The 72,089-nt window shown below is 38.7% G+C and overlaps 1 protein-coding gene across 3 annotated transcripts; it reads right to left on the bottom strand.

Moving 5' to 3' along the window:
- Positions 1-29,949: 29,949 nt before the first annotated feature.
- LOC148037436 (uncharacterized) lies at positions 29,950-48,691 on the bottom strand. Of its 3 annotated transcripts, none has more exons than XM_087677297.1 (7): positions 48,409-48,690; positions 48,213-48,314; positions 47,426-47,728; positions 36,735-36,844; positions 31,451-31,562; positions 31,033-31,168; positions 29,950-30,397 (listed from the first exon to the last, which is right to left on the bottom strand). In XM_087677297.1, exons 1-7 carry the CDS (start codon positions 48,469-48,471, stop codon positions 30,294-30,296), a joined length of 930 nt encoding a protein of 309 aa, XP_087533423.1. In that variant the 5' UTR covers positions 48,472-48,690; the 3' UTR covers positions 29,950-30,293. The 3 variants fall into 3 exon arrangements, with proteins under 3 accessions (XP_087533423.1, XP_087533424.1, XP_087533425.1); XM_087677298.1 differs by having other exon boundaries at positions 47,426-47,680; positions 48,409-48,689; XM_087677299.1 differs by lacking the exon at positions 29,950-30,397 and adding an exon at positions 30,405-30,953 and having other exon boundaries at positions 48,409-48,691.
- Positions 48,692-72,089: the final 23,398 nt, after the last annotated feature.

The following is a 72,089-nucleotide window of genomic DNA, read 5'->3' as shown; positions in this document are numbered from 1 at the left end:
GAGCATATAAATCCGATTCCAATCCTTAATGAACACAATGGCTTTACACATAGTCATCTTGCTTGTTTATCCAAGGGTCTGTGTTACGGGACAATCAAGAAGGTTAAAATGGCCAAGATAACATATTCATTATGTGTGGATAGTCTAATGTATACTAATGGACATTTCATTTCTACATGGGAGTAGTGAGCATGTACATATATCAAATCCTATTGAGAAGCATTGTAACGTGGTTGTCCAAGCACGTTTTAGTGGTCCAGCAAGAAACGAATCTAAGCGTCGCTATCCGGTACTCCCATGGAATGTTCCGGGGTTTGTCACCTAGGATTTTTGGAATCCGCCTCATAACAAAATGTTCGCGACCAAAGCCACTAGGATCGACCTAAAATTTGGGCTCCTAATGGCCAAGGTCTCCTGACAGCATTCTAGCATCGGGTCCTAGACATCCTAATTTATGCAGAGATACCTAAGCCGAAGCTGACCCATACCGCACTTGGTTCAAGGAGAATGGGAAACGAGAGGGATGCACTGCTCGACATCTTTGCCCGTAGGGCATAGTCCCATTCCGGTCCCCTAAAACGTCATGAATCGGGGTTCTATCCTAACAATTTCTAAGGTCAAAGACGGTAAAACCTTGTGAGAAGCCTCCCAGTTCTCTGGGACCACCCTGCCATAGGACAGACCCATCAAGGGTTCCACCCACCCACTTTCCTCAATAGGCGTTCTCAGTTATCTAATTAGGTCCTATCACATTTATGTGTGACATTTAAAATCAGCTTCCTTAATTAAGCCTTTTAGGGAATGGGATTCGTTTGTGTAATTTACAGCACAAACACGAATACTTACAGAGTAAGCAATCTATTGACAAACAAGTTCAAACAAGTTCTTTAACTTATCTTCAAGTTAATCTTTGTCTCCTACCCATACATGAGAAGTTATGTATTCCTTCTGTCCAAGAGAAGTATCTCTTCTACCTTGCAGAAGTAACTGGTCCAAATCACATGGCACCACAATTTCTATCCTTTATCTCGAATAGGATCTCCCAACATGCCGAGACGTTGGGGGCCACGAAGGTCTTCAACTCCATTCTAGACCTAGCAAGGGGTGTCCAAAGCTCCACCTGACCCGCAAGTTGTCTAGGGGTGAAACATCATTCCCATGGTTTGGCCTTTTCACCACTCAACCTTGGGCCCATGAATCGAGCAGTGCCCTCTTCAAGTTTGTCAGAGAGAGAACTAGGGAGAGAGAAAGAGGAGAGAGAAAGACTGCAGAGGAGAGAGAAAGACTGCAGGAAGAGAGAGAAATAGAGTGACGAGGAGAGAGAAAGACTAGAATTGGAGAGAGAAAGACAGGAAAGGTGAAGAAGCCATGGAAGCTTGGAGCAAGAAGGGAGAGAAAGTTTGTAAATGTATTGATATGTCAAAAAGATGTGAAAAATTACAACTTCTCTCCTTATATACCAGTGTCAGTGTGACATGACATATTATTAACATTCTAAGTATTCCCAGCTTCTTACAATCCATCCCTTCCCAAAAGTTTTTGTCCCCAAAAACAAAACTAGAAAGAGCTAAAGAAAAGATGGATAGAACAGAGTACTACTCTGTTTTACAGCTTAACAAATAGGGAATGAGTGAAGAATTTATCATTACAAGGGCTGAATTTGAAGTACGAAAAGTGGACCCTGCTATATACATGATTTGAAGAACCCTAGAAGCCATTGGAGCCATAGAATCTTCAACAAATAGTTCCAGAAGAAAGTAGACAGCTTGCTGGAATAACAGTCCCTGCTGGACCAAATCAGCCATAACTTTTGATAGAAGTGTCCAAATGAAGTGTACCACATATCAAAACGAAGCTCTTGAAGAGTACTTTAAGCTCATGTAGATAGCTCAATTCTGAATATGAAGTACGACAAAAACTGTTCTAAAACAGCGTGCTGTCCTGAACCAGTCTGCACCAATACTAGCTCCATAAGCAATAGGCTTCAGCCACTAATGTATCCTTCAAGTATGGATACTCATCCAATATTGAATCAGGTCTCCAAGAAGCCTCTTCAGAGGGTAAACCTCTCCATTTAATCAAATATTCCACAATAGAACGTGATCGAAGCTTCTTTTCACGCTGACCTATGACAGCCTCTGGGATGTACTGAACAATACCATCTTCATCAATAGGTGGCAGCTCATCAACTAAATCCACTGGATCACCATAATAGGGCTTGAGCTGACTAACATGGAAGACGTTATGAATCTTTGTAGAAGAGGGAAGCTCTAGTCTGTATGCCAAATCTCCAATCCGCTTAAGGATCCTGTAAGGGCCATAGAATCTGTGGGCAAGCTTATTACTGGATCCATCTTTCAATGTAGAATACTTGGATTTGGGCACCTTCAACAAAACCAGCTCTCCTTCCTGGAACTCTAAAGGCCTCCTCTTCTCATCAGCATACATCTTCATCTGATCTTGAGCCTTCCTTAGATTCACCTTGCATTGCTGAAGAAGGGTCTGCATTCTATCCAACTCTTCCTTCCCATGAGGGTTGATCTTTTCGTTAAAAATGACTGTGGGTAGGGGCACCTTGTAACCATACAAAGCCTCAAAGGGTGAAACTCCTATGCTCGCATGAGTGGAATTATTATAAGCAAACTCAGCCAGGTGTAACCAAGAATCCCATGAGGTTTGGACATCATAGCAAAAATGGCGAAGATAAGTCTCCAACCATTTATTAACTCTCTCTGTCTGTCCATCAGTTTGGGGATGATAAGCCGTAGATGGAGCCAACTTGGTACCCATAGATGTAAATACCGCTTGCCAAAAGTTACTCATAAACTTTGAGTCCCTATCATGGACAATCACCTGCGGTAATCCATGCAATCTGGAAATATGCTCCATAAACTGGTTGGCCACCTGAGAAGCAGTAAACTGAATTTTTGTTGGGATAAAATGAGCTGCTTTGGTGAGTCTGTCAACCACCACATAAATGCTATTCCACCCCTTCTTGGTAGTAGGTAAGCCAGTGATAAAGTCCATAGTAATATGAGTCCATTTACCCGTAGGAATAGGCAATGGCTGCAATAAACCCCCTGGCTTATGGGTGCTATCCTTATTTTGCTGACAAGGCATACATTTCATAACGAAGTCCTTGACATCTTTCCACAGTCCTTTCCAATAAAAGCTCTTGCTGATCCTGTCATATGTCTTGAAAACTCCCAAGTGTCCAGCTAAAGGCGAAGAATGCATCTCCTCCATAATTTTTCGCTTGAAAGAAGAAGTAGAGGGAATAACAATCTTGCCCTTCCACCAAATAAGACCATTTTTAAGCTGGTAGTGCGAGTTTTCTTCCATGAGACCTTGCTGTAATTTCTGAAAGATTTGGCTGAATTCCTCATCTAAGAGATATGCCTCTTGTAGCTCTTCAATCCAATCACTATGTAATTCCGTCATGGCTGATACTTTGCAGGCCCACATACGAGAGAGAGAATCAGCCACTATGTTATCTTTGCCCCTTGTATGAGTGATGTCAAAGTCATAATTTTGTAATGTTGCTACCCATCGTCGTTGCTTTGGAGTAAGATTTGACTGAGTAAGGAAATACTTGAGTACGCGATGATCACTATGCACTCTGAATCGGCTGCCATATAAGTAATGGTGCCATTTCTTGATTGCATGCAAAATAGCCAACATTTCCTGATCATAAACATTCATGGCCATCTCCTTATCAGTAAGCTTACGGCTTTCAAATGCAATTACTCCATGCTCCTGAAGCAAAACAGCCCCAATGCCACGGCCACTAGCATCACATTGTATAGTAAACTCTTTAGAGAAATCCGGGCATACAAGAATAGGAGCGGAGGTAAGTAATTCCTTTAACTGGTTAAGGCTGCTATCTGCAAGAGAATCCCAAAAGAAAGCCTCTTTCTTCAACCTGTCAGTTAAAGGGGCTGCAATTGCCGCATAATGCTTTATAAATCTGCGATAGAATGAAGATAGACCAAGAAATCCTCTAAGAGAGGTAGTAGTAGTAGGCGTTGGCCAATCTTTTATGCATTGCACCTTCTTGGGATCAGCCTGTATTCCTTTTTCACTGACTATATGTCCCAAGTATTCCACTTCAGTCTGCATGAAAGAACACTTCTTCTCCTTAGCAAAAAGCCTATGATGTCTCAACACATCAAAAACCCTCCTCATATGCGACAAATGATCCTGAAAAGTCTTGCTGTAGATCAAAATGTCGTCGAAGAATACCAAGACAAACTGAAAGAGGAAAGGTTGTAGAATCTTATTCATCAGGCTTTGAAAGGTAGCTGGAGCGTTTGTAAGGCCGAATGGCATCACCAAGAAATGGTAAAGCCCACGATCAGTCCTAAAAGCAGTCTTGACCTCATCACCCTCTCTCATGCGAATCTGATGATACCCTGATCTCAAATCAATCTTCGTGAAGAATCGAGCCCCCTTAAGCTCATCAAGCAAATCATCTATCCTGGGTATAGGATACCTGTTCTTCACTGTTATCTTGTTAAGATCCCTGTAGTCAATGCACATTCTGAAAGATCCATCTTTCTTTTTGACTAACAGGACTGGGGATGCATACGGTGAAGAACTTGGTTCAATGAATCCCATTTCAAGAAGCTCTTTGATTTGCTTGGCTACTTCCTCTCGTTCACATTTTGATAGTCTGTAAGGTGGCTTATTGATCGTCTTTGAGTTGGGTTCCAAATCAATGGGGTGATCCACCGCTCTCTTAGGAGGCAATGAAGTAGGTACTTCAAATAGATCTCTGTACTCCTCAAGAAGAGCTGTCAAGGCTGGATGGTTTGCTGAATTTTTGGGCTGATCCTGTGTTTCTTTGTTCAAATGCAATACAAATATCTGTGAGTGCTTCTTATACTCTTTCTTGAGTTGTTGAATGGTGATAAGCTGAAAATCAGATTTACTAGGGATCCCCTGTAAACGGATGAGCTGTCCATTGGAGAAAAACTCCATATATAACTGTGAGAAATCCATAGTAATCCTGCCTAAGGTCATCAACCAGTCACAACCAAGTACAATATCTATGGGCCCCATTTCCAAAGTGATCAGGTTTACTTTGACTTCAAAATTTTCAGCCATCTGCAAAGAAACCTGTGGACAAATCTGTGTGCTGATTTCCTCTTCGCCATTAGCCACTTGTACTCTAATGGGCTGCTGTAAGTCGGTGGGAACACAATTCAACTTGTACAAAATGGATTTATTGACAAAACTGTGAGTACTGCCACTATCTATCAGGATGAACACTGGCTTTCCACATATGCTTCCCTTCATACGAAGTGTATTAGGGTTCTTAGATCCCGTCCAAGCATCCATAGAGATAGAACAATTAGTGGCAGCATGCAACTCATTACAAAATCCACCAGGATCAAATGGAATATCACCGCCTGGATCAAAAGGAAAAGAGTCAGATGGATCATAGAAGTACTCCTGTCCACCATCATCCTCGAAATCTTCATTTTCAGCATTGATTGGGACTGCATTAACTTCATCTATGTCATTTTCAAGGTCCTCAAGAACTAGCATACTCTGAATTTTTGGCTTGGCATTTTTGTATACACACTTTGAAGCATGGTCAGGAGTATACTTTTCTCCACACTTGAAGCATAAGCCTTTGTCCTTTCTTTCCTTGTAAAGATCCATGGGAATATTTCTAGAATTTGTATTGGCTGAAGTAGACTTAGGCTTATTGTCACCTTGCTTAAATTCAACCTTTGGACTGTTTGCTGTCCTGAAATTGCCTTGAAGCCTAGAAGCATTAAATGGGGGATAAGTTGGTATCCGTAAGCTCCCACTAGGCATATGGTTGCTGCCATAATTGTTACCAACTTGCCCTTGCTTTAAAACAGTCCTTGGCTGTCCATAACTTGGCTGAAATGAAGACTCTTTCCTATACTTCCTTCCAAAGCGCTCTGCAAGCTCAATAGCCTTGAAAAGTGAAGTAGGATTTTGCGCCATAACATCAGCTGACAAGGATGGTTCCAAACCATACATGAACTTATGTAACTTGGCCTCATCACTGATGTTTTCCACATACATGGTCAAGTTAAGGAATTGGTTTGTATAATCTCTTACACTTAGGCTCCTTTGTTCCAAGTTATACCATCTTCGTTCTAACTTCTCTTTTTCAAGAGGTGAAACAAAGACTTCAGCCATAAGTGCCTTGAAAGCTTCCCAATTCTCAATAAGTACATTCTCTTTCTTGATATACCTCCACCAAGTGTGAGCAAATCCTTCTAAGTGCAAGGAGGCAAAGTGTATCTTCATAACATCAGTTTTAGGAAATATATCAAAATAAGACTCCATCTTAGAGGTCCATTCCTCTAATTCTGATGGTGAAGATGACTGGCCATTGAATTTGGATAAAACAATTTTGTCCTTGAATTCTCTATCATGGAAGGGTTGCTGTCCCAAAACTGGCTGATCAGAATTTCCAAGTACAGAACCCCCAAAATGAGATTGAAATCTTCCAACAGGTGACTGAGAATTACCCTGTAATCTTCCTGTTGGTAAAGCACCCCTAGAATGCTGTGTATGCAGTCCAAAAGCTTGAGTATTGGCACCGTTCAAACTGCCCAAATAGTCATCATGCCTTTGTGAAGCTTCTCCCACTTCATATTGACTATTGGGTATGCCTCTTCTTCCTATGATTCCATCTCCATGACCATTTTGGTTGGATGGCTGAAGTGGAACTGAAGGATCAGTATTTGAACAGGCCTTTTCATTAGCTTCTTTTGATGCCACTTGTAATTGTAAAAGTTTAGAGACTTGTGCCATGAGTAGTTCATTGGACATTACCAATCTATCAATGGAAGCCTTAGTCTGATCAGTAGATTGAACCATCTGATCCATTCTTGATAGCATGGCCTCATGTCGCTCTCTATGCCTTAGTTCATGGGCACACAAAGTATCATTGAGCATGCTAATTTCTCCTTGTTGAGGCTCTTCAGGGTTCTCTTGAAATGTTCTTTCCATCATAGAATCCCTGATTTGCTGTGCATAGTCCTCCTGGACCTTATTTTTGCCTTTATGCCCTGCCATACTAGTGCAGTCCTGCAGTACCCCCTGTCAGTAAAACGGCTATAACTTTGGCTAGAAAACTCCGATTGCAAAACTTTTTTGTGCGAATCGAAGCTTACAATGCCCTCTTCGAGATGAGCTATAGCACGCTATAACAGGTTTAGGACAGAAAATTCTGTAACTGACTTTCAGAGTCTGAACTGTCCAGTCCTGCACCCTGTTTAGACCTGTAAGTGCCCTGTTTTGACCCTGTAATGCAAGAAAGTAACCTCCAAAGGCTACCAAACCCTGCAAAGGGGTATATAGGACCTGTGGGTACCCTGTAGTACCTGCACCTGTACTTCAGTATCAAAGGGTGTACCTGTATCCACCTGTAAATACCCTGTGGGTAACCTGAAAATGCCCTGTTTTACCCTGTTTTACTCCAATAGGTACTTGAGTCGTTGGAAAGTCTTCAATCTTCAATTCTCCACTCGCTGTACCTGTGTGAGGGATAAAACGGTAGGACGGGCTCCCTACACGGGCTCCGAATCACCGGGAGGTGGGCAAAGTTCCCCCCGGGTCGGTTGGTTGCACCCCTTCGGGATCTTCGATAGTGAGGGAGGGTCACCTCTCTTTTGTCCCACTATCTCCCCCGGCATCCACCTTTTTCCTCGGTGGGAATATCAACATGGCAGAGGCTAGTGTACTAAGCAATCAGCATGATATGCATTTGGAAAATATTCATTCAGCCTTTCATGAGATGCAATTGATTGAGATAAAAGAACTTGAGATGGGAGAAGGGTTTTACCTATGCAATTCAGTGACTCACTGATTGCTAGTACTTACCCTTTACAATTTTCCAATTTAGGCAAAAGAGAATCAACCAATCAATTGGATTAGAGTAAGCAAAGGAATCAATCAATGTATTCAGTCCATAGGATTCAAATGTTATGCTGAAATCTCAGATTAAGGCCCTTCATTCACTGATTGAAACTAATATGCATTAGACAAGCATTGCATTCATGAATATATGGATTCAAGCAAAGGTTGGCTGAGAATTTGATGAAAATGTTCAATTCTTTAATCTCTCAGTCAAATGGCTTAAGCTCAGCAATTGGATTAATGAGAGAGATTAAAAATTGAAGAGAAATACCTTGACATGGCTGAAAATAACTTGCCAAATGCTTGATAGGGCTCCCGGTTGTCCAATGTTAGCAAAATAATCCAAGAAGCTTGCTTATCTGATGGTAGAGACCAATCTTGAAGCTTCAAATGCTTGAAATTGAAGCATTAAACCCGTTTCCCCCAAATTTTTGCTCCATAGAAGCTCTTGATCTTCAATCTTAAGCCATCCCGTGCTTAATCCTTGCAATTTGTTGAAGAATCCTTGCTGAAATGATTCCACGGGCCAAAAGGATGAAGAATCTTCAAGAAATTGTCAAGAAATGGAAGCTTGGGCTGAAGCTTTCATGGCTGCCCATGGACTGTTCATGTAGGGTTTCAAGAGAGTGAAAAGCTGAGAAATATGGTTCTATTTTGGAGTAAACACACCAAAACCTTGAAGGAATCACTGCCAATGATGAATTAGAAGCACCATAGCTGAAGATTGGCTGAGAACTGGAGGAGAACAGGGCTGGAAAAATCAGCGCAAATTTCGGGCTGCTGTCCAGGCCACGTGGCAGCTTCTACAGGGCATGATTGGTACTCCACTTGTTGCATTTGATGTCTAGAGTGCCATTATGCAGGCCATTGTTGATGGAGAGCAAAGATCAGTGAGAAAAGAAGAGATCTCAGCCAGCAAACTCCATGAAAGCTTGGGCAGAGCTTGAGGAAAGAGGAAAGGAAGACCTCTTTTGAAAAGTAACTGTAGTTTAGTCTCTAACTAAGCCCGGTTAACCATTCTTTACCCTAGTTACCTCCATTTTTGCATAAAATTTGATGACGTCCAGCCATTTAAGCCTTTACCCGCCATATCTGACCTTGAATAACTCCAGATGTAGTCATTGCTAACTGTAGTTGTCCTGCAGCACTCCACTAGTCACTGTCTTGTACCATTTTTGTCTGAAATTGGTTTTGAAATAGGAAAATAGGAGTGAAAATGGAAGAGAATAATGGATCAAAGACTGAAGCTCTGATACCACTTGTCAGAGAGAGAACTAGGGAGAGAGAAAGAGGAGAGAGAAAGACTGCAGAGGAGAGAGAAAGACTGCAGGAAGAGAGAGAAATAGAGTGATGAGGAGAGAGAAAGACTAGAATTGGAGAGAGAAAGACAGGAAAGGTGAAGAAGCCATGGAAGCTTGGAGCAAGAAGGGAGAGAAAGTTTGTAAATGTATTGATATGTCAAAAAGATGTGAAAAATTACAACTTCTCTCCTTATATACCAGTGTCAGTGTGACATGGCATATTATTAACATTCTAAGTATTCCCAGCTTCTTACAAAGTTAATCTGCGATGCGATCATGGAGGCAATCCACTTGTGCAATATATCCTTCCTTAATTAAATCCTTTAAGAATCAAGCACAACAAGGCATTCAGCCCTAATATCATCTTCCAGGAAAACATTCCTTTATCCCCATGGCAACTTGTCATCATAGACCCTTACCATGCATTCACCATAAATCACAAGTACTTGGAATAATCATCCGAACAACAAACCAACAACCAGTTAAATGTAAAAGCATTTAGGATGTTGTTTAATTTTAAAAAAAAAAACCAATTGTATTATTCCCAAACAATGCAAGAATAGTTGCGATAACATTTCCATCGCATAGCTACTCTTCCCCTTGGGATCAAAAAGCAATTCTATGTAAAAATTACTTAACACTTGTATGCACAATTTTTAATTCTTTTTACGATTATGCCATTCATAACCCCTGACCGATTCTTCCTTGTAATTGCCCTATCAACGAATAAGCCATATGCAAGTAGAAGCAATTAACTTCCCTTGATACATGCACTTTGCAAGCTCCATTTTTTGAATATGTGAGATGAAATTTATCATTTCTGATGACCTATACTCGTGCATCATAGTATGGGGCCTAACATATCTCATACGAGAATCAAAGCAATAATCTATCAATTTGGAAATACATTACTTACGACCGGTACTACAGTTAGATTGACAGTGATGTCTTCGCATGAAGCTTCTTTGCTATTGGTTGTGGGATTTCCATCCATACACGACATTCTTTGCTTGGAGGCCATCGTTCGCAAGTAGATTCAAGAGATAAAGAAGACAGAATGAATTTGAGATAGAAGAGCATAAGAGAAGATGGCTTAGTCGAAGACCAAGATAGGGGAGAATTGAGCTAACTCTCTCCCTCGCAGCCTCTCGGGATAACTCCTCTCTCTCTCTCTCTCTCTCTCTCTCTCTCTCTCTCTCTCTCTCTCTCTCTCTCTCTCTCTCAAGCTCCTTCTCACAATATCTTGGAGGGGTATCCTTCTCTCTATCTCTCTCTCGCAGCCTCTTAGGATCTCCTTTTACTTTTTTGTGCCTCCCCATGCCTCATATTTATAGTGAGTTTGAGAAGAGTTGTGGTTAAAAAGAGCTATTTGTGGAGGGGATCTTTGAAAAATAAGCGATCTGATGCTCAAATCATAAATCTAATGGTTCCATTGGCTCCGAAAGAGGGGTAAAACTCCAAGATACTTGATTAGAAATCTCTCAGTTCACTCCTTATTCTTCTCTCTGTTCGAAGTGTTGTTTTTTGTCTCTGTAGACTGCGATCGCAGTGCACAAGATTTCACCAGTCTCTCTCTTTATTTTTTTCTTATTATAAAATCTCCAAAACTAACTAAAACATCACTTGTCTTTTCTTTTAAATGGCATCCAGTTCTAGAAATCTCTGTATCTTTTTAGGATAATATCTAAAATATCTTGAATATGCTAGTTTTGCCCAAAATCTAGTATTTTTGGACCATCCAAACTATACACATTAATACTAGTGTTAATATGGCTCATAAGTCTCGTTCACATTGTAACTTTTATGAAGGGTGGCTACGGTCCTTGTCAATTTGAGAAAAATATTGGATTTACGACTCTTTGTTTTTTAACACATATTTTTAATTAAATAAAAATCATTCATTATTAACGTGAGTTAGTTTTTAGTTAGTAAACTTACTAACTTATTAATTGACTAACTAACTTTCAAACTAACCAACTAATTTTTAATTACGTGGAGATATTACAAGCATTGAAAGGCTTCTTGAGATACTTAAATGGTACAAGAGATATGTGTATATGCTTTGAGAGAAGTAGTAGTGGTGTGCTTGGATACATAGATTCATACTATGCAGAAAATGTTGATAACAGAAAGTCAACTGCACGATATGTTTTTACCTTGTATGGTGGTACAATCTCATGGATGTCTCACTTGCAAAAATGTGTGGCATTATCTACTACTAAATCTGAGCATACTATAGATACAATGGTGTGCCAGTAAGCCATATGGCTTACTTGTCTAATAAGAGACTTGGGACTCAGTGGATGCATACCATTGTTACACAGTGATAATTAGAGTGCCATCGTGTTGACAAAGAATCCTATGTTTCATGCAAAATCCAAGCATATAGAAGTGAGTTATCTCTTCACTCATTTCAAGTGCTAGAGAATAAGTGACTTGGGCTTATCAAAGTTCATCTTGATGATAACCATGTAGACTTTCTCATTAAGAGTCTAAAAAATGGCTCAACATGAGCCTGTTCTTGTCCTAACTATTTGCCAAGCTTGATGTGAGATTGCCGCTTGCTTATGGTGCTCCCACCTCAATATTGGTTGGATGTCCAAGCCCTACATCATGTGGAATGGGCCATACAATTTGCACTACTAGAACTCTTAGTACTTGTATTATTTTACATGCATGACCTCTTATGTGAGCAAAATGATTTGAACATTTGCAATTGTAGAACTACTAGCAAGTGTAAAGTTGTAGTCCTAAAAGTACCTCAACTCTCACAGGGTTACAAGTAAAAAAATAGCTTTCACCTGATCATGGTGATCTTTCATTTCGTTTTGAGACTAAAAATGATATTAAAATCATTGAGATGATTGGACATAGAATTCCCCTCCTTTATGTATAGGTCAATGAGTTTTTAGAACCAAATACGCCACCATGCACAAATTTAGAGAGTGTTAGCATATCATCCAAGCATCATATTTCATGTCCTAGCCTTGAGAATCCTTTTTGTAGACCATTGAACTTTGGTATTCATGATACCCTTCACAACATCCCAATGCCGCCTTTTCCAAGTGTAATCATATAGCATGCCACAATAACCACTGCAAAAACTACGACACCCTTGGCCATACTTTCATTTTGAATTCTTTAATACTATATTAGATAATTTGGGAATCTTCCAAGCTCCACTTTCGAATAAGGAGTAAATATTTGACCAAGTGGCTAAATCTTAAACCCATATTTGAGAGTGGTACTTGGGGGGATTGCTTATATACTATCTAGGGAAAATTTCATCTTCAAGTAAGGGGATAAGATTTGACCATGTGTCCAAATATTAATCACATTAGGATTTCCCAAATTCCCATGAGTAATTGCAAGGCATTTCCATGTGATAAGATAGGTGATAGGAACATTTGTGAGTTGGGTACTACTTTGTTGCATAGTGGCACATTTGACAACTGAGAGGGTAGTTGTGACATATTTCATTGTTAGAAGAGTCATCATTGGTGTGAAGAAAGTAGGATTAATAAGATTTTCTAAGTGTTTTCTCAATTGTTCTTTGCCTTCATTAATTCTTAAAGTTAATTGTGTGCTAAATTCACTCTCACATTGATATTAAACCAAGCTCATGATTAACCCTACTTTTTTCACACAAAAGCTTGATACTACTTTCTTAAACCCTCATTATTAATTCTACTTCACACAAAAGCTTGATGCTATCAAATGCCCACCATGTTGAGTTAAAGAAAAGCTTTGAAATAACAAGACAATCTAATTCATGTGAGCATGGATAAGAACTAGTTGTTCAATACTATGCCATAGAAAGAAATGCTAGCATGGATAAAAAATAGTGTTCAATATTATGTCATAGAAACCAATTGTAGCTTAAGATTACAACAACTACAATCTTATTGCATTTACTTATCTTCATACATATTGACACATTTAAATAAGGGTAGTAAGCAAGCAAGAGTTAACAATTGATCCAAACCATAAATTATACTATCTTCAAAGCAAAATATTGAAGTGACTAGACAATCTAATTCATGTGAGCATGGATTAAAAATAGTTGTTCAATGCTATATCATAGAAATCAATAGTAGCTTAGCAGTGCACTAACTATAATCTTATTACATATTGACCTTCATACATATTGACATGTTCAAATATGGCTAATAGACAGGCAAGTGTTAACAATGGATCCAACCCATAAATTCTATTTTCTTCAAAGCAAAGAATTCAAGTAACTTGACAATCTAATTCATTTGAGCATGGATAAGAAATAGTTGTTCAATGGAATGTCCATAGAAAGCAATGGTAGCTTACCGTTGCACCAACTATAGTCTTAGTACGTTACTGATTTCATATGTATTGACATATTCGAATGAGGGTAATACATGAGCAAGAGTTAACAATTGATCCAACCCATAAATTCACAAACATACCAACTAATTCATAAAGAATACACAGATTTCATCATCCTTATTGTCCATTTAAAATCAACTTTAAATCTAGATTTTTTACGTCATCCCTTCATTGTTGCAATGATGAACATCCATATAATAACATGAATGCAATTACCTGCTTGTGAATTGTTATTATGACATTTCATAACATGCATAAATGGACATATGTTGTTATGAGTATGCTTTGAAGCATTTGCAAGCTTGTAGCAAGATATTAGGTCGACAAGTAATGGTAATTGTTTTATAGGATTGCCATGCCCAAAAAAATAAGGTTAGATATGTTTCTATAGGGTTGCCACACCTAAGCTTGTACATACAATTTACTATAGTCTTGGAACTACCATACCCAGGACTATACATACAATTTATCATAATCCATACACAAAAACAAAGAGAGAATGGATGTGCAAAGATTTCAATAAATTTACTATAAATCAATTAGAATACCTATCTACACACAAAATCTAATTTGAAGATTGATTACATTAAAGTAGAATAGTTCATATGATCCATTAAAGTAGGCAGGCCATCTTGACCTTTTGTTCATATCAAATTGCAGAAAATCGGCTTGACTAATATTCATATGACAAGGTAAATGACATCCAATAGGCTTAACATCTTGCATATGAAACCACTTAAGGGCCTTCAAGATGTACAACTGAGAAAGTCAAACATTCTGTAGAAATAATCCCACCATTAAGGTCCTACCCTTGGCCATACTTTCATTTTGAATTCTTTAATACTATATTAGATAATTTGGGAATCTCCCAAGCTCCACTTTCGAATAAGGAGTAAATATTTGACCAAGTGGCTAAATCTTAAACCCATATTTGAGAGTGTACTTGGGGGGATTGCTTATATATTATCTAGGGAAAATTTCACCTTCAAGTAAGGGGATAAGATTTGGCCATGTGTCCAAATATTAATCACATTAGGATTTCTTGAATTCCCATGAGTAATTGCAAGGCATTTCCATGTGATAGGATAGGTGATAGGAACATTTGTGAGTTGGGCACTACTTTGTTGCATAGTGGCACATTGGATAACTGAGAGGGTAGTTGTGACATATTTGATTGTTAGTAGAGTCATCATTGGTTGGTTGTAATTCAGGTATTGTTGCTTGCAATGTTGAGAAAATGTGAGAGTGAATTTATCACATAATTAATTTTAAGAATTAATGAAGGCAAAGAAGAATTGAGAAAACACCTAGACAATCTTATTAATCCTAATTTCTTCACACACAAAATGGATTATATTAAACCCTCACGATTAACCCTATTTTTTTCATACAAAAACTTGATACTACTTTCTTAAACCCTCATTATTAATTCTACTTTCTTCACACAAAAGCTTGATGCCATCAAATGCCCATCATGTTAAAGAAAAGCTTTGAAATAACAAGACAATCTAATTCATGTGAGCATGGATAAGAACTAGTTGTTCAATACTATGCCATAGAAAGAAATAGTAGCATGGATAAAAAATAGTGTTCAATATTATGTCATAGAAACCAATTGTAGCTTAAGATTGCAACAACTACAATCTTATTGCATCTACTTATCTTCATACATATTGACACGTTTAAATAAGGGTAGTAAGCTAGCAAGAGTTAACAATTGATCCAAACCATGAATCCTATTATCTTCAAAGCAAAGTATTGAAGTGACTAGAAAATCTAATTCATGTGAGCATGGATTAAAAATAGTTGTTCAATGCTACATCATAGAAAGCAATAGTAGCTTAGCAGTGCACTAACTATAATCTTATTACATATTGACATGTTCAAATATGGCTAATAGATAGGCAAGTGTTAACAATGGATCCAACCCATAAATTCTATTTTCTTCAAAGCAAATAATTCAAGTAACTTGACAATCTAATTCATTTGAGCATGGATAAGAAATATTTGTTCAATGGTATGTCCGTAGAAAGCAATGGTAGCTTACCACTGCACAAACTATAGTCTTAGTGCATTACTAATTTTCATATGTATTGACATATTTGAATGAGGGTAATACATGAGCAAGAGTTAACAATTGATCCAACCCATAAATTCAAAAACATACCAACTAATTTATAAAGAATACACAAATTTCATCATCCTCATTGTCCACTAAAAATCAACTTTAAATCTAGGTTGCAATGACGAACATCCATATAATAACATGAATGTAATGACATGCTTGTGAATTGTTGTTATGGCATTTCATAATATGCATGTATGGACACATGTTGTTATGAGTATGCTTTGAAGCATTTGCAAGCTTGTGATATTAGGTAGACAAGTAATGGTAATTGTTTTATAGGATTGCCATACCCAAAAAAATAAGGTTAGAGATGTTTCTATAGGGTTGCCACACCCAAGATTGTACATACAATTTACTTTAGTGTTGGAACTGCCATACCCAGGACTATACATACAATTTACCATAATCCACACACAAAAACAAAAAGAGAATGGACGTGCAAATATTTGAATAAATTTACTATAAATCAATTAGAATACCTACCTACACACAAAATCTAATTTGAAGATTGATCACGTCAAAGTAGGATGGTTCATATGATCCATTAAAGTAGGCAGGAATTAAGAGATGAAGATGACTCAACTATGGCAAGTAGATCATCATCTGATAGTCCTACAATAGGTGTTGATGATCATGAAAGATCAAATGTACCACTAGAAGGCACTTTAGCATAACGAAGTAAACATGAATATTGTTAGATATTGCAATGATTCTGGCTAAGAACTAATAGAAATTTGAAAGAAGATTATGAGATTCTTTTAAATATAACAATGATGAGAAAGATTACTAATCGATGGACTAATGATTGGAGATAGTGTACTGGAGCATGCATAGGAATATATATTGTAGGGTTGCCTAAATACAATTAATCATGGAGCAAAATCTTACACCATATATTATATATTGTAGTGTCCTCTACAACAGCATAAAGTGAGGTATCATGGTCTAACTTTTGGCCCTCTAATACCTCATGTGCAAGGCATATCACCATTAATACGTAGTTTTGGTAGTTTGTTGACACTTTTTCACCTTGAATAAAGAGAATAACACATTCCCACAAAAAATGGCTCATCCTTTCAAGAGTAGCTTGACCTTTGGTAGCAAGACACGTATTCTAGGTTGCTAAACCCACAACAACTGAGTGTGGGCATGCACTTTTGGAAGTGGGCATAAACATGGGCACTATTTTCACTTGCCAATGGTGGGTACAGAATTTGCCAACTTTCCTACTCAACCTAGCATAGTTTCCTCGATATATTTACACAACAAAAAATGAACTTTGCAAATAGATGAAAATATTAAATACATAATCCACCACTTTGTAAGCTAGGCATGAGAGACTTGGCCCAAAAGTGAACAAGGAGTTTAGGACATATACATGGGTCACCTCCTCTCTAGTGTGTGAAGAAGAGTGAATCCCCAACCCTTTAAAAAACACGTTGGTTGATTAATAACTTACAAAGTGAGTGGCTTTGTGTATAGCTAGCCTAAACAATGGAAAAACTAATAGAAAACCAGATTTATTATGCAAAAGAAGAAGAAGAAGAAGGTGTTGACCAAAAACTTATCCTTTCCTTTCTTTTCTTTATATTAACACAAAAAAGGGCTGAAGATTTGCTTACATGGCTCTCTAGAACCAATCTTACGTACCTAAATTAATTGACTAGAGATCCCAAAGTGTATCATTAGGCTATTCATGCCTTTGATTTCCAAGCTATATAAATCTCTTTGTAAGGAGCTAGACATTGTTAGTAGAGTTAAAGCTTAGTGAGACCTTTGCAACTCTAAAAGGTTTTCAAATTTGGAAGATGAAAACCACATATCATCTTGTGAGGAAAGATCTTTGGGATCTTTTTCACAAGCAAGAGGTTCTTAGTAATCCAATATTGAGAAAGAAAATCATAAGTATTTATGTATTATAACTAGGAGTTTATGAGGTGATATGAGACACATCTCTAACATTAAGAGTGTTAGAGAAGCTTAGGAAGAGGTCAAAAAACTTTTAGCAACTACAAAATTCCAAAAGTAGTTTCCCTAGTAATTCTAAAGGTTATACCTCACCAAATTTGATTGCATGGCAACCCTCGTTAATAGATTCAAAGGCCTAGAAGTTCAACTTGTTAACACTGGTGAATATTATTAAAAAACATAAAAGTTATAGTTGTGCTACTCACTAATATTGAAGGAAGATAAAGGGTATGCAAAAGTTGTTATTAAATGTCATGATAAAATGCTAAGTGAGGTAGAGGCTTCATCATATGAATAAGATGAAAACCTAAGTCTAAATCTAATGAAACTATCTAGCTCCTCAAGCTCTAGAGACGTCATGTTTTACTCCAAATTGATCAACCACCAAAGCAAAAAAAACAAGATATTGCAATATGTCTAGAGGAATTGATCATGACTATTATACTTGTTTGAAGTTCAAAAGGAAGCCAAAATGTAAGTAATATAAGAATTTTTGTCATACAAAAAACAAATGTAGATAATCTTCATAGCCAAATATTCCTAAGTGATCACAAGAGGGCTTCTTGTCCAACCATGCCTCTTCAGGAATGCTACCATCCAAAGTAGTTTTAGGCGACCTGTTTAACAAATGTATAGCATGGTCATAGCCTCAACCTAAAGCTTTCGAGTAAGACTAACATTAGATAGCATAGTCAACATCCTTTTCATTTATCATTCTATTCATATGCTCTACAATACTATTTTGGGTAGGATTGCCAAACACAATGAGTTCCCTTTTTACCCCACATGCTTCATAAATTTTTTTCCTAAACTCATGAAAGACACATTCTTCACTATTATCAATTTTGAGACACTTAAGTCTCTTATTAGACTACTTTTCTATATGTGCTTGAAATTTTTGAAAACAAGACAAAGCCTCATATTTCCTACACATAGTGAAAAGCCACATTTTCCTATTTGCATCATCAATAAAAGTGATAATATAGGATACCCCCCTATAGAGTTTGTAGGTATAGGCCCACATGTATCATTGTGCACTAAGTTAAGCAACTTGCTCCTTTTTTTATTTAAGTTTTTTAATGGAATGAATATGCATGGGTCCCATTTATATAATACTCACAACAAACAAAAATATTAGGAAAATCAAGAGATAGCATCTTCATTCCTTCTTTGGACATATGTCTCAACCAGCAATACTACAAAGATACGTTTTGTTATCGGGTTAACTATAGTTATACGATTTTTGATAGAGGATACATGAAGGCAATACAAATGTCACATTTGTCTCCTTTAGCAATTACAAACGATCCCTTGTGGGCTTCCCATGATTGACTTCCAAAAGTAGTAGAGTATCCCAAGTCATCTAGTTGATTAGTAGATATTGAGTTCTTAGTAAGCTTAGGCACATGGTGTTGGGGATTAAAGGCTACCTATATCTAGCTGCCTACATCTACTTGTACTTACTACCCGCACATTGATACATTGCAAGTGGAAATCGCTCATCATTGTCACTTTATTCTTTATTCTTTCTATGATAATAGAATAAGGGAATGAAGTCACACATTGTGGATTGTTGGAGTTTCCACATACCATGCTTGAATCTCCATAGCTCTTGCATATTGTTGCTTTTGGTTGTGCTCTCACCTCTTCCTCCACATTTCAATTGATATCAAAGTGAGAATTTGAGGAGATTCATTGGCATTCACTTCAACCCAAGAAGAGAGCTTCATTCACAACTTCCATGGTAGCCATTCATTGAGGTGTGCATCATCTTCATTGTTTCTTCAATCAACCCCACCCTTTCAGGATTTGATCTTGAGCATTTCTTGAAGGGTTTGAGGTCATCCATTGACCTACAATTTAGTGTAGACCTATTGTTTACTATTTGGATATGAAGTATTTTCGCTTTTTATGCTCTAATAATGCTTATGGGCCCATTATTATGCCCAGATGATGTATTGATGCTGGAGAAAGGTTTTTGGACCAATTAGAGCTTGTTTAGCTCAATTTCTAAAGGGTCCTTTGCTATTATACCCTACGGGCAGCAAGCATTTACTATTAAGGCTTATGTATTGAATGTCTACACATGCTTTGGGGATACTACAATGATACTTGGAATTAATTATTATGGCCAACTATGCTTATGTAGAGCTCTAGGATCTGGTTTTGAGCTTTGGTTGTTGCATACTTGTAGCGGCTACTTGTTTTCAAGCTTTTCTAGTTATGGGCTTGAAGATGTGCATGCTACTCTTTTGTTTGGGATTGCATCTACATCTTTGACATCCTTGATACCCTGGTGGTTTATACCTATCTTGCACCACTAGTTGCATTATATAGCTTGGTTACTACACATATATTTTTGGTAGTAGAAACTTTGTATTTTGGCCTTTTTCCCATAGTTGTAACTCATTTATTACAATTTTGTGACTAACCATGCTGAAACTTCAACTTTGAGTAGTTCTTCGAGAGCATACACTTGTTACATGCACTCTATATGACTAGTTTTGTGGACAGCTATATCTTGCATTATACCATACCTCTTGAGCTATTTTACCACTATTATAGCATCTCATTTACTCTTTGCTTTGCCGTTATTATAGAATCTACTACTAGGGATAGTGCCATATTTAACATAGACAAGTTGGATGGCACCAACTTCAATTATTGAAAGACCCAGATTTCATACGTATTGGTGTAAAAGAAGCAAATCCAATTATTGAAATGCAAAGATATAAAGCTCAAGAAGCTTGATATAGAGGAATGAGATGATTTGGATGAGCTATACAAGTCCACTATTATCTCTGCATTGTCCAAGTAGATTTATTCTTATGTTATTGAGAGAGAAGGTGGTGCTCATGATTTATGGCAGAAGATATGTGATCTTTATGACAAGCAAAGATCTACCTCTTAGTTGTATTAGTTAAAGAATCTTGTGGACCTTTGCACAAAGGAGGGAACACCTATGTCCACTCATTTGAATGAGTTTGACTCCATTATTAGTCAGCTTATTTCACAGGGCATTAAGTTTGAGGATAATATAAAGTCTCTATTCTTGCTTGTTACACTACATGAGTCTTGGGATATACTTTGTATTGCTATGAGTGCCAATCCCCCTGAAGATGGGTTTAAATGCTCCAATGTAGAGGGAGCACTGCTTATAGAAGAAAAGTGAATAGGAAGAACATTGATGTAGCTTGTACTTCTCATGCACTAACAGTTAGAGGCAAACATGATGGTAAAACGAATAATAACTATGGTAGAGACTCATAGCCCAACAAGGGGAAGTCTAAGTCTCATGGACAATCATGCAATAAGTTCCATAGTCCCAAGCCCTCTCTTGCTTGTCATTATTGTAGGAAACGAGGTCATATAAGGCCACATTGCCATAAGAGAAGAGACACTATGTTTGCGATACCTCTAATAGCTCTCTTGTGAGCAAAACCTTATTGTCTTATCACTCCAAGAATAAAGAATGAGTGTGTAAATATATAGTTAGGGTTAGTGAGTGAGATGGATGGCCAACCACATTGTGCATATGGATCTACAAGTTGGAACTATCTCCATCTAATGCATTGCCTAAATACAAGGCAAGATTTGTAGCCAAGGGATTCAAGCAAGAGAAGGGTATTGACTTTGATAAGATATTCTCATCAATAGTCATGATAACCACCCTTCATATAGTGGTTGCATTGGTTGCCACGGAAGAGATGGAGCTTGTGTAGATGAATGTTAAGACAACTTTCTTACATGGAGATTTGCATGAGGATATCTTTATGCAATATCTAGAGGGATTTATTGTGGAAGGTAAGGAATAGTTAGTGTACAAGATCTAAAAGAGATTCTTTGATTTGGAACATGCTCCTAGAGAGTCGTATCATAAGTTTAACTCATTCATGAGGTTTGAAAGATACACAAGGAGTGAGACCAATTACTACTTATACACACAAAAGGCTATGGATGGTAGCCTTATAATATTCATCCTTTATGTGGATGACATGCTATTTGTTGGAAAGTTAATCATAGATGTGGATGCATTAAAAAAAGATTGCATGAAATAGGTACATTATGGGGGATAGAGACAATAAGATACTCTATTTATCTCAAAAGAGTACATTGAGAAAGTACTAGAGTGTTTCAATATGGAGATTAGTGTTCCATTTCCTCCATATTTGAGACTTATCCAAGAGGAAAACCTGAAGTCAAATGAGCAGAATATTGAATGGTTAAGGCACCTTATGCATCTGCAGTTAGTAGCTTGTTGTATACTATGATTGCTACACTTCCAAACATTGCCTATGTAGTAGGAGTTGATAGTAGGCATATGGAAAATTCTAGTAAGGAGCATTAGGAAGTAGTGAAGAGTCTCATGAGATAGTTGAATAACACTAGAGCTATGTGTATATACTTTGGAAGGAAGGATATATCTATTTTTGGATATGCAGATGATGTTTTTGTAGGGAATGTAGAGTTTAGGTCTACAATAAGTTTTATCTTCAAATTCATAGGTGGTGTAATCTCATGGATCTCTCGATTGTAGCCATGTATGACTTTATATACCACTAAAGCTAAGTATGTTGCAATCATCAAGGCATAAAAGAAAGGCATATGGCTTACTTGTCTAGTGGGAGATTTGGGCATCGTAGGAGAGGTGCCTACTTTTTCCACTGTGATAGTAGTCAAATTGCCATCCAATTGGCATGCGATCTTGTGTTTCATGCAAAGACAATGCACATTGAGGTGAAGTATCATTTCATTAGGAAGATGCATGAGGACAAGTGCATTGAGCTTATCAAGGTGCATATGGGTAATAATCCTACAAATCTTCTCACGAAGAGTTAATCTTTCAATCACTTTGCACATTATAGAGTGCGAATGGGTATTGTATAATATCTTCACTATTTTTATTATCCCATAAATGCACATTGGCCTTTAAGTGAGAGATTATTGAATAAAGGCCAATAATCAAATGTAGACTAGTCACCCCTTGCACTAGTACATCTATATAGTCATACATAAGTGAAGATAATGAAGAATAAGGGTAATTGAGTACCTGAAAAAACTATATATAGCTTTGACTTGACATCCCACCATTGCTTCCTCCTCATCTTGAAGGCACAATGTAGAAATAATTGTGTGGTCACATTGAAAAGTGTTTCTTATGTCACTACAAGCTATAAGTTTCAAAGATTTAAGTAGCATGTTTCCGTTATATAAATGGTTATTTGTTTGTTGATGGTTGTCTATGCATACAGTAGTCCTCATATATGTCAAACATATTACTTTTTTAAGTTCTTAATTCCTTCATATTATTGTTGGTTTGATTAATATACTTTGGCATTGTGCAAAGTTATGCTATTTTTGGCGATTGATATTGTGTGTTTATGTAATAATATATATTTCTTACACTGTAAATGTTGCATGGAATGCATGCACTACCTTCTTTAGCTTTAGTTTCTTTGAAAAGCCTTGATATGTATTTGATTGTGGCATCTATGTTGTTTTTTAGAAGTTTATGTAGCATATGCCCATGTGGCTAGTGACAAACTCACATTATGGCATTGGGTTTAGAAGGATATAGAAATCAATCATTGTGTATGTAAAAAAAAATTGTACTATAAAGAAAAGCATTTTCTTGTTGTTGGAAAAAATAGCAAGAAGGAAAACAAGAATGTAAGAAGTGATGGAAAAGTAAGAGAAGACTAGCTCTACTATCCAAGATAATAAAAGTCAAGATAAAAGATAAACACACAACCCAAAAATGAACAAGGGTAAGATAGGTTCAAGCCCGAGGGAGAAAACCTCTTAAGGATGAAAGAAAATGGGGCAATCCTAAGTGTGTCCACACGTCACCTACCATAGTATATGTTGTTACAATCTCCTTAGGAGATGATGCAAATAAGTACATGAATATACTAGATCATGGTGGGAAGGGTGAGATCTTTAAAGGTCTATGGAAAGCTTCAAACTTCTCAAGGGTGAGAGCCTTTGTGATAGATTTACCAAGTTATCCTATATCAATGCAAACACATAGACTAAGTTGATCTCCCTTGGTGAGAGTAGCTCCCATACACATGGATAATGCATCTCATGTTGTGAAGTGGAACACATGGCAACCTAGCATCTAAAAATTTAAATACATACAACCACATAAAACATTTTAAAATTGCATAAGTTAATAGATTAAAAAAGAATAGAGAAAACACAGGTCAGAGCCCAACCTTCCCCATGACAACAATTATGATTTGCCATCCTCCACTACGAGGAATAGGGAGTTACATAGATGGACATCCATCAATATCGCATGCCTGCGTGCAAAGGGGATACTAGTTATTACAACGATTTTATGTGCTAAATCTTGATGTTTTAATGTTGCAATTTTTTCTACAACATGTCAAAACCCCCAAAAATGGCTGATAAAGCTCAAAGTTTTGATTGTTGCACTTTTCTACAATTTTTTGCATGCAATCTTGTTGCTTTTGTGCTCAAAACAGGAATATGCATACTTTTTAAGCCTTGCTTTTCTTGGCCTAAATGCCTTGCCTTTTCTAATTCTTGCGAAGACTTATCTAATTATTGCTAAGGCTTGAACCATGCACATGAAGCCATGTACAACAAGTCACTATTAAGACAAATGAAAATCCCTTAAATAGATAATTAAATAATGTTTTATATTCAAAAACATAAAATTAAAAAATCATCATAACACAGTGTATCTTGTGACCATACATCCTAATGATGTATGGACAAATCAAATAGATCACTTAGATTTTGAACCCTAAGATGAAAGGCAACAAGCTCTAGTCAAGTAATCACAAGCTCATATACAGCAAGACGAAACATTATTAGTAAACTACAAATGTACTTTGTCTATTGCATAATGATGTTATCATGTTACTACATAAATTGAATACTTAAGTAATAATGCAACAATCCCAAGTTTGACTATGCAAAAGCAGAGTGTAAATTAGCTCAAATGTTGAACTTTCAACCTCATCCAAATTAATGAATAAGTAATCATCCATATACAAACTAATGATGAAGAGACCATCTTCACCATTTCACACATAAAATGCACTCTTGATTGAACTATTGAAAAAACCACAAGCAAGTAACTATGCACTTTATCATACCATACCCTCAAGTTGCCTATTGAACACCATAAACAGCCTTTCTCAACAAGTATACTTTTGTCTCATGTCCTTTAATAGGGAACCTAGGAGGTTGTGAAACATATACTTCCTCATGCAAGTCACAATCAAAAAAAGAAATCTTAATGTCCAGCTGTGTATTCCATCTATAACATGCAACCAGTGCAATAAGAGTTTAACAGTAGTTATACATGAAGTAAGTGCAAAAGTCTCATCATAATCAATCCCCTTCTATTGAGATAACTCTTTGCAACAAGATGAGCCCTACAGTGTGATCAATGCATCCAGTGTTTTTCTCTTCAACTTATAGACCCACTTGGTACCAATGGCCTTTTTACACTTAAGGAATTCAACCAAATTCCTTTTGCATTTTTGAGGAGTGAATCATACTTATCTTGCATGGCATGCATCCAATCAAAAATCTCTTTTTCTTCTTCAAATGATGCTAGTTCATAGTTGTCATGGTGACAAGAGCATGGTCATCAATAGATGATGTATGAAAAGAAGTTCTAGCACATGTCTTGGTAGGTAGAGGATGGCAAAGGATTAGCCAATTTGTGTCTCTAAAAGTTTATAGTGGAATTGTTTTGATTGATCAATGGTTGCTCTCTCTTCAAACATTGCTTTATATTTAAACCTATTATGTGTTTTATATCCAAATATATTATGTAAACAAACATACAATTAAGTAATATTTTGACAACACATGTGAGTGTAAAGATGGAAAAGAGTCATAATCTCCATTAAGCTATCTAACGCGAAACAAGGAAAGGGTTATCAAATATATATTTTAAAGATACATTATTATTATTATTTATATTAGGGAAAGGAATTAATTGCATGTTTCACACTCACTACCCCTTGGCAATAATTGATCCTTATAGTAGGATTACATAATGTATACCCTTTACTCTCATTGTTGTACCCCACAAAAATGCATTACATGACCTTGTCATCCATTCTTTCTCTAGTATAAGGATATGTGGGCTAAGTATCTAGAAACATACAAATATGCAACAAAAGGGTTCCTGCCACGGTAAGCCTTATAGGGCATGATTATCTATGAAATTTGTCAAAAACGTGTTCATTATGTAATTAGCACACAATAGCTTTCCACAAGAAACAAATTTTGTGCTTTACCATGCATCATGCCATTTTCATATGAGCCCTATTTTTTTCTCTTAACCACTTTATTTTGGTGTGGAGTGTAAGGCATTTTGCATTGATATTTGATGTCATTTTAAATCATAAATACATGAAACTCTTTTCATATGTATCTTCCCTCCCCATTGATCTATATGTAATACACCAAGAGTACATCGAGCATTGTTCTTACCCATAAATAAGAAGTGTTGAGGCACATAAATATCTCTAATCTCAACTTTAAGATATTGGGCTAACTATACAATAGTTGAGATATTGAACAAACTTCTATTGAGCTAAATGCACAATAATCGGGATATTGGAAAAACTTCTATTATTAAGCTATAACTCACCTTGGTAGACAATCTCTCGCATTGTCTTCTTGACACACAAGATTAGCCTCGAGGTGTGATCAACTTGTATATCTTACCCTCCCACATTGTAGTCCAAAAACTTAAAGGCTCAATCATGGTTCAATGCTCCAACACTTTCGCTACTTCACATTCAAGAAAGAGAAGAAGAAGATCAAGATGAGCTTCATCTCACCATACAATGTCACAATCTCAAACCTCTTACCATAAATGGGAAGAAGAAGAAGAAGAAGAAGAAAAGCAAGAAAATAGTGAGGAGCTTCACTATCCCTCAGTTTGTCACTCAACACATGCTCTCATTCTTACTCTCTCCCTCACTTTCAAAATTGAGACTTCCCATTTTTATATATACCAAAAATAGGGTTAGGATTAGGCCCTCTATGAATTAGAGTCAAGGTTTGCACCATACTTTGTGTTTTAGGGTTTCTACTACTTTTTAAACACCATACCCATCTTCGTTGGTCCATCCTTATTACATGCTTCAACCTTAGCATAATTGAACCTAGCCTAGACTATTCTAATCACATCTTCATGGGTGCAACCCACGAAAAAAGTTTTGTGTCAAATCCAACTACGAGAAATAACACAATGTGCATGGAAGTGAGTAGCTCTCACAAAGTAATACAACAATAATAATGGTGTGTCTATAAAGTAATACAAGCTCCCAAAAATAATGCATTCAAGCTCCAAAAACTTTAATCCTCTTAGAAATAAATACGGCACTTTGACATTGACTTTGCTTTGACCTTTTGACTTTGCCTTTTACATGTATTGTTAACATAAGAGGTGACCCATATAAGTCTCTTGCAATCATCAATGAATGTCAAAATACTTGGCCAACAAACAACACATGCATCCTCCCATTGTTATCTATCATGTAAAGTCCATAATATAGTGTCCTTGACATGGCATTAACATCACCATTGATACGATCATGAATCATACATCTGTCATCTATAAACATAACTATGAACCTGGATTTTGTAGTTGCAAAAGCTAAGAATTGGCTCTTTTTTATGCCATGTATATAAGAGCACCAATGAGAAAGCAAGCATACTACCTTTTATAATTGTAAGTTGCACATTTATCGACACATTTAATGAGGTACGACTTAGAATACTAAAAAGTCTTAGTATGGAGACATTTCTAAACACAAAAGCAACTCTTTATGGGGAGTAGTATGCTTGTTTACACTACTACCAAAATACCAAGTATAAAACTTAGAAATTACAATACATAAATCATGCACAAAAGGATCATAATTGCAATGTGGTACCCTCCTTGGCTTGTAACATTTAACATTTTTTAATAATGAGGCCTTCATGCTTGCAACAATGACCATCTTCTTGTTATCATCTTAATCACTATTCTTATCGAAATCGTGTGCATAATTAGACTTAAGTTTGGGTCTACCAATAAAAAAGGTATTTCCCTTGCCTTTATGATGATCTATGGCAAAAGTTTGATCAACTATATGCACATATAATAATTTTACATGGCAACTCTTTATGGGGAGTAGTATGCTTGTTTACACTACTACCAAAATACCAAGTATAAAACTTAGAAATTACAATACATAAATCATGCACAAAAGGATCATAATTGCAATGTGGTATCCTCCTTGGCTTGTAACATTTAACATTTTTTAATAATGAGGCCTTCATGCTTGCAACAATAACCATCTTCTTGTTATCATCTTAATCACTATTCTTATCGAAATCGTGTGCATAATTAGACTTAAGTTTGGGTCTACCAATAAAAAAGGTATTTCCCTTGCCTTTATGATGATCTATGGCAAAAGTTTGATCAACTATATGCACATATAATAATTTTACATGGATAGCTCTTCATGCAATAATGTTGAAGTCAACTCATTAAACACTAAAACAATGAGGTTATCCTTTACATGAGTCAAAGTGCAAATACCTTGATAAGGAGTATGATAAGAAGTTCAAAACATTAGTAACTAAGCTGCCATCTAGCATAGTTTCATCAACTACAAGAAGTTGTTCCTTAATATCCTTGACTTTAGCAAGAAACACATTCATGGAGTCACACTCATTTATATACTCAAAATCCAATTGCTTATAAGTAAGCAATCCATGCCTCATTGCATACTTTAGCAGTCTATTAAGTGCATCCCACATCTATTTAATAGTTTTACATGAGTGTATGAGGAATGATTGTTTTCTTTATAAATACACCCACTAATACATGAATTTACGCATCCTTTACATCCTATGTTAATTGTTATTCACTATCCACAATATTTGACACAACATTACTAGGACTTACCTTATCTTCCACTATGCATCAATAACTATAATAGGATACTCATGCTACTTCTCAATGGTAACAATCTATAATGTATTAAATAAGGCTACATCAAATAGTTAATCACATCAAAGTCTCATAACTAACAACAAATTGTGGAGTATATCATTGCCCCCATACATTTTCATATCTTAAATGCATCAATAAATTGCTCAAGTCACAACCGTTAAGGATTTCCAAGTTACAAGAGTTGTATGTATGTAAAAGAAAATGCAAGAGTTGAGTACGCAACCCTTAGATGAATTAAGATAAAGTTTGTATAAGCTCGAGGCATAGAACTTGAGAGAAAATACCACAACTACCTTAAGCATTCCCACATGCCATGATTAGTATACACTACAATGCTAGAACCAATTGGGTGTCTTACATCTTGTTCATTTGATGGATTTGATTAGAGGAATGCTACTACTATATAATTAGCACACCATTTCAAGTAATACCCTTTGATTTTTTCAATAGGAATAAATGTTTCAGATAATGATTATTAGATATGTTGAATATAGTAACAAAGCATGTAGGCTACAATCTCATGGAGTCATGTCTATTCTTTCAATTTGTTAAACATGAGACAACACTTCATATAGTAATGAGTCATTCAAATGTGCACGTGTGAGTAATTCATCTAATCAATATGCCTTTGTAAGTTTACAACCAAAGTGTGAGTCTTTATATTGAAGGATTTGAGTGTGTTTGTATTTTCTTTTCATCTATTGATTGTTATTCCACACTAGAATTCGTACGGAAGTATATGTGTAGTAAAACACATTATGGAACACTTCTATAGCTAGCAAATCAAAGTGATTATAATATCTATATGAAAATGGGCATTTCACAAAGAAATTGGTGACACTCTTCAAGTAATGAATTACTCAAGATATCACTGCATTTAGGGCATAAGGCAACCATCAATTCCAAGCTAGTCAGATGCTTTGATTTTAACAAACTTTGGCTTAAAATAAGAGTGGTGCATATGTAAAATTTTCAGCTTGCCACATCATTTGAGTTTTGTTTCATGGCATTCTTCCAAGTTGCTAGAAGATACAAAATGAATTAACAATCTCTATCTTTGAATCAAACATTTTCGGTAGCAAATATGAACCCTTAACTCACAATTTTGGAGGGATTTTTGAATCAAATTACATGTATTTACCATTTCAATATCTAAAATCCTGTAAAGTTCAAGGTTCTAAACCTTCTTCAAAATTTAAAGGTCTTTTCAAGCTATTTGCAATTCCTTTTACATTAAACCATAATTATTTGAGAATACTACTTTCGATTTCACCGCACTCACAAGACATTGCCATTCCTTTTTTTTAAATTTTCAATCAATCATTCGAATAGAACATCACTCCAGTTACTACATCATATACATAACCTTCCTTGGAAAGAATTTACAAAAAACATCGATGATAGTCAAGATCGGTCAACAAGACCAACATTGACCAGCACTGCATAATGCAGTGAACAATCCAAATTGCCTTGCAGGACTTTTACATGTATTGACTTTCATCACACAAGCTTAATTCTGATCCTCATCTGAGAAACTTGCCCCTCCCTCTCTCTCTCTCTCTCTCTCTCTCTCTCTCTCTCTCTCTCTCTCTGTGCATACATAAAAACTCCAAATGACATATAATTAACGTGAGATTTTCAGGCCAGCTAAGAACAGGGACTCCAGACCCACCTCCCTACATAGTCCCCCCAGCTCTGACATCGCATTTTCACCCAACTCCTTTATACCTGTGATGCATCACAGCCACTCGGTCAGTTGTTTTGTCAGGAGGACAAGCTTCTCACAATGAAAAGATCCAAGTACAATCAGTGCCACAATCATAAAAACTTCATCTTTCTTGACTTCAATTAGGTTATCATCCTTAACCTTGCCCTGCTCCCCATGACCAGCACCTGCCCTTTCTCCCTTCTCGCTACCTCCTTTCTGTCTGCAAGCAGGCTCCATGGCTGCAAACCTAATATTGCAGCACAGGCTTTCCTTGGCCCTCATTGTACTGGTCACCAAGTTTCTAATTCACCACACAGTGCTTACTTCATATACATAGAATTTTGTGAAAGGTGCTAAATAATATGAGCTTCACTCTCGCTTGTTGTCTATAAGATGATTATATCAATCCATAGAATTTTGTGGAAGGTGCTAATAATATTGAGCTACACTCTCTCTTCTTGTCTATAAGATGATTATATCAATCTTGATTTTTGTGGAAGGTGCTAATACTATTGAGCTTAACTCCCACTTGTTCAGACAACAAGTTCGTCTACCACAACAGTGTCTCCTGTTACCCTGTAGATGTATATATGCTCAGCACAGAGACACATATTGATTAACTGCAATCATTTTGAATGTTCAGATTTTTCTTTACCGATAGGAAAACGTCTCGATGCATCAACATCTTTGCAATCAAACACTTCCTCTTCTTCCTCCCCTCTAACAGTTAATGCCTGCCAGCGCAAGCGTTGCAGCTGTCTGACATACGTCATTACATTCTCTCCTTCTCCCTGAAAAGTAAATTGTGTCAGTAGTCTAATTTATTGTTGTCTATCTCAGTGATCAACAAAAAGCTGGTCCTTACTTTCAGAATCTTTTAAGACAAAACTAGTAGTCTCATTTATTGTTGTCAATCTCAGTGATCAACAATAAGCTGATTCTCACTTTCAGAACCATTTAAGAGAACTATGCTTCATTCAAATCTAAGGTTTATCAATAGCATCTACAATCAAACAAAAACTTCAAGGTTTAATAGAGCTAAAGTTGGAAGTTTTGCAAACTAAATGCCTTACCTCACATATCAAAATGCCTGGAAAACCAGGTTTGCAATAACCACCCAACTGTAAGTCTTTACTCCAGTCTATTATACATTTTCTTTTAGCAGGAGATTTGATATGATGGAACCTGCAATATACTGACCTTTACAAGATTACCCCTGAGACAAAGTTGCCCAAATTTCAGCATTCACTTAGCTAGCAAAGACAAAAAAAAGCAATCAACTCTATTGAACATGGTAACTTAAATCACAAAATAAAGATATTCAAACCATTGCAGGTGACAAGTCACAATATAGAGACAGGAATACAAACCAATGCCATACGATGAAATATAGAACATGGTGTGTGAAGAAGAGTAACAAAATCAGAAATCAAAACCAATGGCATAGAAGCTACAAAAATGAAAAATATGCTGCTGTTTCTCCTAGCATAAATGAGCCACTTCCAAGTTTGTATATTTCAACTTCCTTTGTAATTGGAAGGAAATGTCATCAATCGTCACAACGGACTGTGGCCATCGGACCACAAGGACAATGATGAACTGCTAAATATTTGCATTGCAAGGCAGACACACCAGGCTGACATATGCACATGTGACCACACTAGCCAATCATAATCATACCAACTGTAGCAATCAGCAGCCATAGGACAGCAAGCACAATGCATATTTACATTGCAGCAGGCAGACCCTTAGTTGGCACACTCGTAATGCTCCAAAACAAGCGAGGCAAGCTCCTCCCATTAAAGCTTCTCACGGGTCCTCGATGTAAGAAGGCTAGTGTAGAAGACATCAAACCAAGGAGATGGCAGTTGCAGTTGAGTCAAAAAAATATTATGGTCATATTCTCTAAAGAGATCATCCTGCCAAGGGATGCAAGCTCATCCCTTAGATCCTCCAACCTATTGATATGATCCTATTAGCAGTCATGTTTGTCATGCTCTGTCACCTCCTGCCCATGAGCCGTAGTCTGAGTCGGACAAGGACTTTTGGGGCTCTCGCATGCCTACCATGTGTTTTGATGGGGGAGGCTACTCACTCACATACAAGGTGCAATTGGCCAGATTTGGGGATCCTTGGCTATATATAGCCTACCCCTCCCACACTTAGTATTCATCCTCTCCAGTCTTTTGTCCTCCTTGGCAGGTATAGCACTCCGATACTCCGTCTCCTCCATGCTTGGTGCTGCCATCCTCATTAGCCTGATCTAGTGCCCTCACTGACATTGTGGGTTGCGTGTAAGGATTGATCACTCTCCTTCCACTTTCCCATTTGTATCAGCATTCTTTCTTGTTCAATGCAGATTTCATTCTTCTTTTCTTGTAGTTTCTCTCTATTCCTTTCTCTCTATGTTTCCATTCATTTCCATTGCACGCTCTCACATGGTATCACAACATGGTATCATTGTTTGAGAGAGACACTAAGTACCTAATTCTTGTAGAGGAGGTCATCCACATCTGCGTTTGCTGAAAGCACATGGTACTAGTGTGATTGCAACAACATCTGTGATCAAGCGTCAACATCTGAAGGTTGACAACATCATCAGAAGCCCAGGCGATTGCTTCTAGGCATCAAAGACTATTTTCCATCAGCTTTTTTATCAAAACACAAACTTCTAGACGGTGCCATAGATCCCTGATCAAGGCGACAAGTTATTACAATCAAACACACCCTTCTACAGCATGTGACAGCATCCTAATCAGCATTTTGTACTTCTACATCTTTCTATGTGTAATCGATAGGCAACTACTTTGCATGGTTTAAAGAGCATGATTACGACCACTTTTTTTTGTAGAAGCTTGACTGTTAGCATATCCTTTTTTTTATCATCATGATAGAGGATAATTTGATATTATGTTCTAGCTTGGAAATTAGAAAAGTAGCCTTAAGGAAAAATCCCATTTTCAAAAATATACGGCTTGGAGTCTACTCCCCTCAAATCGAGATCTTGGTATCCTAGAGTTAATTCTCTCTATTCTGGGGCTCTCTATAGCCAAATGCAGGTTTTCTTTTGTGGATGATTGCAAAGTTTCGAAGATATCTTTTTCATTTTCAGGCTCTGATGACTCAAATGGGGATCATTGTTCTCAACTCTCTTCTAAGCGGAGGCGTGATTATTATCACAATTGTCATCGAAGGGAGGACACTTCTATCCATACCTATCCCCCTTCTATCCATCTTTCACAGAAGGCTCCGTCCGCAATGAAGACGAATACTTTGGGACCCTCCATTTAGGTACTTATACTTCCTTCGCTTCCCAAAGAGGACTAGTTGGATGGCTCCAACTGTTCCCTATGGTCCTGTAAGGTAGAGTGTATTTTGGACTCCTTCGAGTCTTTGGGAGCTTGTTTCTAAACCCCTGCCGTTCTAAGGAGGATCCCACCGATGGGACATCTATGGATCGCCCAGCCTTATGGGATCGGTCCAATTCTAGGGCTTGATCCTTCCTCTTTTTGAGTTTGCAAGATTCTGTCCTTGTTCATGTTCGCTGGTTGAAGATTGCAATGGAAGTGTGGAGCAAGCTTGCATCTCTCTATCAATAGAAGACATTTTCCCACAAGATTTCCCTTGAGAAGAAGTTGCAGATGCTCAATATTGATGACTCCTCTTCCATGAAGGAGCACATCACTAAGACGGAGGACATGAGGGGTGAGCTTGCCTCTCTTGGTAGGATAATATCTTTTGAAGACACAGTTATGATCCTTTTGACTCAACTGCCATCTCCTCGGTCCGATGTCTTCTACACTAGCCTTATTAGATCAAGGACCCGCAAGACACTTCTATGGGAGGAGTTATCAATGCTTGCCTTGGAGCATGACAAGCAACTCAAAGAGGTCTGTGGATCCGCAACTCCACTAAAGCCTTTGTTGCAAGTGTAAGAGGAGGGAAGAAGAAGAAGAAGAAGTCAAAGGCAAAGAAATAGAAAAGTTCTGTCAGAGTGCAGCGGTGCAGAAGCGTATGACTGAGATTGAGACATAGAGTGAACATAGAGGAGCGAGATATGACTAGGATCTACTAAAGTACCGTGGTGTTGCCGGCCACAATTTGCAACTCCATAGGTGTTTTCTGATATCAGCAATTGCAACTCACTCACACCTTTTGGCACCCTTGCACCAATCACTACACCTAAGAAGGATGTGGGTAGCCTGGTGCCCAAGAGGCATCTGAAGTCCTCCACCAAATAGCAATACTCCACTGCAAGGACCATGAATCCACTGAAACAACAAACCATATAGATGAACCCCTTTGCATCCACCACATGCGAGCTGTTGAGTAGCTCTTGTGCTGCCTTTGGGTGGTGAGACGAACAATGAAAATACCCTGCCCCATCAACACAGCTTCAGTGATGCGTGAGGTGCTGATGCACAAGGTTGAGTGAAGCTAGTCATGGGGCTGTGCCCAAGAAGGAGAATGTCCTACCACCTGGCCAAAGACTACAGTCTCCTCATACTCCTTTATGGCCCGGACTGTTTGGACTCCTTCTCAAAAGACCTCCTGCACAAGCTGCAAGCTGCCAAAGGGAATGCTGTTTCAAAGAAAAAGGGGCAAAAGAAAAAGAAGCAGCAAAAGGAGAGAAGAGGTCAGCAGTCAAAGCCAGGGAGAACCAGAAACAAGGGGAGACTCTGCCATTGGGGCCAGCAACAAATGACCTGCAATAGAGGTGATGCTGGCAGCAGCAGCAGCAGCACACAGAACTGGAGCTGATGGCAAAAGAGGGAGCTGGCATAGTAGGCAAGAGGAAGGTGCAAGTGAAAGGATCTGGCAAGGCTAAGAGGTCTGGCAGGGTGGCAAATGGTGACTGCAAAGGCTGAAAGATAGTAGCAGCAGTTCAGCAGATGGGAGCCTCATGCTTTCCTTGCATTGAACATAGTTGTCACACATAACAATGTCTGTTTTACTGTATACATAGGCTCCATAAGATTTAGGGCTTCAGCGTTAGCATTGCTTGCAGCAGTAGGCTGAACGATAGTAGCAGCAGCAGCAGTTCGGCAGACGGGAGCCTTATGCTTTCCTTGCATTGGACATAGTTGTCACACATAACAATGTCTGTATTACTGTATGCATATGCTCCATAAGATTTAGGGCTTCAGCATTAACATTGCTTGCAGCAGTATTGTAAGAAGACCCATAATCAGCAAAGCAAATGTTTTCTGAGATTTGCAACTCAGAATCAAGCCTGTCACCTCCTCTTGTCCAGTTGACTCTATTTTTTATCCTTTTTAGTATTTTTCCGGTTATCCTATCACTAGCTGAAAATTGGTACTACCCAATCTAGAACAATGAGCCACATAAGTTGAAATAAATGAGCAACATTTACCATCTCCTTGGTCCAAGGACTCTGTGATTAGTGTTATGCTTATCTCTTTGCGCTTTACTGACCTCCTACAGTATTTCTTCTAATATGCTCTTTGTGTCCATGTGTTCATGCCCAAGTCATTTTCTATGTGCTTGAACTCACAATAAACACAATTCTAAAAAGGGTTAAACAGTATTGTGATGCAAACAGCTTTTAAGAATAGCAAATATTAACTTTTCCAAACAGAAGGTATATTGCTTCTTGCATATATCAAGTACTATACAGATCATAGTAACAGGAAACAGCCGTCCCGAGGCCCCGGAACACGGGAACGCTGTCCTGAACGGATGGGCCGAATGGGGACACCAAAATGGAATGGGGATGTCCCCTGTCCTGTCCCCAACAGCTGTCCCCCCGTCCCCTTGTCACGTCCCTTGTTAGGGGACGTTTTTTACTTCTTCTTTTTTTGTTTTGGGGGGGCGGGGGCACGCACAGGGCAGTGGTTGTCTTTTAGGGGGTGGTTTTTTAGTATGTTCTTTGGTAGTATACATTCACCCACACAGTAACATGGGACCGGTTTTGGGGATGGGGATGGGAATAGGGACGGGCCCATGGGGACAAGAATAATAAATTGCCATCCCCTATTACCATGAGTTGGGGCTCTAACATGGGGATGGGACTGGGACAAGAAGCTACAAAATGGGCATCCCCTATTACTATGCCCACACATCCATCCACCACATCACTTGCATACATTTTCAAATGCTATTTATGTATGCCGTTCCCTCCCACGTCCCATCCCCCATCCCCGTTCCTTGCTTTTAGCCATCCCCCGTCCCTGACCCCGTCCCCATCTCCGTTCCCGTTCCCTGTTCCATGTTACTATGATACAAATACATGCATTCTTAAGCTGCAATACACAAGCAAATATGAATCCAAAAGATGAGAGCATTTCTTACTACAACAGTTCAATCTAACCAAACATTTTAATCCACACCACTAACCATATCAATTTTCGCCTCAATAATCTTCTACAGCTTCCATGAATGGTGTCCACCTCAACAACCTTGCTCATCTCTTCCAACCCAGTTGCTTCAATGCTTTCAATCCGATCCTGTTAGAACCACAGAAACTGCAATATGTTAGTCAATCTCTTATTTATCAAGTTACATTCAATCTCCTACTTTCATTCAATTAAAGCAATGATCTACTGCACACATCATTATCTCCATTAAGGAGCATGTTATGCAACAACACATGTTTGTTTTAAAAATGAAGGTAAAAAACTATTACTCCCCTTGGAACAACATCACATTCATGCAGAACATCAGAAAGAGAGACAAGTAATCAAAAAGAGTACATAATTTGTGTCTTCATGTGTGGCAGTGTAACGAGATGATCTGAAAATCAGATTGACAAATTTTTCAAAGCCACAATGAATTTGAATTTAGTAAGGGTAATATGCTTTTAGCAAACAAGAAGTTTAGTTGGAAACTCAAGTCCAGTAAGATAGCAGAGGCACAGCATTAACAAACCTCTTTTCAAGCAAGTAATCACTTTGATTTTAGTAAGGGTAGTATTCTTTTAATGAGTTATAAGTACGATTGGAAGCTCAAGTGAGTGAGATAGCAGAAGTGCTGCATTAACAAAAAGGAAAGGCAGCAAAAGAAGCAACTATTGCAGAGGTGAGATGCTCCATCTGCAAGACTCTTCTACCAATGAAGAATCTTGAATCCCTCAGTCTTTGCATTGAGCAAGGACACTACCCACTTCCTTTACCCTGGACAAGCATGGAATCACACATGCCACCTAACATCAGGATGGTGATTCCTTTGTCATCATTGCTTGTCCCTTCTAAGTGTGCGAAATCTAGAGACCCACCCAACTTGTAGACTGCCCACCTTCCATTGGCACTAAGTGCGAGACATCAACCGCCTCAAAATAAAAGACAACTATGAGATGGAAAACTTGCACGCTTGTCAACTCTTGGGCTTCCTGCAAAAACCTCCCTTGGCGATCCCATGGTCAGAATCCTCCCAATAGAGGTCAAGCCCACCACGACCTCCCACTAGGAGCCATGACTGCTCATGGCAAAGGAGGAGAAGAGTAGATAGAGAATGAAACAGGAGAAAGAACATCTTTCAGCACGTCACACTTGGATGTCTAGTGACGATCAGCATTCTTCATGGTTTTGTCCCATAGGCCGATTGTGGCCTCAGAACACACACATACACATGTGCGTGTGTGGGCACGCATTTTGCATGCACAAGTGCTCTATGCTTCCATTTTGCACACTCACAAAGGGGGATCACCTCCTCTCCAAACGTTAGTCAAGAGAGCATGCAAAAACCACACTAGCATGATTCCTACACACAAATAGGAAGCTAAATGAACAACAAAGCTTTGCACTAGGACCCTATGACAAACCAAATGTTTCTAGTGAGCAAGAACTTGATCTTACATAAACACACCATGTGAACATAGATGTCCAACCAAGATATGCATCTAACATAGGACTTGAAAACACAACCTCACAATCATAAACCCAAGTTTAAAATGCTATCTCGTCACCTTTGGGACAACAGCAGTGAGTTAAATTGCTACAGCAGCATGCTTAAGTCATGCTAATTGCAAAATGCACAAACAACACCTACAAACACTCCAGCAGTCTCTGATCATGTGGCACCAGAGAATGGAGATATTCGGCCAAAATACAAGCAGCAAAGCTCCATGACAAATTTTAGCAGGATCTTATAATATATGGAATACCCTGGCCCCTCACTCATTCTGGAACAGCAGATCACATATCAGAGAATGCTAATCTAGGCTTTTATAACATAAGGAATACCCCCAGTTTACTCCAGCCCCTTCATCTCTCTATTATATGCCATTTGGACCATCAGATTTATAACTTTTCAGTGTCTACTCCAAATGGGCCATTTTTACTATTGAGTGTCACAACTCTATAGAAACAGAATTTGTATCCTTTTTCATTAATTTGTCTATATAATGATTTATTAAATTTATTTCCTTTGCACTAATTAGATATAAAGAAAAGTGCATTGGAGCTGGCCACTAATGAGTGGTCACAGGTTATGGTGGACCCACGCGGTGGGTTAGAGAAAAGATAGTTCACACTTCCACCTATATGACCCGATTGGGCGCCTGTGACTAGAACTCACGCATATCAGGGTTAGACTCACACACAGAAATGATTGATGCCTTGAAGTGTGGGCTAGATCCACCAGAACAGACAGTTACAATCAACAAGATGGCATGATCATGAAATGCTTGTATAATGTGCATGTGTGGGCTGAAAGCTTGAAATGCACATTTATTTGCATAGGAAAGTCACATGAAGATTCGGATACCATTTTTGCGATGTACATGGAAAAAGCTTTCATATGATACCCATATTGGGGGGGTCCCTAAATTCTAGGAGATCCCTAAATTTTAGGAGCCTCGAATTAGCCTAAAAATGCTAGTCCTAAAAAATAGGGATGTCATTCTAAAAATAGTAAGTTCTGTACTCTGACTGTGCTTACTAAATTTGGTTGTTTCTATTCTTGACAGTATTCAACCCAAAAAGGAAGGCCATAGAGAAGAGACAAGTGTCAAGACACTTGTCACACAAGTTTCCAAGTGTCCCACCACTTGTCACATCTCATGACATGTGGCTGGACACTTGTCTTGTGCTACTCCACTTTCCCCTTTTGTACTAGCTCTCCCCTCTCCTATAAATAAGAGCTCGTTTTTCTTCATTCAACATCATTTTTCTTTGCTGTAAACTCATGTACAGCATCCACAGATAGCCAGAAACTGGCCCCATCCATCCCCATCATCATCCCCCACTTCTCCATTATCAAATTCCTCCATATTCCCTCTTCTATCACTGTTGTTTTACAAGACAGCAAGCCTGTAAATTCATTACAGCACCTCCTTCTTGAGCTCTTTCTTCCATTTTAGCTACAAGAAGCAAGCTCTATCCATGTACTGCTGATCAACGATGGAGAAAGGCTGAATTCCCCTTTTTCTTCTCTCATACTGTAAAGAAATAAGTTCTTATCATTGCATAATAGATAATGCATGTGTGTTTGTACATCTTTGCATGATCTTGTGAGAGTGAGAATTACTTCTTCTCACTCTCAGGTTGATTGTAACTGAGCTCTTCCCTAAGGGACTTGGGTTGAGCAGAAATACATTCCTTCGGGGAGGGGGGGGGGGGGGGGGGGGGGGGGGGGGGTTTGCCCATCTTCAACCCTCAATCTTGTCTCCATTACTTTTACATTTTCATGGCTGTAATTTTATGAGTAATTTTTATTTTCAGCTTTAAGTGTTCATTCTCTTTTATATTAAATCTCGAAAACAAGCGAATATCATAATTGTTAAGCATACTACGTTGTTCGGGGCATTTACAGTGGTATCAGAGCTTTGGCTCGGTCCTCACCCCCAACACTGGTAGTGCTTACAACTATAAGTTTGTTTGTTTTCAGCCCTTGCATTGAGTGCTTGAGCATATTTTTTTTCTTTAGTCTCAATGGATCAATCAAGTGCTATCCTTCAAGCCATTCAAAGTCTTAGAGAGGAGAATCAGCAAATTCGTGAGCAACTTCTCAAACTAGAAAAAGTTGAGAATCCCAAAGAATTCAAGGAAAGAAGCCCACCTACTTCAAGGAAACAAAGCCATACCAATGAAAGGAGCCGATCAAGAAGTCCAACTACTTCTAAGAGGCAGTCCCATTCTACTTCAAGAAAGAGATCGCGTCGAAGCTCATCCTCTTCTTCAAAGTCATTTGGCGCCTATTCTGATGGATCCTCTTCTAGTAATGAAGAGTCACACCATTCTCGTGGAAGACCTCATCATCGTCAAAGGCGTCGACATTCTTCACCCTCGTCTCCATCTTCATCCCCATCAAGCACTTCATCATCTTCAACCTCAAGATCCGAGCATGGACGAAGGCATAAGAAGAAGAAGAAGACTAAGTCACTATCTCAACTTGAAAAGAAGATCAAGTTCAGTATATATGATGGTTCCCGCAATCCTGATCTTCTTCTGAAGTTTATTCGTCAATTTCAAATTTTGTATGGTCGTGACAAGTATAAAGAAAAAGAAAAGATTAAGTTTGCAGCTTTACATTTAATCGACTTAGCCCATACTTGGTGGACGGGGTTGGAATATGATCATGCTGCCCCAAAATCATGGCGGTCCTTTGTTCGCCTGATACAAAGCCAATTTCTTCATGTTCATTTCAAAAGAGATGTAAAAATGGAATGGGATCGGATTTGGCAAAGGAAAAATGAGTCACTTGGTGACTATACCAAGAGATTTTGGGAGCTACTTTTGAAGGTCCAACATTTCAAGAAGATCAGTAGTTCGGAAAAGCTTAGGAAGTTTCAAGGAGGTTTGCATTTTAAACTTCGTACTGCTCTGAATCATTATCATTGTTCTAGTCTCAGGCAACTCATTGACCATGATCAGACATGGAAAATGGAGCACAATGGCAACAAATCATTCCAAAAGAATGATAAGAAGAAAGTAGCTGATGATGAGGAGTATTCAGCCCCAAATGAAGGACAAAAACAATGGCAAAAGCAGCCATCAAATCAAAAGAAGATGAAGCCCTATACACCTCCTAATGCTCCTCAATTTCGCTCCAATCTATACCCACAAGCAAAGCAATTTTCCGAAGAAGAAAAGCAACGCTTCATGAAAGAAGGGAAGTGCTTTAAATGTGGACAAACAGGCCACATAGCGAAGCAATGTCCAAACAAAGGACAAAGCAAGGTTTCTGACAACAAGCCTAAGTCACCAGTGAAAATCAATGCTATCAGTGATGTAGTTGCAAACACAACTCACACTCCAGAGACGCGCAAATTATTAAAAGCTTGGGGACAGTTGCAAGGTAAGCAAGCACTATTCTTGATAGATCTTGGGGCGAATGAAAATATCATTTCCTTGCAATTAGCTAAAGAGCTTGGATTAAAGAATGAAGAGATGGACACTCCGGCAGAAGTTCGCCAAGCTTTAAATGCTGATGAAGGTGACACAGTGAAGACTGTGATACCCTACATTGGCAAGCTCAAGTTTCAAATTCAAGGCTATAGTGACGAAGATACCTTCTGTATCGGAGACCTTGATGGTTGCGATGTGATTCTTGGCATGCCCTGGAATCATAGAGTAGATTCAACCATCTTCTCTCAGAAAAAGAAGGTAGAACTCACCAACAAAGGCAAGAAGTACGAGATCCAAGCTGGAGTTTCTGGAGACACCATACCTATGGTAAGCCATATGCAAGTCTCTAGAGCAATTAAGGATTGTGTTCAATGTTGTCTGCTTTATGTCACTGATGTAAAAGATAATATGAATGCTGAAAAGCAAGAGCGACTTCAGCTCTTGGAAAAGTATAAAGATTGTTTTTTGGAAGATCTTCCTTATCAGCTTCCCCCAGAAAGGCCAGAAGACCATCATATTGATATTATTCCGGGCAGTTCTCCTCCTAATATAGCACCATACCGTGTGAGCCGTCCTCAACAAGAAGAAATCAGAAAGCAAGTCGAAGACCTACTCAACCGTGGGCTAATTAGGCCAAGTAGCTCACCATTTTGTTCACCGGTTCTTCTCGTTCAAAAGAAAGATGGCACATTTAGGATGTGCATTGATTATCGAGCCCTCAACAAAATCACTGTGAAGAATCGGTTTCCTATTCCCAGAATTGACGACATTTTGGATCGTCTAGGAGGCTCAAAGGTTTTCAGCCGCATTGATCTAAAGAGTGGTTATCATCAAATTAGGGTAATACCACAAGATGTACACAAAACTGCTTTCCGCACTTCATACGGTCTTTATGAATTCTTGGTGGTTCCTTTCGGATTAACCAATGCACCAGCCACCTTTAATCGAATGATGGAGCGCATCTTTAGAGAGTATCGACAATATGTCGGTACTTTCTTTGATGATATTCTTGTCTTTAGCAAGAATGAAGAGGATCATCATCAACACTTGGAAATTGTTCTACAATTACTACAACAAAATCAACTCTTGGTAAATGGTAAAAAGAGTGAATTTTTCATGCATAAAATAAATTACCTTGGGCATGTCATCTCTTCTGAAGGGATTCAGATGGATCCTGAAAAGATCAGGATAATCCAAGAATGGCCTCATCTTCGTGATGTACATGAGGTGCGATCGTTTCTTGGCTTATGTTCTTATTACCGCCGCTTCATCAAGCATTTTGCACATATGGCTTCTCCACTTCATGACCTTACAAAGAAGAAGATCTCTTTCCAATGGAAGGAAAAAGAGAAGGCAGCCTTCACAAGGCTGAAAACAGCTCTTACTTCTGGACCTGTTCTTATCATTCCAGATCTGGTAAAACCATTTGTGATGGAAGCAGATGCTTGCGGTGATTGTATTGATGCAGTGCTAAATCAAGAAGGCCATGCCGTAGCCTTTGAAAGCCGCCGTCTAAATGATGTGGAGAAAAGGTATGACATTTATGAAAAGGCTCTTAGCAGTGGTTCATGCTTTAAAGATATGGAAACATTATCTTTTAGGCAATGAATTTCTTATTAAAACCGATCATCAAAGCTTGAAGTATTTCAAGACTCAAAAGCATTTGCAGGAGAAACATGCAAGATGGGAAAATTTCTTGTCTATGTTTCATTTTCAAATTATGTACACTCCAGGGAAACAAAATGTAGTTGCTAATGCACTTTCTAGAGTGCCTCGCATTGCAACTATTACAGTGGCTCATCATGAAGATTTTCAAATGATGAAGAATACTTATGATGAAGATACTGATTTTGCAGCAATTTGGTCAAATTTACAGCAAGGAGGTTCTCATCCAGATTATTCCATCAAAGACGGTTACCTTCTCATGAACAATCGCCTTTGTGTCACTCTTCCTGTTCGACAAAAGGTGCTTAAAGAAAGTCATGAACCCCCTTATGCAGGGCATAGAGGGAGAGCAGCCACTCTAAGTGCAATTGAGCGCTACTTTTATTGGCCAACATTACGAAAAGATACACATAACTTCATTGAGGCTTGTCTGGTATGCTAAAAATCCAAATATGATAGGCAGAAGATTCCAGGATTGTTGCAACCTCTTCCAGTGCCCAAAGATCCATGGGAATCTATCACAATGGATTTCATCTCAGGTATTCCAAGAACACCTCAAGGTCATGATATGATTTGGGTCATAATTGATAGATTCAGCAAACAATCACATTTTATTCCATGTCATAAAACATTGAAATCCGCACAAGCTGCAAGACTTTTCATTCAACATATCTTCAGATTACATGGTATGCCTTCTGAGATCATTTCAGATAGAGACTCCAAATTCACAAGTAACTTTTGGCGTGCTTTATTTGAGAATTTGGGAACCACTTTAAAGTTCTCCTCAGCTTTTCATCCTCAAACTAACGGCCAAACAGAGGTGATGAATCTCACTCTTTTGGATATGTTGAAAGCTTATGTTAGTGAACATAAGTCACAATGGGAGAAATATCTTCCATTATTGGAGTTTGCTTACAACAATACAGTACACTCATCCACAGGGAAAGCTCCAAATGAAATAGTACAGGGTAAAGTGATTCCTCCTCCAATTATTCGCACTAAAGATAAGATTTTTGTTGCTGATGAGTTTGCTTCAGATTTAAAAACCGCAATGGATCAAGTTCGAGCCACTATCAAAGTTGCCCAAGAGCGACAAAAAAAGCAAGCAGATAAACGAAGAAGACCTTTGGCTTTTGAAAAACGTCAATATGTCTTGCTAAAGTTTGATAAAAGCAGGCTCAAACAAGGTTCTGGTCAAAATTCATCTTTTCCAAAGCTCTCCAGTAGATACTTTGGACCCTTCAAAGTGATTGAGAAAATAAATGAAGTTTCTTATCGACTTGAGCTTCCTGCTCATTGGAAAATACACAATGCTTTTCATGTAAGTTTGCTAAAACCTTACATAGGACCAGAACCAAAGGAACCCATTACTGAAGATCCCCTAGAAGTTGAAGAGACAGAGCAACTCTTGGAACCTGAAAAGATTTTGTTTCTCAAGGATCGAACCACGAGAAGTGGCCTTGTGACACGAAAATTCTTACTAAAATTCAAGAATCTACCCACAACAGATGCACAGTGGGTAGATGAAAAATTCATGAAGGATTACCCAAATATTCTACAGCAATATCAATAAGCTTTTCAGCTGAGGACAGCTGAATAAAAGCCAGAGGGCTGTCACAACTCTATAGAAACAGAATTTGTATCATTTTTCATTAATTTGTCTATATAATGATTTATTAAATTTATTTCCTTTGCACTAATTAGATATAAAGAAAAGTGCATTGGAGCTGGCCACTGATGAGTGGTCACAGGTTATGGTGGACCCACGCGGTGGGTTAGAGAAAAGATAGTTCACACTTCCACCTATATGACCCGATTGGGCGCCTGTGACTAGAACTCACGCATATCAGGGTTAGACTCACACACAGAAAGGATTGATACCTTGAAGTGTGGGCTAGATCCACCAGAACAGACAGTTACAATCAACAAGATGGCATGATCATGAAATGCTTGTATAATGTGCATGTGTGGACTGAAAGCTTGAAATGCACATTTATTTGCATAGGAAAGTCACATGAAGATTCGGATACCATTTTTGCGATGTACACGGAAAAAGCTTTCATATGATACCCATATTGGGGGGGTCCCTAAATTCTAGGAGATCCCTAAATTTTAGGAGCCTCGAATTAGCCTAAAAATGCTAGTCCTAAAAAATAGGGATGTCATTCTAAAAATAGTAAGTTCTGTACTCTGACTGTGCTTACTAAATTTGGTTGTTTCTATTCTTGATAGTATTCAACCCAAAAAGGAAGGCCATAGAGAAGAGACAAGTGTCAAGACACTTGTCACACAAGTTTCCAAGTGTCCCACCACTTGTCACATCTCATGACATGTGGCTGGACACTTGTCTTGTGCTACTCCACTTTCCCCTTTTGTACTAGCTCTCCCCTCTCCTATAAATAAGAGCTCGTTTTTCTTCATTCAACATCATTTTTCTTTGCTGTAAACTCATGTACAACACCCACAGATAGCCAGAAACTGGCCCCATCCATCCCCATCATCATCCCCCACTTCTCCATTATCAAATTCCTCCATATTCCCTCTTCTATCACTGTTGTTTTACAAGACAGCAAGCCTGTAAATTCATTACAGCACCTCCTTCTTGAGCTCTTTCTTCCATTTTAGCTACAAGAAGCAAGCTCTATCCATGTACTGCTGATCAACGATGGAGAAAGGCTGAATTCCCCTTTTTCTTCTCTCATACTGTAAAGAAATAAGTTATTATCATTGCATAATAGATAATGCATGTGTGTTTGTACATCTTTGCATGATCTTGTGAGAGTGAGAATTACTTCTTCTCACTCTCAGGTTGATTGTAACTAAGCTCTTCCCTAAGGGACTTGGGTTGAGCAGAAATACATTCCTTCAGGGGGGGGGGGGTTGCCCATCTTCAACCCTCAATCTTGTCTCCATTACTTTTACATTTTCATGGCTGTAATTTTGTGAGTAATTTTCATTTTCAGCTTTAAGTGTTCATTCTCTTTTATATTAAATCTCGAAAACAAGCGAATATCATAATTGTTAAGCATACTACGTTGTTCGGGGCGTTTACATTGAGCTTGATTGCTTCCTTGCTTTATCTTTCCTTTACCTTGACAAACTTCAAGGCCACATACTCTACACACAATTAATTTTAGCTCAACACTAGAATACACAATTTTCAAACTTGCTCCTAGATTGATGCTTTCTAATGCTTCCATGCAACTGTGGTCTTTGAAAACACCCCATAAAATGTCAAGGGTGGCATGTGAGATCCCATCAACTATTCTAGTGTTCTACATGCTGGCGAGACCCCTATTTGACTTTTGAACCCCTGCACTCTCAAAGAGCCCAAACAAAAAAAAACAAAACAAGAGCACAAATTAAGTCACAAACTACAAAGGTTTATGCCTTTCACAATCAAACTCATCAGACAAGCATAAATGTGAAACAATTATGATGGAGTTACATTAGACACACCCCCCACCCCCATAAAGCCCAACAACAGAAAAACAGGAGCACAAGTCACGAACCACAAAGGCTTATGCCTTCACAACTGAACTCAAAAAATAAGCAGAGATTGTAAAAGAACTCTATATGATTCAAAACAGACAGAAAATCACTCTTATCATTACTGTTGACTTGTACATATGTAGCAGCTTCTTCTTCAATCGTTACTTGTGGCAATGCAGTGAGTAATTGAAAGGTTGAATTTGAAAGATGGGTAATCACAAACTTGCTGAACTTCAAAAGCAGCAACAGAAGAGGTGGCAATTGGATGCAATACATTATGTAGCAGTCATAATGGAGTCAATTGGATTGTGCCCAAGTTACATAGGATTGTTGTGACATATCCAAGACAGAGGTTCTTGTTTCAAGCTGAAGAATTGCCATGTCTACAGGAAAAGAGAGTTCTTGACTTGAGAAAAAAGGAAAGTTGAAAATGAAACCTGTTAGAAAGCGAAAAACAGGAAGCTCGAATGACAAGAGGGCCATGTACAAAATAAATGCTAATAAAAGCTAAGTTTTTCCTTGCAATCACATATTTAGGAGCAAGACTCACAAGTTATACATTGGAAACAGAGAAAATTTGCTGACCTGAACACCCTGTAGAATTTGCAATATTGACTCTTCTCCAAGTAGATTCTGTGCAATATCTCTCGCGACCCTGTTGATCATTTCATGTTGCTGCCTGTTTGTAGAGCCCCCACAGTCCACACTTACATGCACAGCTTCACTTGCAGGATAGTCTACAGGCAATGAAAACTCCACTTTCACTGGATACCCACCCAGTTTGAGGTCTGCTGGATGCACAGCAAATGACAGCATTGTGCCAAAAGCCACAAATTGAGCCTGTTCAAAATTAGTGTTCATCCGTACTAGAATTGGAAATCTGGAAGCCTGTTGAAAATCAAAAATGTCTCTAATGGAAATAGATAGCCAAAATCCAGTGTACTTAAATGAGTGATACTATGAAGTGGAAACTGTTTAAAATTGATGTTTCTCTGTTCTAAAACCTATATCTCGAGCCTGCTAAAAAGTGATGTTTGTCTGTATACTAGAAATGCGTGTGCATAAATGCAGATAGTTGCACCTGCAGCTTGTTAAAGTATATTGAGGTTTGTCGTTCTACAACACATATGCAAAATCACACTTGCCTGTTGAAAATTGATGTTTGTCTAGACTAGAAACACATATGCAGAACACAGCATACTTATAAATGCAGAGAGTTAAATTTGCAGCCTCTTCAAAATAGATGTTTGTTTTACTAGAATGCATATCACAAAAGTTACAATTGGATCCTGTTCCAATTGATGTTTGTCTTACTAGAATACGTATCACAATCCAATGCACTTAAAAAGGATTGCAGAGAAACAAGACAAACCAAGCTAGCTTCGTCCTGCATCAACGATGGCAGTATGGCTTCCTCCTCTGGATGCATTTGAAACTCTCCTTCTCTTGAATAAATGGAGCGTAGTGCTTCTATCTGAGATAAGAAAACGCGATTCTTAGGGGTTACACAGCGTAGCATAGGAAAAGGAATTCACATGCTAACAAGGACTATAGTGATAACAAATCACCTCTCTCAGTTGACGTTCCAGATTCGATTGCTGTAATGCGTTGCGTTCTATTTCGTCCGCCATTAAAAGGTACAGCTTAAGCAATGATTAGTGCAAACAGAGCTATGGCTGGGTGGCCTCGCTCTTTGCAGAAGTCCCGTGCGAGCAGTGACGAGTAAATGAAAAACCGAGGCTTACGCTAAAATTAGCTGGCCTGGCTCGCCAACTGTGCTTCACGCTCACAAGGTTTTACCTCGCTCGCTTCGCATTTTTTTGAGAGTTAAGATCTGGTAATACTTCGCACTTAAGGACTTGACTACTCTTAACTAACACTTACGAAGTCGTGCACCACGCAATCGAACGAACTTGCATGCAAACCATCATCTAAGGGCCTAGCTCAAAGTATTCTAAGCAAGATCACCCCTACGGATGAAGCCGTAGAAGACATCTCTATGGAAGAGAGCAATATTGTAGGTGAGGTGGTTGGTCTTTCATGTAAATGTCAACGCACATCGACACAAACTTTGAAACTGAGGCCATAGCTCTACTTCAAGCTACATAGAGAAGGTTGACCAGAAGATTTATCACGGCAGGTTCATAGAATTCTTGAGAGCTTTCAACGTAAGGAAGAATAGTGGCATAGTAACCTCCAGGATAGAAGGCTCACCCAGAAGGATAGAGGTTGTGCTTAGGCCTGAAATAGTGGAGAAGGCTTTAGGGTTGGCCAATACACAGGGGAGAGAGACTAAAGAGGGATGTGTATGGCATGCTGAAAATGATGAAGACAAAGGTGCACACCAATGATGGGATCAATGTGGTAGATATCCCTAACCACCCCGTCGTCCGATTGCAGGCCAAGATAGTGTACGCCCTATTCTCTAGTCATTGATTCAACACCCTCATGGCCTAAATCCCAATGTGGATGCTTAGAAGTATTGCAACAGGGGCCCTAGATAAAGTAAATCTGAATGCCTATGTCCGCAAAATGATTGAATCATCAGCCAAGGCATTGTCATGGAGCCAAAGATCCATAGGAGGTGAGTCGCTAGCCATCACGACTGAATCAGATTGGAAAACTCCTACATCAAAACATTCATGATAGGGTTTGAAGGGGTACTAATGGCCATAATCCAACAAGTAATGGGAGAGATAGAAAGGGAACAAGAAGTAGGGGAGACTCCAAAGAGATCTCCCCTTCAAGAGCAACACCTCTCTTTAGTCCCATAAAGCCCATCAACACCTCCAAAAGTGAGAAAGATGGGAGGCAAAGAAGTGAGCAAGCCACAAAAAGCGAAGGCAAAGCAATCCCTAAGAAAGAAGGGAACTCAACTCCAAGCACACCAGCAACAATAAGGGTCTAGTAAAAGGACCGTTAGTAAGGAAGATGGGGAGGGTTTGGTCCCATCAAGCCAAGGGGAGGAGAAGAAAATCTTGCTGAAAATCTAGAGAAAGAAGAAGGAAATCACAATAGGAGAGGGCAAAGCCCAAGAAGCCATGTAAAAAAAGAAGTAGGAAGAAGATGAGAAATGCTTGTGAAGGGCAAAAGAAGAATCAAAAAGGACAAAGGAAGAACTAAGGAAGAAGCGACAAGAGAAGGAGGAAAGGCTAAGGAGAGAAGAGGATGAGTAAATGGCTCTTGCCATTAAATTGTCAAATGAGCAACCCTCTCGCGTAGAAGAGCTAGCTAGGGGGAGGAGCCTGGATGATGCACTGGGAAGAACCAGCTCCGCAACGAGGTAGAAGAGGCTAAAAGACCCATGGTGAAAAGCAAAGGAAAGGCCCCATTAGACTTGCTCCCGCCCGTCATGGTTGCCACTACTACTACCATCTAAGAAACCAAGGATGCAACAATGGACCAAAGCAATGTGATGGCTTGGGTACAATACCTAGTCAACACGGTGCAATAGCTTTGGACCAACACCTAGTGGAGGAGCCCTTGTACCAGGAACGAAGAGGCCTACCACTATAAACAAGGAATCCAGAAAAGACCTGAAGAAAGCCAAGGTGGAAGCCTCGACTATGTCCATACCCTCAGCCATGCCAATACAGTATGACGAGTATGTCCAAGAACTACTAGGCCAGTTGGAAAGAGTAAAAGAAGAGAGGAAGGTAGCAATGGTGGCGGAGTTAGAAACTGAAAGAGAAGGATTCTTAGCCTACCAACTCAAAAAAACATGCCAAATAGCAGCAAAGGTAGATAGATAAGTGACTTGAGGAAGAAGCCGGAAGCCAAACAAGTACTAGAAGGGAAAACTAAGGAGAAGGTTGCAAAAGAGCCCCACGATGAGGGAAAACAAAAATACATGATGTTGGAGGAGGAATTTTATATCCTCTTGCAACAACAGAATGAGCAGATGCAAGAGTACCTCAACCAGTTGAAGAAGATCAAATATGAGATTAATGAGGAGCTAGAAAAGGTTAGGACCCAAGCCTACGTAGAATGTAAAAATGAGAAACAACAAAAGGAGCTGCTCAAGGAATGGCATGACACTAAGGCACAAAGAGACAAAGTGTTAGCCAAAAAACAAACAAAAATGAAAAACCAACTTCAAATAGCCCTCTTAGAGCGAGAATGCCTAGCATAGTAGTCGAACCACCTTAAACAGCAGAAAGAGGAAATGCTCAAATTTTGGAAAGATCAAGAACAGAAGGTCATGATGCTATCTCAATGTCGGAATCAGGGTGTAGAGAGGATGAGCAAAAAGACCAAGGCTTGGGAGGAAAAGTTGGCCAAAAGACATAGAGACCTTGTCGAATGCCTCGCCTTGGCGGAAAGAGATCGAATCATGGCACTAACTAGGGTTGAATTAGTGGAGGCGGGCCTCAAGGTCCAACAACATGCCTTCCTAAATACAATCTTGCATGTGACCCAAGAGGAGGGTGAGGATACAATAGAAGAGTTGCGGAGGAAGCTAGAACTTACAAGGTGAGCCCTAAGATATGGCCTCCATGAAAGAGTATCAAAAGAGAGCACTGCCTAAGCATGGAGCAACAATGATAATACCTAAGGCAAGTTGGGCTCTCGACGAGGGAGCTGAAAGAATTAGGGTTTGGTGAGCCATAACAACCAGGTCAACCATCCACTGTAGCCCCAATGGAACCACCAAGTGAAGAAGGATCAGACTTCAAGCAAGGCTAGGATGAAGAAGAACAACCACAAGGGTCAAGCCCAACACAATAAATGCAAGCATAGATGAAAGAGCAGGGTGACGAGGCCACTCATGAGAGGGGTGTGGAAAGGAAGCACAAGGAGAGAAAGCAAGTGGAGCTGGCCCAAAGGAGACTCCAAGCAAGGCCGCAGTAAGTTCCTGAGGTTCAGATTCTACAAAGAAAGGAATGTTACCCTATAAATTAGGCCCATGAAATAGCTATCTAGGAGCAATAGGAAAGCCAAGGCTGACCCTTTGAGTTCTCCTTCCAATACCCTTGTTCCTTAGACAGAGTTCTATCTCTAAGGGTGGTGGAGCAGGTGATCAGGTACAAAGACTAGGGAATAAGTGGATAGATGAGCGAGCACGACACCCCACATGGCGGTGTCGTGTATGGGACTCCAATCTTGATGCTTGGATAGCCTTCTATAGCACCATACCAAATGAGCACAACAATCCCATCTACATGCCATATCTACGGAGAATAGGGGTCAATTATGACCTACTATGCATGGTAGGTATGACTTTCCAAGGATCTACAACGTAAATGCAGAAAATCCGGAGGAATGCCTAATCTTCATTGAGCGGGACATCTACCCATCCATCATGCACTTCCTCAACCAAATCTCATCATGCCGAAACCTTGACTTTATTACCACATGTAATTATCCTAGGGTACTTAGGATTTTACTCAGGCAAAAGCCCACGGTGGAAGAGGTCCGTAGACTCTTGCCACTCTTTTTTTATCTAAATATAGGAATTGATAACTACATGATGGCCTGTCTAATGAATTGAGATATGTATTAACATAAAGGGTTACTTGGAGAGTAGAACCTTCCTTACTAAGTCCCTTAGCTCCCCTCGTAGTGTAGCTCATGATGAAGAGCATAGGGATGATGTCTAGCGTGCTCCCTCCCCATGTATTAAGTGTCAAAAAAAGAAAAGGAAAAAGAAAAAAAAAGAAAAGGACACGAAGTGGAAAAAAAAGAACACAACAATGAAATCATTTCATCTGTACTCTACGAGCATCATAAGCACTGCACCTTGGGACCACCCTAGCCCCTTCCCTCACTTCACATACTTAGGGCACATCAAGGGTAGGACACACCTAGGGAGCTCCCACTCGTCGCCTATAGTTAGACATGTCTCCCTAAGTCACACCCACATCACCTTTCCTTGTACATGAACTGGGTCCTCAAGTGTGGGACAACACCATAGGTTGGTCTGAGGTGACCCAATTCCCAGTTCCACTAACATGAACACTGTGCATTGCACAGTGAGGTAGACACACCCACAAGTAGTGCACTTCATTTTCCTTTCTAGGTACATTCAACAAACTAAGATCAACCACTAACCTCAAAGGCCCCCATCACCCACTCAACCTACCCTTGGCCTCCGTAACCTCTCGTCCATTTTGTTGTGCTTCTTCTCCATGACCACTCTCCTTGCGCTCCATCATTGACCCACATGGCAACCCTTCAACCACCTGAGCCCTCACCAACACGTGCCATGGGACTAGTACTCATCGGCTAGGAAGGGGTAATATTAACCTCGGTGCAAAGAAAGCGCAAAGAAAGTAATGTTAATCCCAATACAAAAAAAAGTTGTAAAGAAAGCAAAGAATATTAAAAAGGCGTAGGACAGAGCAAAAAAAGGTGGCCCAACAAAAAAAAGAAGAAAAAGAGCCAAAAGCACAAGAAGCAAACTCAAAAGTCCAAAGCAAGTGCAAAAGGAGAAAGGCACATTTAAAATATAAAGGTGCACCCTAAATCCTTGTAAAAGAGCGCCAGGCTCCCTCATGTGCAATTTGTAAATGTAGATGGTCATAGGTGAATGAACAATGTAAATAGGAAGGGAATAGAGAAATAGGACCTAGGCTAAGATGGCTGGTCATGTAAAAAATGGATGAGCGCCCAAGAGGAGTAGGGCATGTATAAAAAGGCAAAAAGTAAATGAAGAAGCTCATTCTTGTGTACGGCAAAAACTAGTTCTCCTCTTCTTCTCCTTCTTCTTGTTTTTCCTTGTGCTTGTGCTTGAGCTTGAGAGAGGGAGTGAGAGAGTGAGTGTGTAAGGGTGAGGGACCGTGGAGGAGAAGCTCTCCATCTTCTCCTCTCTTCTTCTTCTCTTCTCTTGTTTGGCACATGGCAATGGAGCTTGGAGCTTGGAGCTTGAGGATCGAGCTTGCTTGAGCTTACACCTTGAATCATAGAGCTATTGGAGAGCTTGTGGGAGGAGGCAACTCAATTGGGTATGAAGGTAAGCTCAATACACTCATAGGTGTGAGAATGTGCATGGCTATGTGAGAGGTAGCCATTGGACTTGGCTTGAAATGCTTGAAGCTATACGCGGTCCATGGGTCCTCGGCAGTCAAGCAAGAAGCTCCCACATACTTTTCTTTCTTATTCTCTCCTCACTAAGGGCACATTTGCCTTTAAATGAAAGGTTGTTGGGGATAAATACCCCATAAAGGCACACGGACCTAGTGGCATGTGTATTAGTTACAGTGATATGACCCAAATACCCGCACACTTGTACACTACAGGTGGTAGACGCCCATCACTGTTACTTGATTCTTTATTCTTTCAATGACATTCGAATAAAGGGAAGACTGGTCAGACATTGTGACTATTAAAATTCCCACATCTTGTGTCTCTCTCTCTTGCTCTTGCTCCTTCCACCATAGCTCTTGCTTCCACTCCGTGCTTCCACTTTAGGTCTCACTCCCTTCATGGAGCAAGTTTGTGGGCTCCTGTAGTGTAGCCTATGTGGCCATTACTATAAATAGTGCCCTAGTTTGGAGGAGAAAGGAAGAAGGCAATAAGCATGATCAAAAAGCCTTTTGAATGGATGTGACAAAGTCTGCACAACATAGCAACAAGGAGAATGGTAAAAGTTAGTCCAAAGCAAAAGAAGTGGACAACAAAGGATCACAGACTATCAAAAGTTGCAAAGACAAATGAGCAGCTACCAAGCAAAGCCATGTGGTACCCAACATCACTATTTTTTATCCACCTCTAACTAGGGACTTCTAGAATAAAGCCTCATTACCTTGTAATAGCTAAAGTAATGCTAGCTCATTTACACAACTCAATTGGATTCCATTGGATGTGCTACCCAACAACATTGTTGCTAATCCACCTCTTATTAGGGACTTCTAGAATAAAGCCTCATTACCTTGTGATAGTTGAAGCAATGCTAGCTCATTTACACAAGTCAATTAGATTCCCTTGGATTGGCTAAACAAAGAGTACCCTAGATTTCATGTCAAGATTCAATCGATTTCAAGGAAAAGCTATGATAATCATATGCTTGGTAATAATCAAGGCTACTTTATGGTGCAACTTAGTCCTAACTTGCATGCAAGGTGTGACAATGCTAAGCTCAGTTGCCTCAAAGATCAATCTACCAAGCAATATGAAGTTAAGGGCTTTGAATAAAACCATCCTCCCAAACAAAAACCTAATGGAGAGAACAAAGTGTCAAATCAAGCTAGCCTCATTGAATGTTAAATGCCTTAATGATGATGCTAAGAAACATCTCTCGTGGTCACGTGTGTACAAAAATTGTTTAGATGTGGTTTTTGTGTAGCAATACAAGCTCCATAAATGGAGTGGCACTCAATTTTACTAGAAGGATTATTGTTGCTTTTTGGGGGGGCACACTTGGTTTGTACTCAAGTTACATGACAATCATTAAAAACTTGTTCAACCCGCAATGCCTTTTTCATTTTGAGGAAGACTGAATAATCACCACATGTACATGTTGGAATGATGACATGATCTTCCTAATTGACTTATATGGCTCTATTGATAAAAGAATTAGGATTAAGTAATGGGCATGCCTACCTCAAGTCCCTGATGGACAACACCTCATGGGGTGGAGACTTTAATATGGTTCTATCCCCTCAAGAAGCTTCCTCAATCTCGGCTATCATATTTGGTGAATAGCAAATTACATGGTCTCAAGCTTCTAACCAACATCACTTGGTGGATGTGCTCAAATTTCTAGGATTATCTAATCCTTCTTTGACTCTTAACTCATTGAGTTACAAGGGCTACTAGGCTAGTCTAGATAGATGGTATTCTTTGGACCACAGAAACTAGTTGCCAGCAATTCTCTCCCTAGAAGTAGACAGTAGACTCCTCATCTCATATCGTCTCCTAGTCATACTTGAGTTGAAGTCAATTAGTATGAAGAATTGCAAGAGGGAGAACAAAGGTTGGCTATTAATACAAGGCACTTGATCAAGCCCCTTTCACTACCTAACCCGAAAGCTAGCAAATGATGTGGAAAGCCATGATAGTGACCCTTAGCATTACTTCACCAACACCATGATAGTGACCCTTAGCATTACAACACATGGTCACTTTACAAGGATCATGGCTCTACATAGTTGAGATGAATGGCATAAACTAGACATGTGAAGCCTTGGCAAATCCCACTCTTAATGCAAACATCAAGCCTCTGAGAAGCGAGGAGCTAGTGCTCTTGTCCAAGTGTCAAGCAATTAGGAGTGTTGCTCTAACTCATCAGTTAAAAAAAAATTATTTCCATTTTTAGCAAAAGACTATTTTCAAACATCATTTGCATATCTCCTAAATTTATAAAAGGGCTACATAGGAAAAGATTGAGGGATAGTCTCATTGTCATTCAATCTGGGGATGGTAGGTTCAAGTTGCAATTGGGACACAATGTATTGAATTTTATTCTAACCTTTACAATGGCAAGTTTCATGTAACAAGTGACCAACCCACAAACTTGCCACTTGAGTTAGTTCCTCCTATCATAATAGAGGAAGACCATTCACCATGGAAGAGTTGGAAGCTACTCCTAAGGGTTTTGGAGCCAATAAATCCCCTAGTCATGATAGGGTGATTGTTGATTTTGTCAAACATAGTTGATGTGCCAAACATAGTTGATGTGTCATCAAGGAAAGAATTAAATGCTTGATCACAAGTATTGGCTTGAGAACAAGCTTCCTCTATCTTGGCAAAAGAGTATCATCATCCTCATCTTGAAGCACAAGCAATGTTCTCACCTTTGTCTCATTGGAGACCTATCTCTTTGCTAACCGTTGTGTACAAACTCCTAGCTAAAGCCATGTCCAATAGACTCATGCCCTTATTCCATAAACACATCAACCAACACCAATATGGTTTTATAAAGGGTAGGTTTTGACTGATAATGTTCTAAATACAATCTTGATAGTTGGTGTGGGAAAAAGCTACCAAGCAAGAGGTAGTCTTCATCAATTGGACATAAAAAAAGCATGTGACAAAGTTTGTTGGAGTTATATCCAAAAGGTGCTTACCAAAATAGGATTTCATCACAAGCTTGCTAATATTTTGTTCCTATTGGCCAAACAAGGACATGCTCAAATCTCACTAAATAGTGTCCTATCGGGGTTCTATTGGATTATTTTAATGTTACCAAAGGGTGAGATAGGGGTGCCCCCCTTAGCCCTCTTCTCTTTGATGTGGCCACTCATCCCCTCTTTTGCCTCATGAAGAAACTAATAAAGAAGGGAGAATTAATTAGGGTCCAATATAGAGGAAGGCAACTAATTGGGTAGAGATTTGTTGATGACCTCCTCATGTCACTACATGCAAAGAAAGAGAACATGGAGCATGCACTAAGGCTATTAGAAGTTTATAGTCAAGCAACTGGCTTTAGTATCAATCTCAAAAAATCTTCTCTCATAAGCATCATGGAAGAGCATTTGGTAAATCTTGGATGGAAAGGTAGCATGGTAAATAGAGGTGTCAACTTCAGATATTTGAGCATGCCCATTGGTGCAGATGTTATGGAATCTCTTAGATCAACATGATTCTTAGATAAAATTAGAGCCAAACTTAGTTAGAAACTCACCGATTGGCCATTGCATGTGAAAATGAAGATCTTGAATCTCTTCTTATTCCCTATGCTTTCATTCTAGCTACCTCTAATCAAGTGAAGAGTGAAAGAACGAAAGCTCTGGGCTTCCATTATTGGGGACTTCTTATGGGGCAAGATAGGCAATAAGAAGTATCTTGCACGAATCGCAACCAAGGCACTCATGCTCCCTACATGTTCTAGAGGTTTGAAATTATTTAATCTTGCATGAATCGCAACCAAGGCACTCATGCTCCCCACATGTTCTAGAGGTTTGAATTTACTCAATCTTGTTGAAGAGATCACTGCCTTAAGAGCAAAGTTCCTAAAAAGGTGTTGGATGTGGGAGACTTCATGGGCATGCATGCTTGTTGATATACTTTCATCTCCAATTAGAAGTTGGGTGCTCTCATGGCTAGAAGTCCTTCAATCACACGTAGTCAACAAAGTGAAAGCGTCAATGCTTTTGAATTTCCATCTAGAAGATCAGGCATTAATCCAAAGCAAAGACAAAAGCAAACCAATGCCTAAATGCATATGTATGGAAGAGAAAGTCTTCTGGTTGAAGCACTTTGATGCCCCACTAGTAGCAATACTAGGTAGAAGGAGGATCCACCTTATCAAGGTCAAGTTCTCTTTATTTAAGCATTGGATGGACCCCAACACTAGAAACAACAAGGAAGGAAATGCACTCAGAGCTAGGAAAGTAATTTCAACAATAAGATATTCTTGGACTACTTTGGCAAAAATTTGGCTTTGATATTTCCATTGAAAGATAGAATATTTCTTTAGAGAGTGATGGCATAGTGCTACTATATGGCCTCAAACTAAGGAACAGAGGAATAATAGATGGTCTATGTCATCATGGACAAGATGAGACAAACATATATTTTGGAGTGGATACACAGAATAGCTATCTTGGACGTGAGTTTGCTAGAATTTTTATAATAGTTTGTTATCAATAAATAAAAGCTCATATTCCTAGGATTCATAATGAAATATAAAGGAAGAAGTCTATAGATGTGATATTTGTACAATGATCTACAAAACCTAACAATTAGACTTCATTTTAAGAACCACCTTAGTATTTTCACTTTCTTATCATTATGTCCTCTAATCTATGTTTTCTTGTATCATAATTTGGTTTTAAGTTATGTTGAGCTCCTCTCATATCTAATTGTCCACCATTTTTCTCCCATCTTCTATGCCAACTTAGTTTACAAGCTTACCACAAACTATAATCCTCTTTGATGGCTTACCACATGCCATGATCTTGGCCATACTTATGAGCATCTACACCTCTTACTCCAATTATTGCTAGCTTAACCACTCAAACACACTTGCTTTAAATCCTTAATATACATCACATTCCTCAAATGCTTATGTTACCTTGTAGGCCTTATAAACAATTACATACATAATTACTCCTTCACCACTTATTAGTTATCATCTCCAAAACCTACATAATGATATGATGAAGTGATGTTTCACTAAGATGTTGGTTGTTTTTATGTCAACAAATGAGGGTAAACCAAAACAGTGATTTTCTATATCAATGACAATTGGCTATTCCAAATGCATTACTCCACCATGATAGACTCTAAGATCACATGGATATTTTGAATACCCATATCTTAACGTCCTTCAATTTGAAGGACAATTTTGAAAAACATGGCTTAAGCATCAAACACCAAGCATTTAAGTACCAAAAAATTTGTGCTTTGGAGCCAACTAAAGCATACTTGATGGTGTTGTAAACTTATAGAAAATAGAGAATCCTCAACATGAAAGATGTGTTTTCCTCTCACATACGCTGGGCTCCTATTATACCCATTGTATTGACCTATCCAAAAGAATTAAATATTGCATCCTTTCAAGTAATCAAAATCCATTGATAATCAAGCTAAACTGAACATTTGAAGGACACAATAATGATTGTGATTGCAACTCCAATGCCAACATGCTTTTGGAAAATAAAGAAAATAGATGGGAGACTAAATCTTTTCTTAGTACTAGACCAATTCTCTCTCCCAATGACACTTCAAATACCTCCTTCCACTTCTAGGACTATAATCAATGACAACATCCTCTTCTCTAACTCATAGTAGCAATGTTGATAATATCCCTATCTAGTTCCAATTGTAGCATCATCAATCATATATAATCTCTTATTTCCATGGGAAGGGCATGCATTAGGAGTCAAGGTTTTGGTGTGGGGTAAAGGGCACCAAGACCATAGTTTCATTGTTGTGTTGTGTGTGTGTGTGTGAGAGAGAGAGAGAGAGAGAGAGAGAGAGAGAGAGAGAGAGAGAGAGAGAGAGAGAGAGAGAGAGAGAGAGAGAGAGAGAGAGAGAGAGAGAGAGAGAGAGAGAGAGAGAGAGAGAGAGAGAGAGAGAGAGAGAGAGAGAGAGAGAGAGAGAGAGAGAGAGAGAGAGAGAGAGAGAGAGAGAGATGCTCTAGTCCACTCTGCCTACCCCATGGTATGCTTATGGCCACTCCACTCCATTATACCCATGTAAGCACTCACTTGTGCATGCTATACACACGAAGTGTTATGTTTCCGCAAATATTGCATATCTCTCACATGGTCTTAAAGACATTGAAGAGTTGAGATCTATGGCCCAAATCGCACCTGACACTAACAAGCAATTGTGACTATTGCTTTTCTCTTACTATAGTGTTGAGGCTCCCCCTCAACACTATCTCCCACGAGGTCTTAAAGACCTTGGATAGGTAAGATCTATGGCCCAAATTGCACCAACACATACAAGCGATCGTGATTGTTATTTTTTGCTTGCCGAAAGGTGATTATCATGAAATTGTTGTTGAGAAATGAATGCCAAAAATAAATGGATACAAAATAGCTTAAAACCCATAATTTTTGACTCATGCGTAGTATATAGAGTAATGGTGGAAAGTTTGCCTCATATTTGAGAGGTTAAATAGCTCAAATCCTTTAAACATTTCTCTCTTTAAACTTTTATCTTTGTTATTTTAAAGGTTTTTTATTTCTCCTTGGATTTTTTAATATTTAAACTTTACCTTTTACAAATTTACATTCTTGCCTTGAATCCCCACTCTAAGCTTTCAAAGCTTAAACTTCTTCCAAAAAGTTGACAATTTTTAATACGATACCTTATTTCTTGTTAACAAAGACTATGAAAAAATAAAAAACTTGAAAAAATAACAAAGAGAGAAAAGTTTAAAGGGTTTGAACCCATAACATCTTAGATATGAGGCAAGATTTCCACCATTGCTCTATATACTATAAACAAGTTAAAAATGATGAGTTTTAAAGAAATTATATCAATAACAAGTAGACCAACAACCATTATATCAAAAAACAACTAACAATGATGTTTGGTAAGTCGATGAAAGCAATGAATCGATTCCACTTTTAAGTATTTCATGATCTCAATGTTCAAGGACTTAAAAGTGCTAATCTTAAGGTGTTTACAATGAAAAGTCTCACAATCCCATCATATATATGTTTCCATGCCTATATTTCTTCTTCTTCTTCTCATTCTTCTTCTCTCTTTCTCCCCCTCATGTGACAAAAAGTTGTCTCTACCCTCTCCCCCTCTCAACACTATCTTGCATAGGGTCTTAAAGACCTAGAGAGTTGGGATATATTGCCCAAATTGCACCCAACATACTGAAGCAATCATGATTATTACTTTATAAAAAAGTAAACCTAGCCCAACAAGTAAACCCAAACAAGTTAAAAATGAGGATGATCTCCTTATTTTACCTTAATCCATCTATTCTATCCTCAAAGCCTTATCCCTACGTCCAAAAGCCTAACTTATGTGTCATCCCAAACCCCTTAGTCTTGCATCATTCTTCCAGGAAAACATGGCTCACATCCAATAGTAATAAATGATACCCTATCACTCATAAGGACGATAAATACATGCATGCATGCATGTGTACAAAGACACACATGCACACCTATCCTAATTTTAAGTATTAGCCCTTTATCCCCCTTGAAATTACATCCCTAAATTGCCTTCTTCCCAAACGAGACACTCATGCGACGTCGCCCTAGTGGCCATCTACATGCAAGTCCTTGGCCGCCATAGTCCTTGCATCTATCTTCCTACTAGCTCACTCATACAACTTTGTTCGTGGTTCCTCCTCATGGTTTCACTGGCAGGTCTTGCCACGCATTGCAAGGCATGCAGCCCCTCCATTGCCTCTCTGTCACAGTGGTTTTAGGATGTGGATTCTGCCAGGATGATGATCGCATCCGCCATGGTTGCTGTGCGTGCTGCGAACACGGACGGAGTGATTGCTGTAGAAGATTTTTCGTCCTACGCTGTTGTTACGAACATGTAGCTCATAGTAGGGAGATCTGCACATTACGCCCTTCGTCCTCTTTCTTTCTGCTTTTCTGTCTTCATAAGAGGACTCATAATCACTCTCTTCAATAGAATCGTTTACGTGTTAATGTTGCCATTGTTGGACTTCTCCTAACGTTTTGATTTGCAGAATCTTGCGATTGCCTGTTGTGGAAGATGTGCTTGTTGTTTCCGTTGTTGTTTTCCTTGGTATTATCGGTGACCCTCGTGCATGGGGCATTTGTAGGTTGCGCTTGCCTTGAGGGTGTTCTTGCCATTGATCCACCATTAGCAAGCAGCATCAGAAATTGGCCCTCATCAGGTAATATGGCCATGGAGGCCCTGTCATTCGTGCTCTTTCTTGCCGCTTTTCTGCATTCACAAGAGGACTCATAGTCATTCTCTTCAGTACAAGTGTATATTTGTTGTCTTGCCCTATGAATTGCAATCGATGTTGTGGACGGCTCTTTGTGTTTCTTGCCCTTGTCGGACTTCGCCTGGCGTTCTGCATGCTTTGCAGGTTGCAGGTTGTGATTGCTTGTTGTGGATGATGAAAATGTTGTTATTCTTGGTATTCTTGATCGTAGCAAGGTGCACGGGCCATTTGCAGGTTAATGCGCTTGCCTCAAGGGTGTTCTTGCCATTGATGCGGCTAGAAGTGCAACAAGAATGCAAAAGAAAGTCGTCAGAAATTTAGTCCCCACTAAAGGTTTTCATTTTGTTAAACATCTATAGGGACAAGTGGATCTCCTTAAATAGAGGCAACTTTAAAGGCAAACATTGAGCTGATGTTGCATGGGATGTCAATGCAAGATGCAACACCAGCTTCACTGAAACACAATGCAAGAACAAATGGAATAATATGAAGAAGACTTTTATGAAGAAGGAAAGAAAAAAGAAGGCAAGCATAGGGGCAAAACCGTTGCACTTGGAGTACTTTGGGAGAGTGTTTGATGTCCTTAACAACACTCTAAAGGTAAGTGACTTGAACAAGGGGTTTTCTAGGGTGGGTTTTCTGGCCCTAGAAGTAGTATCCCTGGCTAAGGGCAAGGAAATGGTCGTGGCTAAGGACGATGCACTAGCACTAGTAGCCACTGATTCTAAACCGGAAGAGGAGGTTGAAGTGATTAGGAGCTTTGCAATGCCGGATTGAGGCCGGATTCCACTCCGTCCAGGGTAGGAGACAACAACATTGATGATCCAATGCCGGATTTCACTCCATTGAGAGTCGGTGACAACAAATGTTTGAGGACAAAGAAGTGAGAAATGCAAGTTCACCAGTGCCTTGGAGGGTTTGGGTGCTTCTCTAGAGTGTGGAGTGGGGACATTTGCTATGGCATTCAAAAGGGTGGAATTGAAGTGCATGGAGATATAGCTTCAAATCGCCTAGCTCATGGCCCTAAGGAAGAACACACCAGATGCACAGAGCAACAGATAGGAAACAAACCCTATGGAATGAGTTTCATATTGTCCTCTTGTTTTTTTATCACATTCAATACCATTTACGTCATGCTATTTCATGGAATAAAAATGGATCCTTGTCCTAGAAATACTTCTTCAAAATTTTGTGGTGCTTTTATATATTTTAGTCACACGATATGCAGTCCACACATTTAACAACTTCATTTTATTGAGTAGAATTATGCAATTCATACAAAAAATATAAATTTCACGACGTGTATAAAAATTGAAAGATCATGCTAACAAAAGAATGTGTACAATGAATTAGTGATAAAAAAACATTGCATAAATGAGACACAAGTTGTCTACATGGAGTATATAGTCGAATTGCATTATAGATTAATATGATCACACCAATCTTGGAACACTGCGTGATGTAGGGCTTGACCCTCTATGCGCTTTGATCTTGTTACATTTCAAACAACTTTAATGTTATCAAGGTGAGCATCGAAGTCATCTCTTGGTACTCATCATTTGTGTTGTTTGAGAGGAAATTATGCAAAACATAGTAGGCCACAATGTCAAGGTGAGCATCGAAGTCATCTCTCTCTTGGTACTCATCATTTGCGTTATCTGAGAGGGAATAATGCAAAACATAGTAGGCCACAATGTATATGGACACTCAATGCAGATTGACACCTGTCTTTGAGAATGCACCAATGGTTATTTAGCATGACAAAACCATTTTCAATGCACACATGACATTTGCACAGGTGTTTATCGAAAAGCTTTTAGTCACCACTAGTAGTTGAAGGGTCGGACTCCTTGAAGGGGGGATAATATGCCTGCAAACCCCATAGCCAAAGTCTACAAGCAAATATGGGGTGATTCGAACACCCTGAACATGAAGGACATGTTCTTGAAGCACTTGTTAGTCCTTGATTGCCTATAGATGGAGGAAGCTTTCCAATGGCCAACATCATTTGCACCACTTGGAGCCACCACACAAACATCCCAAATCTGTTTGTGTGCATCACATATAGCTTGGAGGAGTATAGAATGGAAATGGTGCCTACACTAGTATTGGGTGGGATTCTCATCGATATTAGGCTTTTTGGCAAGCTTAATGTAGCTGCCATCAATTGCATTACATACATTGGGACAAAGAGTGAGTGCATGAAAGTCAGCAATAATCTTTTTGAGATGCTCACCCCATGGAATGGAGATGAAGCTTAATCTAATATTGGTAACTAAGATCTCCATAATGATGTGACAGTATTACCTAATTGTCGACTCACCAATGCCAAAGGTGTTGGCTATATGGTAGGTAAAATCATTGTGAGCCAATCAAAGCAATGTGCAACTTAGTGCTCTTTTCGATTTGACTAGTGGTTAGACCTTGTCAGCATTGCCTTCCACTAGCCAACACGATAGAACCAAGCTAAGAAGATGTTGGAATGTAGGACATGACATTCTAAAGTGCTTTAAAAAAAGCTCATTGCAAGCATTAATATTCTAGATACATATATTTTGTTTTGGCTTAAACTAGAATATATGTTGCTTAGAGAACACCCACCAATCTTGGAAGTAATTCCTTACACCAGTTGTGGCTTGCACAACACATGAAAGGAGAAGGAAGTATATAAAAAACCATGAAAATATTGCTCTCAAGGATGCACTTTTTCTACCTCTAGTAGTAGTTGTAGCATTAAGTTTAGACAATGAATTTCATCCTCATGATCCATATGTTGCAATAGGGATGGAGAGAGAGTGTGTGTAAATGTGGTACATTTGCGTTTGATGGATTGAGGTAAATTGACTGCTATGATTGTTCTAAAATCTCATCTGAATATTTGTAGGTATGTAGCCATGAGAGAGAGAGAGAGAGAGAGAGAGAGAGAGAGAGAGAGAGAGAGAGAGAGAGAGAGAGAGAGAGAGAGAGAGAGAGAGAGAGAGAGAGAGAGAGAAGAAGAAGAATAAGAATAAGAATAAGAATAAGAATAAGAATAATAATAATAATAATAAGAGGCCCAGGAAAAAAGAGAGATGGGAGTGGTCTTGTTTTTTTGTAGAATACAAGTCGTAGCAAGTTGGAGACAATTTTGGAGATGAAGGTGTGGATTGGCAATGAAAGAGAGAAGTAGGTGCAAATGTATGCACATGCTATAGGGGAAGGGGGAGATGGAAGTCTTTATCTTTATAGAGATTAAGTAGTTTATTTGAATGAAAAAAATGAGCATTTATTTATCATGCAACATATGATGATATTATTACAAGAAAGGGGACATGTGATGATATATGATATGTTGATTCATGTGTATCTAATCATATGGCCAGTCATGCTGAATAATTTAAAGAGATGAAGATTTACAAAGTCCAAGTTATGTAGAGATGAGAGACTATTCATGTCATGCCATTTCACGTATTGGAAAAGTTTATTTATCCTTGCATGATGGATAGACAAAGTGATTGTTAGATGCTTTACATGTGCTGGTTAGTGCAAGTTAGTTGCAAAAGGAAGCAAAGTTGATTACATGTTTACTTTGGACGCTAGAATTCCTACAATGAATGCTACTATGTATACTAACAACGAAGGTGTGGTTGCAGACATTGAAATGTGTAATAAATGTATTAGACATGCAAATGTGCAAAGACTAAAATTAATGTAATTGAAAGGGTTGGTTGTCCACATTCAAAGTTAAAGAGTTACATAAAGTCTATAAAGCATATGAGTTTGGGAAGTAAGCAATGCAATTGCTTTTGTGTGACTAAGATATGAGCAAGAATATACTTGATGTGGTGCATACAGATTTTTGAGAATCTATCCAAAATGTAACCCTTGGTGATAGTAAGTATTTTGTTACTTTCATTGATGATTGCTCTAGGAGACTCTGGGTATGTATTATGAAGAAAAAGAGTAAAGTATTTGAGCACTTTAGAACTTTCAAGGCTATTGTTGAAACATAAATAGGCTTGAAAGTTGAGTGCTTGAGATCAAATGGAGGGAAAAAATACATATTTGTTGAGTTTAGTGATTTTTTGAGGTCTCATGGGATAAAGCATCAATTTACATACAAATATACCCCACAACAAAATGGGGTTGCAAAAAGAAAAACCATACATATTCAAAAGTTGCACAGGCATCTGAAAAGAATATATGCAAGTATTTTTGGTCTAACTGTTCATACAACTGTCGACATTATGAACATGTATCCCATAGTTGTAGTTCATGGTATAACACTTGAAGTATGCTTTATAGGCAAGAAACCTAATGTATCACACATGAAAGTGTTTGATTGTATTGCATATATTCATGTGCCTGATGAGTTGTTGAAGAAATTAGACCCAAAATTTGAAAAATGTATTTTCATTAGATACTCTACTTACCAAAAAGGATGTTGTTGTTATAATCCTATTAGTGATGAGTTTCGGGTGAGAAAAAGTGTTAAGTTTTATGAGATGAGCAGTTGGTATCCATCTAGTGGATATAATTGGATGATGTTGATGATCATGATAGTCATGTGCAGAAAATTTTTTTGGAATCGGAGATGTTATTTTTTATGAGATAAGTAGTTGATATGCATCTGGTGGAGATGCATTGGACGATGCTGATCATTATGATAGTTATGTGTAGATAGAAAAGTAGAAATAATAGATTCTTAGTGGACCAGATACATCATTTGGTAGTAGATCTATAATCCTTGGTTTGGGAAACTACTATGTCTAGGGTGATCCCTCCTAGTGGGGCTATGCAATTGAACTTTATAATGGAGGGAGTAGTCAATGCTCTATAGAGCTCTGTGAGTATGGACTAGTATGTGGCTTTGTATCTACTACTATTGTAACTACTACTAGGTTCGTAAGAGGTCCTTTCTATGGTGACATAACCCAAGTAAGAAGATCCCAAGGCATCTTTAATCCAGGAAATCAATGAACCTTGGAAAAAACAAGGTCATGGTTTTTAACACTTCCTCCCAATGGATTTAATGATTGATACCCCGTTTCACCATATGAAGAGGAGATAGTGGAGGTGGTCTAGAGATATGTTTACTTGAGGATTACATTTTTAAGGGCAAGATTCACTTTGATGAGAGCAGCAAAGGATAAATTGGCACGATGCTATGCAGCGCTAGGGTCGGTGAAGAGCTTGTGTATGCGCATATAATTTCAGGAGCCTCAAACAAAGCTCTAGCTCTTTGACACTTTGGTCATACCAACACATTTGTATGGGGTCCCATATGGGGATTGAGCCTATACCACACAAGGAGAGCCACACATGATCAGGCACTACCCACGGGGGAGGAGATATATGAGGGGTGGAAGCATATGAAGAGACATCTAGTATTGATGATTTCATGGATGATTCAAAGCAAGCCCTCTGTATCCTATGTGATTATCAAAGTAGAGATGGGAGCACCACCCATAATGGCAAAGGCTCTCTTCCAAATAGTAACCTTCTTAAATAGGCAAGGTATAGGCTCTAGACCTTATCAAGACATAGATACTCCCAGCTTGCACTAGTCATCTAGATAACTAGCATTGCAAGGGGATATTGAGTGCTCATATGCTTAGATAGAAGCATGGTTACATCTACATGGATTACACATGGATCACTTTCCACCACTACAATATTTCTTTGATTTCCCTCACTTGGAGCTTGGTCAATAGGAGCTAAATTGCATCATCAAGATTGACATTATTAAGATATACATAGCTAGGACATGGGTGACAACAGTTGAGGATCTAGGAACAAAGATGGCTTTCTACTAGAAGCATCTTCTACACATAACCCTGATGGCTTTATTTTCCACCTGAGATATATGGATCTATACCCATCTCATGGTGTACAATGTACCATTAGACAACTTCGTACATTCTCACACCAGCTTTAGGTAGACACAACAAAGACTCCCTCCCCTCAGAGGACAAGATTTTCCAACTCTATCCACTTGAGCCAAAGACACAACATCACTACTTATGCATATGCCCATTGTACTATGAGATTTGAGGGTACTTCCATTGCCTATTCAGAGTGGGATTTGGGCTACTCTCAAGGGTGATGAGATCCCTATCCTAAGAGAAGGCCTATCATGTATGTAGGTGGCATTACAATCCCTCTAGTGTGCTAGAGATGAAGACCATGGCATTAGCATACAATAATATGGTATTAATTTTTTCCCCCCATGCTAGCTCCCTCTTGTGCAAGTCCATCAATGTAGTCTAATATCTCATCAATATAAGGACCAAATAGAGTAGGTGAGAATAGGCATCCCTATTTCACTTCAATGGTGTTGGTGATGTCTTCTAATAGGCCTCCCAGTGCTTGTACTTGTCTTGTAACACATGCATATAATGCTAGTATACCTAATCTTATCTCCATTAGGACCTCTAGCTCTTGTAATCTTTGCAGGAGCCCAACACATGGTACTGTGTCAAAGACCTTATGAAAATCCACAAATTGGCCATATACATGCCTCCCCTATGCTTTGCTCTCCTCAATGATGCCTTAGAGCGTGAAGATATCATCAAGAGTGGAGTAGCCCCTCCTAAACCCTACCTATCCATGTGCTTGATGTTGGTGGCTCTTTGCCCATTTACTTACCTCATGCTCTAGTATCAATCCATAAAGCTTGGCTACCAAACCATGACCATCCTATAGTTTTATAGGAACCATGGGGTCTCTAGCTTTCATGGTTGGCACTATAGTATTAGTTGACCAACTAGCAAGCAAGACTTCACATAAGGCCATGTTGAATACGTGGGCTAGAAGGGGTGCTAGGATATCTCTAGCATGTGATAGGTGATTTGCTACTACTCCATCATGGTCATGGGCTTGTCCATTTAGGAGTTCATTGATGCATTGTGAACCCTCATTATGTCGAAGAAGGTAGATGGCATGGGTCTATTCTCTGGTGGTCAAGGCAATGGGGGCTGCCCATGTACCTGATATAATGAGGCAACATATGCATGCCACATGTCTGGGGAGGTGATGGGTGTATGGGCTTAGGGCTCCTAGAATGCCTTCCATGCCTCATGGCTATCATGTCCCAAGAATAGCTAGTAAAACTTGTGCTCCAATCTAGATAGAAATGCCCTCTTCTTTCACTGCACTAGGCAACAAAAAATCGAGCATGTTTAGTTGTGTGTATAGGTGCCTTATGCTTTGCCCTGCTAGAGATAAAGATAGGTTTCCTTGCACTCTTCATCATACTAGCTATTCTTTGGGACATTATTTCTTGGGAGGGTGCTATGGGTGCATGTTTGGGGAAATACATGGTATGGGTGCACATCTGGGGAAATACATGGCATTTGAGGTGTGAAGTGCTCTTGCAAGTTGTACCATAAAACCCTCTAGGGGTATGTTGGGCTCCATCTCCTGCAAGCTCCAATAGGGAGGAGTGAGAGTGTAAGAAGAAGTTATTTAGTTTTGAAGTTTATACAAGGCATTTCATTAGGAGTGTGTCAGCTATGACTATCCAATTAGAATGAAGGACTTGAATGAATCACTTTTTGGTCATGATTTCATATCCCTCACAAATCTTAGAATTGAAAATAATTCATAAAAGATGAATATTTGATTATTAGCTACACATGTAAAAAAAACCAAAACAAAAAAAATTGGAATGAAAGGGAAAATTTATCATATGTCCAAATCTATCGCTTAGGATACATGCATTCACGTGGCTTGTACATTGTTGTCAAGGCCCTCATCATTGGGGGAGTTCTAAAAGCCTTTGACAAAATAGAAGATGGATCATCAATGTGCAAATGCCAAAGTTCCCCCTATGTGTAGGAGAGAAAGAAAGAGAGAGTGCTCCTTGTGTGTAGAGATAAAGAGAGCTCTCTGCTTACTCGATGTGTGAGAGGGAAAGAGAGGAAGAAAAAAGGAGTGTTACATTTCTCTCTCACATGTTTTGAACCTCTCTCTCTCTCTCTCTCTCTCTCTCTCTCTCTCTCTCTCTCTCTCTTTGAACTTGTATTTTGATTTGGAAATCATGTCGTAACCTCCTACTTATTTTGACGTAATCCTTTCTTAATTACATGATGAAGAACCCTTGAAAAAAATAACACTAGAGAGGTTAGAGTTTAGCCTTGAAATTTTATTATTAGCTCTACTGCCATGTACTTAAATATGGGGACTAACCTTGTAAATGTTATATAGGAATGAAAATAATAATACTAATCTATTGACTTGTTGAAAAAATAAAAGTGATCCTAAAACTTTGGAAGACTAAATCATAATGGGAAAGCATGCCCAAGTTAATGAATATCCTTGGTAGTAATTCCTAGCTCTTCAAGTAATGTTTATGTCAACTTTCTAGTCATAGGATTGTAATTGACAAGATTCCTTCACGAGAATAACGTCTTTCCTCTTCATTGGAAGGAATTGGGATCAAGCTAGTGTATATTGTTTCATAAATGCCATTAAGCTAGCCTACTTGGACAATAACTTGAAGCACATAATTAGATGGAAGATTTAAAGCTAGCGTGCTTGTTGATATTCCAAGAAGCTAGGGTGAACTCAAACCTAATCGTTGATGATCAAGTGATTTCATAGAGCTCCTATATTTATGTTAGGATAACCCAAGTGAACTCTCTAAATAGATTAGCCATTCTTGAAAGATGCAAATGTGAGGATTCCCAACCTTGCCAACTCAATATAGGATCTTCAAGATTTTTTGTGAATCCTTACTTATACAATGTTCAATATTGAGGAGTTCCATGGTAATAATAGTTTTCCAACTTAGCACATAAACCTATAAAAAGAAAATAGCTCAAGAGCAAAGAATATAATCATGGGACAAAGAAAGGGATTGGGATTGTATCCTAAAGTGGTATTGATTCTCATTACCCTTGAATTAAAATATGTTACGATACTTCGCAATTTAATTTCAAGTGATACCATAAGTATATTTGGATCATGATTCCAAAGTATGTTTTCCCAATGAACATGAGCACTATTGATCTTTAATAGAAGTAAATTCTCCTAAAGCAAATGAAGCTACCAATGTTAATGGCAAATGCTTCAAGGCAAAGTTCAACACTAAGTTAAAGGTTCAATTTGTGGAGGGAATTTTTTTGGTAGTAGGTACTATGCTACAAAACAATCGATGATTACATGATTTTGATTAGCATGTGAAGTGCAATATGGTCAAAGTAGTGGTGTTGCAACAACATGATCATTAAAAGTTCCTAAACCTAGGAACAAATTAAAAGACTAGTGTGATGAAGGTATCTCCTACCTTCCTTTGAGTTCATCAAAATAATAAATTCATTGGATAGAGATACTTTGTTGTCCTATCTTTGGATACTATTATTTCCATTTTGTCACCCTCAAGAAATATGAACTTGTGGAAACAATCCCTTAATGAAATAGCCCAATTCTTCCAAGTCTTGAATGCTGATGCCTAGACCTAAGCTCGTAGTCAAGGAGGTGAGCATGGGAAATAAACACTTCAAATCTAACCCATCAAACCAAGGAAAAAGGGAAAATTGCTACCCAAAGAGACCTTAAAACCACCATTAGTAGGGAGATCAAGAAAAGGCCCATAGGATACCTCTTGAAAATACCAAGAATAGCAATAATAGGAACAATGACAATACTAAATGGTGATGCTTTCTCTATGACAAGTTAGGTCAATTAAGGCCCAATGACCAAATCATAAAAATGCCCCTCAAAACTCACAAGGAGTAGGAAACAAACCCTCAAAGATAGGAGGCTATGATAACTTTGATCATGGATGAGACTATACAAGAAGAGCATGTACCTATGCTCTCTGAAGTGAAGACATTGACCCTTTTTCGAAAGCAAAAATGGAATGTCAATAGTCTATGATTTAGGGAGGATTTAGGTAATCGCTATTTTTATGAAGCTAAACACTTTCAATTTTGATAGATTGTGGAAGTACTTCCTTACTAACTCTTCAAATTGTGTTGAGGG

The sequence above is a fragment of the Lygodium microphyllum genome, chromosome 4 (genome assembly GCF_053477565.2).
Source record: "Lygodium microphyllum isolate KBCC chromosome 4, Lygodium_microphyllum_v1.1.10, whole genome shotgun sequence".
Classification (NCBI taxonomy): domain Eukaryota; kingdom Viridiplantae; phylum Streptophyta; class Polypodiopsida; order Schizaeales; family Lygodiaceae; genus Lygodium; species Lygodium microphyllum.
This window is presented reverse-complemented; position numbering and strand designations above follow the sequence as displayed.

Bases quoted from the DNA above. Each gene is read 5' to 3' on its own strand.
- LOC148037436 (XM_087677297.1), bottom strand. From the start codon at position 48,471: ATGGCGGACGAAATAGAACGCAACGCATTACAGCAATCGAATCTGGAA. The intron at 31,169-31,450 runs GTAAGGCATTTA...TTTACTTTTCAG, and splicing joins CAGGCATTTTGATATGTGAG to GGAGAAGGAGAGAATGTAAT. The intron at 30,398-31,032 runs GTAAAGAAAAAT...GATGCATCACAG, and splicing joins ATCGAGACGTTTTCCTATCG to GTATAAAGGAGTTGGGTGAA.